Here is a 71,251-nt window from a genome sequence, read left to right as displayed (position 1 = left end):
AGAAGCTCAGCTCTACTTACTCTGAGACAGTCATTACACCCTGCATATGCAGTAACTGCTAAACTCCAGATCCCAGTTACTATGTAACTCAAGCTTTCTCACTCACTCATTAAAGTTTTAAAAAATTCCAATTGTATGAAAGTGAAAAGAAAGATTTGAACAGTACAAGCCCAAACCTCAGTCATGCTAGAGTTATGGTAAGATGGCAATGTAGCTGGGAAATATTGGTGTTTACCCAGTGAGTACATTCAATTCTTTTATATTCGGCAACAAAATGCAAGTAGTCATGGCAGCAGGTCACCTGGTGGGATGCAAACTGTCTCCAAACAGTGGCGGTCTGACTCAAACTGACTGCAATCACTCTCAGATTGGTGAAGGTATGCAAATAATTTCCTTCCAGTTTAATAAATGCAGACAATTTGGCAACATCTTGTTGTTTGTGCATGTCTTTGTAACAGGGGACTCGACTCCTCTGGTTTTATTCTGATCATATTCTTATTTAAAAGCAATGTTGCAGAGCACCTATGCCATTTTACAGTTAAATCGCCTTCCAACAATAATTTTTCCTCTTATGATCAGTTAAAGTTGTGAGATGGACCAAATAAATCCTTGTCAGCTTGATACGTGATAAGCTTCTCAATATTTTCCCCTTACTTTGCATCTCAAACAATAGCCAACTGTAGTTGAGGGTGTTCGGACATGTTTTTTTCCCTTAAATAGATAAACTGTCAAAGTAATTTTCTCTCATTACTACAGTACTTTGTTTTTGGGGGAGCTTTCTCCAGAAGAAGAAGATATGAGATTGAGATGTGACAGAGAAGAAGAAAATATTTAAACAGACATCCTTTGTTTATCATGAATGATACCGTGCACGTTACATGTACAATACGAGGCCCAGAGGCTGAAGATCAACGCAGCAACTGCCTGTTTTGCTCTAGTAAAGAAGCGCTAGCACACCAAAAGCAAAATGACTCATTATGCTTTTATTTTTTGATTTTATTTGTACGTAATCTATCAATAATTATATTTGATTATATTTAGTGCTACATTTATTTTTACATTACTTTAACCCTGTAGTTGTTAAAGCTGGACAACATTTTAACTGTCAATTTATTGCTTATATTTTATATTATAAAATATCTGCCAATTTGTTCTTACAAAAATAATGGAGAAATGAATAGGAACTGTTTAGTAGAAGTATGCAGCAGCTTAAAACGTCACAGTCACAATTTTCTTTTCCCAAAACAAGAACTAAAAAAACCTAAACTGTGAAATGGATGTTTTCCTGTAGGTGGATATATATCAACCGCTCGTGCTCCCAAAGTAACCATAAGATTGTTCAGTCTTTATATGAGGTCCACTGAAAAATGCTTTGAGGCATTTTGGGAAAATGAGGGTTGGAAAAGTACTTAAATGACCTTGCAGGCGCTGCATGGCACTCTGATTTAGTGTGTGTGCAATTGTGTGTATATCTTGTGCCAGTGTGCGTGTGTGTGTATGTATGTATGTGCACCCGGATAATCACAGTGATGATCAGCACTACTCTTTTTACCCTTTTTAGCAATAGGAAGCACACACCCTGGGTACTGTCGGTCATCACTATGATTATCTAGTCACACACACACGCATTCACAGACACACACTCACTCTAAAAAAAAAAGTCAGAGAACAAATGGCTGGCACTTGTGTTTGAGGTGGTCGAAAACAACGAGCAAATTAAAAGCGATTGTGATTTCATATGGCAGTGCCAGTCAGGAGGCCTCCAAGGAGAGCTGGAGACAGAGCTGCGATGCACGCTGGGTCGCGGGTATGTGGAGCCTCTCCTTTGGCCCCAGTCTGCCTGACAGCTCCAGTACTGTGCTCTTGCAGTTTGTCGCTGGCTGTGCACAAGGTCAGTGCTCTGCACTGCAAGTAACCATGACGGCTTTATAACAAACTGAGTCAACAATGTGAATTGTTGATTTGACACAAAACTGTCTAACTTCTCTTGTCTCAGATATGCTCTCTCATAAAATTATATCCTGAGCATCCAAGCGTTCAGAACATGTTGTGTATTTGGAGCAAGCATGCGAGGTTTGTGTGCAAAAACAAATATCTCAGCTTTCATTGTAATGGGGCACACAGTTCCGACCTCGAGACCTAAAGATGTGCTGGCATAGCGATTCTCAGTCAGACTTGATGTGCTTTCCAGACACATATTCTCATTCCTTTCCATAGCTCTCCACCTCTCCCCACTCTTATTGCCATAGCAACTAAACCCAGAAGGAGAGAGAGTGAGGGACAGCCGCACAAAAGATTAGCCATCAGCAAGAAATCAACCTACACATGTGGGCGCACGCACTCAGTCTTGTTTTACATAGCAATACACTCGTGAACATATACCTGTCTGTGACACACACGCTTGCACGTGCACACACACACAAAGCACAATGATTACTGTAGATTTGCATCAATATTCATACAGTGACAACCCAGCAAATGTTTCCCTGGCTTATGCTTATTAGTAAGACAATGCCAGAGGCACAAAGGATGCTTCTGAAAAGCTTATTCTGAATTCAAGAAAACCATCTGCAGCTGTCAGCTTTTGTCGCTTTTCGATCAGATCCTGCATTTTGAGCAAGAGCTCTCCATATGGCTGTTAAGAGGGCATCTTATGAATACACAAAATCCATTTAAGTGTTTGAGGGCGACCCGAGGCACAGTTCCACCTGTGCCAAATCCATCAGGTGGACAGTTTTCCTATAGGTTAACGAAACTGAATAATTAACATTAAGTAAAGCAATAGAAAATGTGCAAGTGTTGAGTATACTGCCAAATATATATAATACTGTGAACTATTAGCTAGTGTAATTAGATTGTTACGGCAAAAGCAAATCTTTAAAGTCACACTCAGACACTCAAATGTTTCTAAATTTGGCATTTATAAAGTAACAGCTACAGTAGTCTTAGTTTGGCTGCTACAATGTGAATTTTGCACATAAATAAAAACTTATTCTAAAGATTTGGGGGGTTATTAAATACACATTAGGATGTTTTTACATTTTTTTAAATTGTTTTTCTCTTGAGTCCACCAATGTGGCTTTAATCCTTACGTATTGGCTGCAGGCTATGAACAGAAAGCTGTGTCTATAGTAACAATCAGTGGTGCCTGACTGACAATCAGAGTGTTGCAGGCCGATAAGAAGGAAACAGGTCAATTTTTGGTTTGCTGTCTTCTCCAGTCCAGTGTACAAGGCAGAAACACGGGGGAAAGCTTATTTAACAATGCAAAAACTTTATGGAAGTATTTGCTTGTATCTTTTGCTTTTCTTAGCTGTGGATTCCCAGTAAAAACATACAAGTTTGTTTATTAGTTTGAAAAGAACTCTATTTTGCCCAGAATTCATTGGGATTTACAAATGCTTAAAGGGACAGTTCACCTCCAAATTATTTTTGCTTATATTTTCTACATTCTGTAGAATTATTCATGCATCTAGGTTGTTTTGATGTAAACTTGTTTTGACATAACTGCCTGCTGTCAGCTATATTGGAACTAAATCAAAGTGACAAATAATTATTTGGAAAAAATCAGCAGCAATTCAGCACAAAAAATGCACCAACCCTGCTGTGAGCGCTTTCATATAGAAACTGCAAAGTGTGCAGGTAGCTAGCATCACAACAGCAATAATCATATCTTGTCCCATTGTGCCTAACACAATCCTCTTTGCAGATGTGCTTCTTTGTGCAGAGTGACATGGCCCAGGTATGATTCAGTAGATGGATAATAGCTGCCATTAGAGTGCTCAAAACAATGTTCGTGCATTTTTTTTTATTGACTAAGCAGGTCAGCTTTTTAAACGTATGAAAACATAATTTCCATTATACTGAACAGATGACAGACATCGCTACAATCAACACTTCTATAACTGGTCAACTGACGCCAAAACGGGCAAAAGAAAACATTTAAATTAAATTTTGGTGTGAACTGTCCCTTTAAGATACCCCAGAGACTCTTGTGCAACTGATAAACCATGAACTCGCAGAACTATCCTCTAGTGAGGCGCAGAGACAAACATGATGGCAAATTTAGGTTAGAAGTGAACCAAACAATAATGCTCTATAAGCTGATCCCAGGCTGCGAGGAACTACAGTCCCAACAGTAAATTTGATTAAACACAAGGTAAGTAAGATGCTCAGCTCCTGTGTTGCCTTGCCTTGTGCACTGTTTTGGAAAGTTTCTCACTGAGGCCTCTGTGAAGTATTCTCTGGAGAGAACTGCAGAACAGAGCAGCCAAAATCTCTCCACTCTGACAGCCAGAGGGGACACGACAGCAATCATTGCAGTCAACCTGTCGCTAAGACTTACAGCAAGCATGTTCCAATCTCGCCAAATGAAAAGAGTCAAAAGTTGAAACTTTTTTCACACCACTCACAAGTCTTTATACTGCGGCTGCTGTTTTGAAAAAAAGAAGGAGTAAAACTCCATGAAAGCAAGAGCTGAGTATTAGAAAAGCAAGAGCAAACATTATAGCCCCCCCCCCCAAAAGGAGGCAGGTATAAAAAGAGCCATATGGACTGAAAGTGGGGGTAGAATCACGGGGGGGAAGTCGCTCCTCTCCCCCTCTGCACTGTTGGAGAATTCTTTCTAAACAAGGTATGGAATGCACTCCTGTGTTTCATAATTTGTTCCCTCATTCTTCTCCTCTGCACATTTACAAACAGAGTCCTAAGGAAGAGAAAAAAGGGAAGGAAAGACTGTGGGAGCCTTGCAAATATGTCAGGGCAAGGCAGTTTAGTAGAGCAAAAAGGAAATGACAATGAACTGTGAAAGAAAGGGACGTGGTAAAAATACATTAACCATATATAAATGTGTGTTTGTTTTAAAGGAGAAAGGGCATAGATAATAAAATAATTAATAAAGAGCGGGAGTTGAAGGAGAGGAGAGAAATGAAGAAGAGAAGCAGGAGGAGGGAGAAAATGAGAACGCCCCAGGAGTGATCTTAAAGCTCCACTTGGTCTTCATATTCCAAGCCAGCAGATCACGCAACATTCAGCCCAAATTCAGGCTGGCTGATTTCTTCATCCAGCTGGGGAGCTTCGCTTTTGCAACAGAGAAACAATATGGTGGAGATCGGCTGGGAAGGAGGCTGGGGGTTTGGTGGGAGGGCAAGAAGAGATGACGAGGTGGAGGGTGGGCTGGGGTGCAAAGTTTAAAAATATCTCAGAGTGCTGAACACAGAGCTGAGCCACGGCAGTCTAGCATACCTTCAATTTCAGCTATTTTTGTTGCTTTTTCCATAATGTCTGAAGTCTGCCTTATAAGCTGATGACAACTAAGTTTCTCTAGCTGAGACATAAAAAGACACACTGGTCCCCCCGCCCCCCCGCATTTGCCAGCAGTGCTGCTTTCTGTCAAAAGCACTCTCAACTTGTTATCAAAATGTATTCGTACATCGCGGGGTCCCAGGTTCGCTGCGGGGATCAAGTTCTTGTCTGACGGCGGCCAAACTGATGAAATGTGCAAGCGCGTGTTCTTGAGCAAGACACTGAACCCAACCACCTCGAGGTCTGCAGCACATCGTGCACTCTGACTAATCTGTGAAGGGACAAAAATAAATGTTCGGTGATTTATTCTATTTTATGAGCTGCGTGTTGATGCCGAACATTGTGGAGCAGCTAAATTTTAATCGCTGCCTGTCACGTGAGATTATTGTGAGTTTTTGCTTCTTATTTTCTCGATGGCTTGAATGCGCAGCAACTGTTTACTACGGCTGAATGCAGAACCGTGGCAGCGATACAGATGATGCAAGTTGCCCCAAAGGCCTTTGATGCTAATCATTTTTTCAATTTGAAGCTAATTTAAACTTACATATATATCAGTGTATGTTTTGGGGTGTTTTTTTGTTTTTTTAATGGTTGTCTTTGGTTTCGTTCGCCCTGTCTTTGCCGTTCAACCATGTAAATATATGTGTGTGTCTGTGTGTGTGAGCGTATGTGTCATTGCTGTGGGGGATTCTTGTCCTAACACACTGCATGCATGAGTCAACACCAGCCCCCAACACTCACAAATAGACACGCTCTCAGATGCAAAGGGAACACATATAGATGCATATGCAAGACAACGCCGACCCTTTTCCTTCTTTGGAGGATCATTAAAGAAAAGGAACACAAAGAGATAAGTGACAGCAGCAGAAAGACAAACATACTTATGGAGACACAGACAGATCCATAGATGGAAACAGTTTTATTATTGCTGTTGTTGTTGCCCTACCCTGACTGCTGCCATGTGACCTTAACCCTCTCACACACAGGTAAAGCTGCTTGTTGCCTCAGTTGTGGAACACAGCAGGTGAGGAATATGTTAATGAAAAAGAAACCATCCATCCATCCATCTTCTTCCGCTTTATCCGAGGCCGGGTCGCGGGGGCAGCAGCCTAAGCAGAGAGGCCCAGACCTCCCTCTCCCCAGCCACCTCCTCCAGCTTATCCGGGGGAACACCAAGGCGTTCCCAGGCCAGCCGAGAGATATAATCTCTCCAGCGTGCCCTGGGTCTGCCCCGGGGCCTCCTCCCGGTGGGACATGCCTGGAACACCTCACCCAGGAGGCGCCCAGGAGGCATCCTTGTCAGATGCCCGAACCACCTCAGCTGGCTCCTTTCGATGTGGAGCAGCAGCTGCTCTACTCTGAGCCCCTCCCGGATGGCCGAACTTCTCACCCTATCTCTAAGGGAGAGGCCAGCCACCCTTCAGAGGAAGCTCATATGCCGCTTGTATCCACGATCTCGTTCTTTCGGTCACTACCCACAGCTCGTGGCCATAGGTGAGGGTAGGGACGTAGATCGACCGGTAAATTGAGAGCTTCGCTTTTACACTCAGCTCCCTCTTCACCACGACGGACCGGTGCAGCGTCCACATTACTGCAGCTGCAGCCCCAATCCGTCTGTCGATCTCCGGCTCCCTTCTCCCATCACTCGCAAACAAGACTCCGAGATACTTGAACTCCTCCACTTGGAGCAGGAACTCATCCCCGACCCGGAGTGGGAACCGGGAACGAGTCCGGGAACAATGCGGAAAAAGAAACCACTGAATAACTGAGATATATAAATGTGTATAAAAAGTACTCTTTCCCATATGGTCTGCCTATTACAGTATCTGCCTTTAAGTGTGATCTTAACTCTGCTCCATCCTTATCTTTGTTTGGTTACTGTCTGACAGTCTGCACGTATGTGTGCTAGATTTACTTGAGGGTGCATCCCAAATAGCATTAGATGTGTGGGAGGCTGTGCCACAGAAAAGATAAGACGTGTTAGCTCAAATTGCATGGGTGTAATTCCTAACATTATCAGTGTGTGTGTGTGTGTGTGTGTGTGTGTGTGTGTGTGTGTGTGTGTGTGTGTGTGTGTGTGAGGAGAACATTGATGGTTCCATCATCAGTAGTCTTTACAGCATGTGAACTCCTTCCTCTGATTGCAAGATTTGAAAGTTCGCTCAAAAAGGCGTGAACAGATGTTTGCAGTCAGGGCCTTGTCAGTGCTTGTCCACTTGTCCATTCCACCTCTCCTTTACATATTACAAAATATTTCCCCAAACTCTCTGTTCAGATAAATCATTTGATAAATAATTAGGTTACCTGCTTTTATGCCGTCTGGGCTGTGAATTCAGCTCACCGTGGACAATATAAGACAAAGCATACCATCTGTTTTCAAATGGTTTGTCAACAGTCTTTGCTGGGAAGCAGGCCCCACTAATGGCCCTCTGGAAGCCAATCTGCTAATGCGCTGTGCAGACTACCGCTGGTATCAGAGCTAAAATGATACATGCCTTTCTCTTTCATTAAACCCATCTCCCCACCTGTCCATCTTCCTGCCCTCTCCATCTCGATGAGTAGTGCCCAGATCAATAATCCCAGCTCTTCTGTCAGACATTTCCTCCAACTCTTCCTACCTTCTAGTGCTCGTCGGTATTGCGATAAACACAAATCCACACACAGTGCAAATAACACCCATTCACACATTCCTAACTTAATAAGGACTCCGCTGCCCCTGCACTCGTGTCACTGGATATTGATTAAGATGTGAAAAAAGTCCGGCAGGGTAGCCAGCATGATGCCACATTGATTCAGCTGCAGTCTCTTTCTGCATATAAGCAAACGGGTCAGATTCAGAATTAAAGACTGTCCCGTGCGACTCATTTAGTCTGTGAGCAGCTGAACTTATTTTAGCTTACCCATTGAAAAGTCAAGTGTGAGTATGCTGGTCTAAGCGATAGGCATCCACTAGGAACACATATGGTGTGACATAATAGCATAGTGCATGTGATCACCCGGCCTGCAAGTAAGTGCCATTACGCCTAAGTAGGGGAATGAATCACACCGCACATGATAGTTTCCTCTTAAGTCAGTCATCAGGCTTTTTTTTTTTATTTGGAATCAATGAATGATGGAAATGCATCGTAAACAGTTGTGTCCAAGACAATAGAGCAAAGACGGCCTGTCATGATTTTAAAAAATGACAACAAAGAGGAAATTCTTTTGTTGCTATTGATATCAGAGTTAGGGATGTGGGAGCTAATAGTAAGCTGCCGCTCTGATTATCTCAGCTAAGACAGTGCAGGCACCACTTTGGGCCTTTTTTGAAAAAATGTATGCTTTAGACAAATAGATGGTAATTGATACAGTTACGTGCCTCACCTGAAACAACAATGTCTTGGGAGAAGAACGGAAAAAAGTCTGCATTATTCAGTATTTGTCTTGTAGACGCCACAGTAAAAACAATGGGAAAGTCAGATATGTGATATCTCACAAAAGTATGAGATACAATTATAAAGAAAGGAAAGAATTGAATAATATCAGGTTTTTTATAGACAGAGAGAGAAACAGTTTTTCAATAATATAAAAGTCTACAACTGACCCTGGACCCCCATGTTTTAATCAGAGAAACTGCTGTGCAGATTAATGGAGAGAGCAGTACAGTATGTGAGCACAAAAGCCAGCCGCAACATGAAAAATGTGCTTTCTTCTATGAGGAGGTTTTATAGAGCACACATGGCTTTTACAGACAGGATAGAGTGCTCATATTTCTCTTGTTCAGCTTGCAAAATAAAAATTTAAAATCTCATCTTTTCATAGTGGACCAAAGTACCCCCCCCGCCATCCCTGCCAATACACTAAAAAATATATAAAATAAAATATATATTTAAGGAAATCCTGACTGTTGGGATAATGTTCTTGCTATAGGCTTATTGAGAGTTCTTTTAATAGTCTGAAATGTTTCATTCCTCCAGTCCCCCACATGTTTATGTATTTTGATCTAAGTGTGTGTGTATTTGCTATGATAACATGGTAGAGATGCAGAAGGGAGCTGCAGGCGATGGAAAAGGAGAATATCTATTACATAAGAGATTAAACTGAAGGAATCTAAGGTATGCATTCAACAATGCTTGCCAGCAATATGAAAATCTACTTTATGAAAGCCCCCCCTGGTAAGTACTGAACTTCAAAGGGTATGTCCACTGTTTACAACTTTGATGTACGCTTGTAAAAGGGAACAAACGCACAGCGTGCCACCACAGCATAAAATCGTACACTGCTATTAGACACTGCTGTTGTTTTAACTTTGCCTTGGAGCCACAGTGGCAGAGGTCATGCATGTGTACAAGATGGCAAAACGAACAGAGAAGAAAGACCAAAAGAGGTAGGAACATTAAGACGATTTTTTTTCCTGCTCTAAGCTCAAGGTTACACCGAGTCCTGAGTTTTGTATAAACTACAAACAACCACGGCTGCCTATGGACGACTGTGCCTGCTCATCTGACTTTGTTGTTATTACATATCATGCCACCTGCTGCTTTAACTCAACACTACTCTGGTGGACCGCTGCTATTTATGTTGCACGTCATTACTGCAAACGGAGGGGAAGACAGTGACAGGGGTGCTGCTGGGGATTGTTGTCGTTTTCTTCTGCTCCCCACTGTTTTGGGTCGAGGAATGTTTCAGCGTAGCACAGCCACCCCAACCCCCGACCCCCCGCGCGATTCATTCATCCACGTGCTGCACATAACTGAGTGACATGAACTCGTCATGATGAGGACAGTCACCTTCCAAATCACATGCAGGCTCTTTCCCTCTTCTCTATCCTTACTGGAAGAATGCATGATCCATGTCCTCCTTCCGGTTCCTCACTGTGCTGTGCTCTGTAGAACTTTTTTCACTTGCTCTGAAGTTTGTGCGTGCATGTGTGCGTGCATGCGTGTGTGTGTGCGTGTGTGTGTGTGTGTGTGTGTGTGTGTGTGTGTGTGTGTGTGTGTACATCTGTTGCTTTAGCTGGAGGTGTAGGGATCAGGGCAGGGGGCCAAGGCTTACATTTAAACTGTTCACATATGCTCGCAGAAAAGAGAGAAGAGATAAGAGAGACATGGGTGGACATCTCAGATAATGTATTGGAGAAGGAGATTAGGAGCAGTGGAATGATCAAGAGAAACTGCACACACACACACTCGCACACACGCAAACGTGCACATACACAACAAACAGGATCACAAAAGCAGTTTTTAAAGCACAATTCCAACCTCAAAGCCAGGAAAATCAGATAATCAGATATTAAAGATCAAATTTCTTTAGGCGTTCTGTGTGTATGTGCATTTGTGTGTGACACTGACCTCTGACTCGTGCATAGCAGCAGCCACACTTGGCCAGGACTTTACGGAACAAGTGTTGGCAGCCACAGCCTCTGTGGTGGCGATGGTGATGGTGGCCCCCTTTCATGCTGTTGAACCATGAGCTGAGGTGGGCATGGCCCGGGCACTCTTTCTCTCTCTCTAGCTCTCTTTCTATCTCTCTATCTATCTCTCTCCCCTTTCCTTCTCTTTTCTTGGTCTCTCTTCGTCACCCTCACACAAGTAGAGGTTTACTCCTCAAAAAGTGTAAATCCCCCAAAAAGGTGTCAGTTGATCCTCCTCTTCAGCTGACTGTACGCAGAGTTAAAACCCATATCCAAGAAACCAAGTGTAAGAGTCCCCAAAAGCAATAAGCCAAGAAGAAATCCGCACTCACAGGGCTTTGCATCTGATGATAAGCAGTGAGAGAAACATTCCAGCAAGCTTATCGTTACGCTGAACGTGTTCCTTCTGTCTCTGTCTCTTTTTTCCCACTGCTTTCTTTTTGGTGCTGAGCTCTCGCCTCTGTGAACTGCCTGGTCAAATGACACACTGGGAGACTGCTTCAGAGAGAGGGGGGGAGAGAGAGCGATTGCAAGGGAAAGGGAACGAGAGAGAGTAAGGGGAGGGGTGAGAAGGGTGGAGTCTGTAGCTCTAGTTGCTGGCTATTCCAGGATAGCTTTCCCACTCCCATAGTTTTCTCTCTTCCCCCCTCTCAGCTGTTTTTTTCCTCTGCTCCCTTCTGTTTCCTCTCTCGTCTGCTGCCCCCCATCTTGTCTGTTATCCTCTTTTCTACATGGTTGAGTCTCATTTTAGCGTAAGTAATGCTTAAAGGGGCTCTCACATAGCCAACTCCGAGATCAGATGAAATGACACGCTCTCTTGTGTCTGCTCGGAGCTGGCTGTTGAAATAGTAACACCCAGGTCTGCAGTGATACACGGTGCTATTTACAGCAGAATGGCCATGTTATGCTGAAGGTGTCATGCATTGTCCAGCCAGTATCAGACTCTTTCTGACAGTTTAGGAATGTTTCTTCGTGGGCTTGTGGCTCAGAGTGGGCTTTTCTGGCTGGGACAGCTCCAATATTGACTTCTGCGCTCATTTATGATCACAGAGCTCGCAAAGTGTGTTTCCATGGAGGGAACAGGCGGTCTCATATTTCACAATGTTGGCATTCTTGATGTGTGTGCGTGCGTGTGTGTGTGTACCATCAATCATTTGGGCTGATAATTTCCTGTTCTGAAGTACACAGTGGGACAGTCTAACCAAAGAAGCTCGTGGAATAAAGCAGTTTTGTATCAGTGACAAAGTTGCCCCCCGTAAGGGAATTGGGCTTTGCACTGTAATATAGTTACACCATGTTATCACCATATAGTGTAACTTCATCTTGTGATAAACACCCACTTTGTGAGGTATACCTGTTCAACCTCAAATATCTAATCAGCCAATCAAATGGCAGCAGCTCAGTGTATTTAGGCATGTAGACGTGATCAAGATAACATCCTGAGGTTCAAACTTAGTATCAGAAATACTTAGACAGGCTGGTCTGAGTATTTCTGAAACTGCTGATCTGCTGGGATGTTTGTTTATAACCATCTCGAGTGTTTAAAGCCCAAAAAAGAAAAAATGCGCAGTGAGCAGCAGCTCTCTGGGTCATAATGCTGTTTTGAAGCCAGAGGTCAGAGGAGAACGGCCAGACTGCTTCAAGCTAATAGAAAGGCAACAGTAAATACAGAAGAGCAGCAGAGGACCACACAGAGGGCCAGCCCTGACAGCCAAGAGCACAAAGCTGAGGCTACAATTCACACTGGCTTTCCAAAATTGCACAACAGGAGATTGGAAAACTGGTATCTGGCCTGATGAGTCTCAAATTTTCCTGCAACATTCAGATGGCAGGAGACAAAATCTGGCATGCACAACATGAAAGCATTGCTCTGGATACTGCTTTGTATCAATGGTTCAGGCTACTGCGAGTGGTGGGGAATGGGGTTTTGTCATACTTTGTTCCCCTTAGTACCAACTGAGCATTATTTAGAAGCCACAGCCTACATGGATATTGCTGATGATCATGACCATGGCCATGGCTGCATCTAGCAGGATAGCGTGTCACGTCACAAAGCTCAGATCATCTCAAACTGGTTTCTGGATGGATACAGTGTTTTACATTATGAATGTGCAACTGACAAATCAGAAGAATGCTAACATGTTTTCAGCACCTTTTGAATCTATGATATGAAGAATTAAGGCAATTTTGAAGAAAAAAGTGAGTCCAACCTAGTACGAGACCTACAACTTAGACCTAATAAAGTGGCAAATGAGTATATTTAGACATAATCACCAAAGCGATCAACTAGGATAATAAAATATGCTCTTCAAAGTACACCGATCAAACTAATACATGCATTTACAAAACCTGATGAGTGACATTTTTAGAATTTTTAGTTTCACTCAGAGGTGCTTTTACCCAAAAATCTTCAGCAGCAGCTGCAATCTTTGACCAACATCTTTTTGCGAGCAAATGTGTCTTTGGGTAAATGTGTCTGTGACTAAATCGGATCGAGCATGGAGCACATTTGGGCATTTGTGTGTAGCATTAGCTGTGAGTGTGCATATTCAAAGGAGGAACACTGTAGAATTGTTTCCCTTTCTTTCTAAGTCAATCTGATCAACCTGAAAGCTACACAGGGCAATTCTTAACAAAGCGCTGTACACAAAGCATGCAATATTTAGATGTGTACTTTACATCAAAGCACATTAAAATCAATTAACATCTGGATTATGGCTCATTCTCCATGCATGTGAAAGCAGAGGCTGTTGAAATGTCAGTAAGTAAAGCAAATGCATCCAACTCGAGATATAACTAGCGCGGGAAGGAAAATAAAACTTGTTTCAAGACATGCCACATATTTTGAGGCACAATTACTATTTGATCAACAAACAGTCTTTCTCAGGCCTGAAGCTGCTAAGCTTATGACTCAGCGTGCGAGCCCATCTCAATTTTCCTGGGCACATCCTTTCACAGGCTACAGTCCAACTGTGTGGAAATCACCACCTGATTACTGCAACAAAGACAGGCAGCATCACAGCACCCACTCAGGTTCCTCTACGGGGCATCAATGGAAGCAAGAGAAGGCTGAGTATCAGCTGGCACTGAACCACCATGCAGGCACACACAAGCGCACGCATCACTGAGGTGCACCGTCAGGCACTTCAACAGCTGGCAGAACTGTGTCTCCATCATCTTTCTGTCCAGTGGCAGGGTGGTGGCACACTCCTGTCAGGATGTTTCTGTCAGGGTAAACAGAGAAGCCTGGCTGCCTCACCCATTAGCCATACAAACAGAGTACTTCAAACCAGTGCATTGACTATGCAGCATTTCAGCACTCTGTACATGAAGAGGGATCTAAAGCAGATAGAAAATACAATTCTGGACTGGAGACAGACTTATGCATTATCAATTCCCAGGCTCGGGCAGCACAGTGGTTCACCACATATCTGTAAAGATACACACAGGTCACAGCTTTCCTTTCTCTCTCCCCATCACAGCCTCCATCGCTCTCTCAGTTTCTTTGCTTATAATGGATGTTTTAAGCAACTGTGATTGAAAGGGCAATTCGCTAGAGGATTCTTGAAAGGCACTGCTGAACGTCTCCATTTGTCTGATGCTGATATGGCTGCCAAACACCGTGTGAGCGAAGGAGCACAACTCAAAATGGGCTGAGAAACAGTTGATTTGACAGCAACAGAAACAAGATAAAACAAAGACGGCAAAGAAAGACGACAGCAAACTGTGTTACAAACTGAACAAATACTGCCTGCACTACCAATTAACAAAAAAACAGCTATAGAGCAAAGAAGAAACCGCTCTGGAGACACATTCAAAATTAATGAATATGAGAGAATCTTTTAATATGCTCTTAAGCTAGAAGCTGCCAGATTATGATCCTACAAGTCCCACAGCGGGGGGGAGGGGGTGCTTTTGTACTTGTTGCGTAAGGTTGATTGCAGGCGTTCTTTTAGTGGTGCCGCTTCAAAGCACGACAAATAGGAAAAAATGTTTTCATTTACAGTATTATAACAAATCTTTGGACTATTATTAGACACTCAATGACCAGATCTGACATGTACTTGGCATACTGAGTGCTATGTTTCGTTTTGGTCTTTAACTAACATCTATTTCTGTGCATCAGCCCTGACATTTAACACTGGCAGTGTCCTTCGTGCAATAATGGAGTGTAATAAATGAGTACCAAAACTGGACCAGCAGACAATGCACAAAGCTTTGAACGTTAACAGAAATATGGAAAAAATGTTCCTCCCTCGGCTTGAAGGGAGGAGAGGGGGGATGTGAGGTGAGGCATGCATTAACACACATTCATCTCTCTCCTTTTATCTCTCCTCTCTGCTCACTCACTTCTTTCTCCTACTCCCCACATACAGACACACAAACACACACAGAAGACTCCTCTGCTTGTTCAGATTCAGAGACGTGTAAGAATGAATGAAATCTATACATTTACATTCACGCTGGACTGGACTCGTTTGCAGATAAGCACACTAGCAAATAGATGGGTATGACATTTTTATGTAGAGCCAGGCAGCCAAGCAGGGAAGAGAGTATTATGTTTCCACTGAAAGAGAGAGTGAGCCGCATTTCAGAGTGTGTGCTCAAAGTGGAATATCAAGTGTGATTTATGAATGTGTTGTAAATCAGCTCATACACAACATTTCCTGCTCATTTCATGTGCCACTCTTGGGATGCATATATTGCAAACACTGTACGCCCTGCTGAGGTAAAAACCTTCATAATGTGTGGCAATAAATTAGAGAAATAACAGCAAAATACAGAAAATTCATGTGATATAAACATGCATGCTAATAGATACAGCAAGTCTCAGTTCAGCAGATACGCAGTTGCTTATTCACAATGTGTCCCCCAACCCCCCACTGACATTAGTCTTTCTTCACCCCATCACTCTGCTAAAATCCTGCCAAAATATGCTCACTGCATTTCACTTTTATACCAATTTTTCCTTCCCCTTTTCTCCTTTACTTCCTCTCTATTTTTTCCTCCCTATTCCTAAGCTCTCGCTATTTCTGAGTGCTAATTAAGGGAAACTGGCATTTTGGACAAGCCACTATGAGGGGGAGGTTGTGAAGTTGTGAAGTAACTGTCCTGTTCGTAACTCATCTGCCCTGCAAAGAGATGCTGTTTTTGTCCAATTAGACTAAACTACGCACTGCTAGCATACACCGGGGAGGCAGACGGTGTGCCTCTCTCTGTCTGTACATGCATGTGTGTGTGTGCACTTCACTAGTACCACTAAGTACCTCCCATTGTTGTACCTCATCGAGCAGAGCTGCTCTCAGGCAGCAGTTCTGCACTAGGCTGCACAGACAGGAGGTCCATGTCTCACAATATTCACACACATACAGCAAAAGATCTGCCTTTACACAAACATATACTCCCTTTCCCATCCAGCTCTTATTTTTCCAGAAATCTATCCAGCTTTCAGGTTGGAGTTTTCCAGCTTCACCTGACCCACAGCATCGCTCTCTGCCTTTATCTCCTTGGAGCTGAAGTGTAAACCTTGCTCTAAAAGCAGCATGCTACCACTGAGACTGCTGGTGACTGAGTTTGGGGCTTAAGTATGATCTAAAACGCCCCCCAAAGGATAAAAAGTTAATTAAACAAATGCAAACCCAAGGGATTATCTGCTGGAAAAAAATATCAAAAGGTGCCCCTGCTACAGTATGAGTTCAGCCTGAATGAAATACTTCTATATCCTAATATTAAAATATAAATCTTTAAATATATCCACCTTATGCGCTTATTCAGTTCGGGGTCACTTAAAAATCACCAAAATACTGTTAAAAAAAAACTTTCTGTATGTTGCTGCTGTGTTCACATTTTTTTCCACTGCCCCCAAGTGGCCAAAACATATTTAGTTTAGCAACAGCAAGCTTAGTGAGCTGATGGATGTTGTGAATTCAAGAAATAGATGTCTCCATAATATACCTGTCAGTCACCACTATTTCACAGGAAGACAGTGCTGACAGTTCAGGTAACATCATCCCTACAAGAACTGAAACAAATACCAGAGGATTAGGTGCAAAAACAAATCACGGTAACATTTAGTCATTACATAGAACCTGGGAGAGTGTAGTATTTCTGATACACTGTATAACAAAAGCTATTCTAGATTGCACATGAAGGTTGTATACATAAGATGTATAACTAATTGTGTTGGTGAGGTGGCTTTAGTTTGCCAATTAAACTTATATTTATTCTATTAATGAGAGATACATTGAAATTATACTACAGTATTTATGCATCTCTTCTGGGCAAAACTCTGGACTTGTTATAAATAAACAGGAATAATTATGTCATTGACTTATGTGAAGTAATGCTAATCTCTCCGATCTCTGGGCTCTATACAATACGATGCAGCTTCAGGTTGATCTCTGCCCATTTAAGGTCATTCGCACACAGTTCAGTTCCAAGGTCCTTGGGGATCAGCACTCCTTGAATGGCACACTCTCCCAGCCTCTCTCAAAACCAGATATGGACAAAACCATGGATTTCCCGCACATTTCTCCTCATAATAACTTATGGAAAAATATGAATGGTTTAATTTGAGAACCAGTGAGGTGCACTGTGCTAAACTAAGATGACTAAAAAAGAATTTCTCTCCATTCTTTTGTTTTGGTCTCTGGTTTTACACATTAGGAATTCTTATGTGTTTCATGGTTTTGCTTTTTAGCACAATTCAATTGAAAATCTTGCTCTTCCTCAACACTGATGACACATATGATGACACACAAGGTGTGTTGTGTACACGTGAGCTTTTCTTGTAGACATTTATAGGTAAAATTTAGCACTTTGTATTACTGGTTCAGTGAAGATTTGATCTTACCTCAAAAAAGGACAAAACTATAAAACCCAGAGTGCATGGACACACTTACAGCTCTCCATCAGAAATCAGTGTTTTAAATAAAGGAAATATTTGTATTATCTGGCAAGAGTAAAGATGTGAATTATACGTCTGTGAAAAAAAATCTGATTATAGTTAATCAGCCAAGTTGCAATCTTCCCTTCTGTTTCAGAGTTATGGTGTTAAATAAAGGAAAAAAATTATATTTTTAACAGAATGCTATGATATCACAGTAAAGCTGACTTTATAGAAGCCCCCTTTTCATCAGACAGACAGATGTACAGGTCAAAATCCTAACATCTAGCTCTGAAGGAGAGGTCAGGGTTAAAATAACAATGCTGTGGACACAGCCTTGTTTCAAAACAAAATTTTAAAAATGTAATTCAAACTCAAATATAGCTTTGAACTGGTGAAAAAACAAACACGACGAGGTGAAATGAGGGAAAAAAGAAAGTCACTAAATTCACGGAAATGAGAAAAACAGGAATGTTTAAGAATTGTATAAAAAAAAAGGGGGAATCTGAATTTGTGGATGCTGGCACTGGCCTGTGATTCCTGGGAAGCCACTAGCAGGCATCTCGTTTCTAACACATAACAGATGGCCCTTATGAGCCAACGAACCATGTCTTTGAAGAAAGCAAGGGCCTATCGTCTTTCCTCTGTCCTACATTTAGAAGGTCAGAAATTATGGAAAATCTTGAGGATAAAAATCGAATTATGTAGCACCCTTTCAAGTGATAACGTTGATGAATTACCTGATTCATTTTTCTCAACTGATAAATAAAGATTGAACATTTCTGATGTTTTTAACGATAATACAAAAATGTTAAGTAAAATTTGTCTTCGAGGTTACCAAGTTTGCTAAATTGCATTTTAAGAAAATTATTAGTAATGAATGTGGCTTTGTGTCAAGGCCATAAAAAGGTAAACGCTTTGTGATTTCATGGGCTCTGTACTGCCAGCTCCAACAAAAAATAACTGACACAGACAAAAATAAATATTAGGTAAGTAGAAAGATACTGCGGTAAGACCTCAAAATAACAAAGCTGCCCCAACTTAATGAAATAAAATAAAGCAGCATTCAGTGTGATATCGAAAATCACAAAGTGAGAAAATTACATTTGTTCATTTACATGTTACAGCCGAGTATAATTATATTCACGTAAACGTAATGTTTCAAATAAGTGACAACGTGTATTGCCAAACCTTCTCTGGGCTAAGACGAAGTCTGTCTGGCATTTTGGTTCAGATGTTTTTTCCTTGTGTTTCATTAATTTTCCATCCAATTTTCCATCTAGAGGAAAATGGGCTGCACAAAAACAATCGAGCTTGTCTGGAGCTGAAATAAACAATCTCCTTTTCGGTCATCATCATTCTACATGGCCCTGAATAATGCATTTCTTTACTTTTTCTTTTTTTTTTCGCTCCGCTATTCTGAGCCCCGACCAAAAAGAATTTCTGGCTGCATCGACTTCAATAGCATTCCCTGTCTGAGTAAGACCGTTACAGATAAGCATCGGTGACAGCTTCCTCTGGCCTCACTCACACCCCTTCTGTAAGCCATATACTGCTCTGCACAACAGTTAGTGGTCTGGCCACATGGTACACACCACCAAACCTCCAATATATACACACACACTCCCTCTAACCCAAACCCAGATCCAGCAACAAAGCTCCTTTTGTTCCATTCCACTCAAGTAAAATGGCAACGCACGCAAGCCTTTCACAGAAAAATCAAAATAAGTTCAACCAACAGTGATGGGGCAGAAGGGGAGGGCAGGCAGTGGAGCATGTTTTCTTGCCCCATCTGGAAAGTATTGCTTGTGTATATGCATGCACACAAGAAGTCTTTTTCTGTCTCACAAACTCATATATGGTACATTACAGCAAAGCAATTTAAGGTTATCAGTGCTAATAGAGGATATAGAGGGTGGAGTTTAATAAGAGCAAACCACCAACATTCAGGTGACTCCAATCTGATACCTTTCCTGAGCTTATTACTGCCTAATGACCACCATCAGATATGGCAGATGGGACCCAGGCCTGTTTTGATGGCTAACATTCAAGAACAGGGTGAACTGAGAGCAAAAACACAGGCAGTAGCTAGTGGCTCACATGAACCTTATCATAAAAAGAAAAAAAGACTGAGGAGTGCACAAGGAAGGTTTCTTAAACGTTACTTCACAGAAATCTGAGATGTTTCATAGCTGGAAGTTTGCGTTTCGGTGAGCCTCTAAGCTCTGACTGGTTTGGTGAGACCTGCAGTGTTTGGTCTAGGGTCACTCGGTGCAGCACTTTCAGGTCTTACCTGTTCTTTCTCTCTGGTCTGAATTTTCTGTAGTAGAGGCCTGCTGCTCCCAGTCCAGGCCCTCTGGCTCCCACTGACCCTGGACAGGCCCCTTTTCCTCCTCGCATGATGGGAGGTCTACCTCACCTCCTTCTGAGAGCTATACACAGAGAGATGCATTTGTCAGCAGTGGAGCCCTGCACTCAAGGAGGAAGTGACTGCAAGATTGTATAGAGTACTTATGGTCACATAACCACAGAACATTATCCCAGTGGCTGATTTTTTTCCAGTTTCCTGCATCTTTTTCATCCTTTTCTCCATTACACACTGAACAAGAATGTGATGGAAATGAGGCCCTAGTTTTGCCACAGAGCTTGGATGAGAACCGTTTCTCAGAAATAGGTTTGAAACTGTCTTTAAGTCCAGGGATGGAGGGAGATTAGATTCACTGTTATGGCTATGTCCTATATCTGCCGGAAAGGAAATAATCTGTCAAGATAAACATTTTTTAAGAGAAACAGAACTTCAAAAAGGAATTCACTGGTCACTGTGGTACCATCCAACTTCTTTTTTCTTTTTTCTTTCTGTCAAATCAGAATTTGTCCTACAGAAGAGAGGACAGGCAGAGAAAAAAAAGAGAAAGGGGGGAGGAGAATACATTTGCAGGGCTGCAATGAGGCATTAGACCTGCATGACTTTGTTTATGGTTCGATGTTTTAATCAACACTACTGAGCTTCCTGTTCCACTGAAACATCCAAGATTCCTCCAAAGCACTGAACGGAGACTTGCAAACTTTCCATACCCCTCACTCTCTCCTCTCCCTATCCACTATATCTTGATCATTTTAGGTTGATGAAAAGGTTATAGCGATGAACAACAAAGCAACAAAAGCAACAAAAAACACAACCACAAAAACTTGGCATGTACAATGTGGATTTGTGGATATGTTGTGCTCTACGAACCCTGAAAAACACCTCCATGTGTGCGTTCAGTTTGAATTTAAGGCATTATTCTTTCATATAAACAGACAGTATATATCCAAACAGATTTCAAGTGAGCCAGCTGGGCAGCAGTCACAACTCACCCACTGTTGATTGGGCATGGCCACGGAAGTAAGCACATCAGCCATGGCTCCTAACATCTGGTCAGTGCGTCCCTGATTTTTCTGCAGAGCTTTCATTCTCCTGAACACCACACAAAAACTCTACAAGCTTGGTCTCTGATTCTGATGCAATCTTCGTGTCCCGTGTCTGTCCTGTGCTCTTGTTTTCTGCCCCTTCACTGTGCACTGTGCTGCAGTTTGGAGCTGAGCCCACCTCTTTCTACCATGACACACAGGAAACCTCATGCGCAAGAATAGATCAAGGAGGAGCAGGAGGAGGGCTCGTGTCTGTGTGGGAGCGTGCACTTGGTCAGGAGCCTCAGCACGTCCAGGACGCACAGGTGAGATGGCTGCAAGTGTCTGTGCAGCTTCCTTCTCTGATAGTCTGCACTGTTTTGTCAGGAACCTGAAAAACAGACAGATTTTTCTTCTTCTTCAGCCTCCTTCTGAGGTTTTTGTAAAGTCCACAGTCTTCTTCTTTGTGGTTCTTCTAAATCATGAGGTTTGACAGTGTGAAGTTGGCCTTCTTGTATGTTTTCTGAATGCTGAAATGGAGCGCAGTGGCTGAGCACACCACCCTCCCTGAAATCCTCCTTTCTTGTTCTTCATTGGCTATACAATATCACCTCCCCCTCCCCCAAACCTCACCCCTTTCATCATTGTTTCTCTTCTGTCTTTCCTTGTTTCCTTGGTTAGCACCTGTAGTTTTTTTTAAGCTCAAAGTATTTCAATCTGATCTTTCATTGAACTCCTGTAAAACTCCACACTCTCTTGATTTTTGCCCAAGTCTCAAGCCCAAGGCAGTGACACATAGACTGTGCGAACCCTTGAGCGGTGGGGCAGCCCCAAATAAGGTATGAAAACACAGTCCACGAAGCTCAACTATTTGAGACACTGTCGCCATTTCCACATTTATCTTACTTTATTTATTCAACTGCTTAGATGCTCATTATTTAAGCTGTTAAAATCAGAAGACTTGCAACATTATTTACATTTTGACACTGCTGACCAAGTAGAGAGACATTGTCATAAAGAAGTGTGTCTGTCTTTCAAATTCTTAACTTTTATTGGAGAACACTAGCATACTTAATCAAACTTTCAGGTTCAAATGCCATGCGATTCTATCTTTAGTGTCTATCAGTCTTAGATTTTCACTGCAGCAGTCGCTGTGTTCCTCCAAGAAAAACACACGTATTGTACTCCCTGTGCTTCTAGCGATCTATATTTAATTTAGAACCTGACTTACATTACTGCTACAAAGAATATCAAGTTTAGTGTGCTAGCATGTAAGCTAGTGTTATTTAGGTCAGAGTTCATAAACAATCATTTCTGTCAAAAGAGGAATAATATTTCCAAATGAAATACTTTATTTATGGTGGTTTGACAGGGAGAAAGGACTGATACAGAAAAGAGCAAGTGTCACTACCAATGGCCGTGATTGATGTTGATATTTCTATCAGACTGAATAAATCAAATAGAGTGCGACAAAGAGGAGCTAGGGTGGAAGTGGGTTGCAAAGCGGCTCACAGATGTGCAGCAACTGCAGGCAGCTGGGAGGATACACATGTTTTGCTTCAGTGCTGAACAGTTTGGGGAATATCTTGTCCAGTTTGTTATAGCAACAATAACTAATCACTCACAAGTCAAGCTAACACAGTTTTGTTAGTTAGCATGAGCTAAGCTAAACTTTTTTCATGTAGATGTTTTTCTTTATTTGGACGTCTCAAACTGCAAAAGCAATGCCCCTGCTCTTTAAATGTATTTTTAACAACTGATTAATAACCTATCTGATTGGCTAGTAGCAGTATTGGCACATTTTGATTGGGTGGTGTCTCAACATTTTAGTGCAAACAGAACAAGCCAAGTAAAGCATCCATAATTTAGTACATCAACAGATGATGTAACCTCATTCAAAGGGAATGAGAGGAAAGAACAGTGTCTGACGTGTCTGTGTGGATTCTCCATAAGATAGCACTGATAGCATAGAAGGGTATCTGTTCAGCTATGTGGACGGGTATTGACACCAGCCTTTTTCAGCTGGGATTGCAGCTGCATGACTTTGTTTGATTGACTCATTTAGCAGGTCAAGGGGCAAACAGTAATGTAATGCTGACTTGTACACCTCTGTTTAAAGAACAGCTTGGTCAATGAAACAACTATTTGAAACTGGATCTTGATTTTGTGCAACTAAATGCAGACAGACCGAAAATTATCTAAAAAATAAAAAGTCCTAAAGACAGCTTGCCTGGATAAAAAGCATTATATTCTTAATGTTCTTGTCTTTTTTCCACTTTTTTTCTGCTCAAGCACAAACTCTCAAAGGTTGTATAACCAAACCTGAAAATAGCAGCTACTCATCTAAAGAATAATTCTTGGTTTAGGTGTCAGTTTAATCTGATGAAACAGATAGGTACCTTTTAATCACCTGGAAACCCACCCAGGCCCAAACTCTTTTTTTATACACCAGTCTCAGCTTTTATATCAAGTAACATCCATGTCTCAGAGTTTTTACCTTTCCTAAGCCAGAGCGCTGCTTGTGTTCCTGTTTTTGTCATATATAGTCAAGGCCAAAGGTGACCATGGTTCCACCATGACAGACAGCTTTAAAGGTCTTCGCAGCATAAATGTTTCATGAGGGGAAGACATCTCTATTGTCTTCCCCTCATTTTAGTGTGCCTTTTTAATGTTTAATGAATTCCTCTATTCTGAATGTATAATTCAGATTAAAGTTAGAGAAACCAATTAATCCCTGCAGTATGTTCTTATTGCATTCTGTAATACACAAAATTACACAATAAAAATACGCTAAGAATATGTCCCAGCAGAATGAGCTAGCAAACACCGATGCTTGTTTACCTCCTTTCGTCTCAGATCCCTGGTGTATTACATGTTGGCTGACTCTCACAGCCATAGCTTACCCTGCTGTCTGGTTAGAGTTGAAACATTGGTAATGTTACACCAACAACAGGTTGGACAATTGTTTGCTGATACATGGCTCATACCTAACCTGGTTGTGAACTTTATTAAAATAGAAAAAAAAACATTGTGTCTGTCTCAAACTGAAAGTTACCAGAAAAGCATCTGTTCATCTGTAAACTTGCCTATAATTCACAAGAATCACTACTCCTCCTAAAGTACTGGTCAAACTTACACAACGCAAAATGATCACCTAATGGCTCAAACTGTGCTCAAGGTCAAGGTCATATTTGTTGTTTCACAGGGGATTAGCCATGAATCGTGATGGCTCGTGAGCTGGATGAGCTATTATGTCATTGACATTCTGGTTTGGTTTATGTGCCATGCTGGTATTTTTTATTGCACGAGTACATCATCACCATTGGGGCTTAGTTGAGTAAATCTCAGGAATGTGTGTGAGAAACTCAAGGAAACTGACAGGCTGTGTAAAGAACACATAAAAAAACATCTCTCAAAATTTTCCCTTCCCTCACCAACTATGAACACATCAGCAACTGCTTAGGGCTAAGCCACAGTTGCCTGGCAATGACTTTTTATTTAATAACAGACTCTAATAACCATTTTTTAGCATTTTCATAAACTGGTATTCTATAGTGAATATGAGTGTAAATGGTGGTCTGTCTCTCTGAGTTAGTCTCGCAACTGACTTCTCAACTGTCCAGAGTGTACCCCACGTATCGCCCTATCACATGGATGCAATGCTTTTCTATATCACGTAAGTAAGAAATTATACCATCACATCCAAAGGCATCTAAATAACAAGCATATTACACTACACACCCAGATGTGTCCATCAAACATATATTTGTTCTTTTTATTTCATTAAAAGATCTTTTTAAATATATATATATATATATATATATATATATATATATATAAAAAACACCCAGCACGCCCCTGCGGGCGGTTTATCCTTCAAGCTCGGGTCCTCTACCAGAGGCCTGGGAGCTTGAGGGTCCTGCGCAGTATCTTAGCTGTTCCCAGGACTGCGCTCTTCTGGACAGAGATCTCCGATGTTGTTCCCGGGATCTGCTGGAGCCACTCGCCTAGCTTGGGAGTCACCGCACCTAGTGCTCCGATTACCACGGGGACCACCGTTACCTTCACCCTCCACATCCTCTCGAGCTCTTCTCTGAGCCCTTGGTATTTCTCCAGCTTCTCGTGTTCCTTCTTCCTGATATTGCTGTCATTCGGAACCGCTACATCGATCACTACGGCCGTCTTCTTCTGTTTGTCTACCACCACTATGTCCGGTTGGTTAGCCACCACCATTTTGTCCGTCTGTATCTGGAAGTCCCACAGGATCTTAGCTCGGTCATTCTCCACCACCCTTGGGGGCATCTCCCATTTTGACCTCGGGACTTCCAGGTTATACTCCGCACAGATGTTCCTGTACACTATGCCGGCCACTTGGTTATGGCGTTCCATGTATGCCTTGCCTGCTAGCATCTTGCACCCTGCTGTTATGTGCTGGATTGTCTCTGGGGCATCTTTACACAGCCTGCACCTGGGGTCTTGCCTGGTGTGATAGACCCCAGCCTCTATGGATCTTGTGCTCAGAGCTTGTTCTTGTGCTGCCATGATTAGTGCCTCTGTGCTGTCTTTCAGTCCAGCTTTGTCCAGCCACTGGTAGGATTTCTGGATATCAGCCACCTCCTCTATCTGCCGGTGGTACATACCGTGCAGGGGCCTGTCCTTCCATGATGGTTCCTCGTCTCCCTCCTCTTTCTTGGGTTTCTGCTGCCTGAGGTATTCACTGAGCACTCGGTCAGTTGGGGCCATCTTCCCAATGTATTCTTGGATGTTCGTTGTCTCATCCTGGACTGTGGTGCTGACACTCACCAGTCCCCGGCCCCCTTCCTTCCGCTTAGCGTACAGCCTCAGGGTGCTGGACTTGGGGTGAAACCCTCCATGCATGGTAAGGAGCTTTCTTGTCTTTATGTCAGTGGCTTCTATCTCCTCCTTTGGCCAGCCTATTACCCCAGCAGGGTACCTGATCACGGGCAGGGCGTACGTGTTGATGGCCCGGATCTTGTTCTTACCATTCAGCTGACTCCTCAGGACTTGCCTGACCCTCTGCAGGTACTTGGTGGTTGCAGCTTTTCTAGCAGCCTCTTCATGGTTCCCATTCGCCTGCGGGATCCCCAAGTACTTGTAACTGTCCTCTATGTCTGCAATGTTGCCTTCTGGTAGTTCAATCCCCTCAGTTCTGACTACCTTCCCTCTCTTTGTTACCATCCGACTACACTTCTCCAGTCCGAACGACATTCCAATGTCATTGCTGTATAGCCTGGTAGTGTGGATCAGTGAATCGATGTCTCGTTCACTCTTGGCATACAGCTTGATGTCATCCATGTACAGGAGGTGGCTGACAACTGCTCCGTTCCGTAGTCGGTATCCGTAGCCAGTCTTGTTAATGATCTCACTGAGGGGGTTCAGGCCTATGCAGAACAGCAGTGGGGACAGAGCATCTCCTTGGTAGATCCCGCACTTGATGGTGACTTGTGCTATGGGCTTGGAGTTGGCCTCTAGTGTTGTACGCCACATCCCCATTGAGTTCCTGATGAAGGCTCTTAGGGTCCCATTGATCTTGTACAATTCTAGGCATTCCAGTATCCAGCTGTGGGGCATTGAGTCATAGGCCTTCTTGTAATCAATCCAGGCAGTGCACAGGTTGGTCAGTCTGGTCTTGCAGTCTCGGCTGATTGTTCTGTCTACCAGTAGCTGGTGTTTTGCGCCTCTGGTATTCTTGCCAATTCCTTTCTGTGTCCCGCTCATGTATTGACCCATGTGCCTGTTCATCTTAGCCGATATGATGCCTGACAGGAGCTTCCATGTAGTACTGAGGCAGGTTATTGGTCGGTAGTTGGAGGGGACCGGTCCCTTCTTGGGGTCCTTGGGGATCAGGACCGTCCGGCCTTCAGTTAGCCATTCCGGGTGTCTCTCGTTAACTAGCAGCTGGTTCATTTGTGCTGCCAGACGCTCGTGGAGTGCAGTTAGCTTCTTCAGCCAGTAGGCGTGAACCATGTCGGGCCCTGGTGCTGTCCAACTCTTCATACTGGAGACCCTTTCTTGGATATCTGCCACTGTGATGGTTACTGGACCCTGTTCAGGGAGGTCGCTGTGGTCTGCCCTCAGATCCTCTAGCCACTGAGCATTGCCGTTATGGGTTGCATCCTTCTCCCATATGCTCTTCCAGTATTGCTCCGTCTCCAGCCTTGGTGGTGCTGTTCTCTTATTGTTCCCTTGCCACTGAGAGTACACCTTTGCTGGTTCTGTGGAGAACAGCTGGTTTATTCTCCTGCCTTCTATCTCTCTGGTGTACCTCCTCAAGCGGCTGGCCAAGGCTGTGAGTCTTTGCTTGGCAGTTTCCAAGGCCTCAGGTATGGACAGCTTGCTGTATTTCTTAGGCACCTTATTCGTCGCACCTTTCTGCAACTCCGTTAGTTGGCTAACCTCTCTCCGTGCTACTTTGATCTTGCCCTCTAGCCTCCTTCTCCATGGAGGGTACTGCCCCTTGTGGCTGTTCAACTTGTAGCCAAGCATCTCACTGATCACTGCTGCCGTATTGTAGATCAGCTTGTTAGTGTCGGTAATCGTGGTTGTAGGTATTGCCCGTAGTGCTGCATTAACATCATCTAGCAGACCTTCTGAGGGTACTTCACGTAATCTTGGTAACCGGCTACGGGGGATCCAGGTTTCAAGCTTGGCCATGATCCTATTTTTCAGGTCAGTTCCTCTCGCACTCAACGATCCTTCTCCTATCACACTTGGGGCTATGTACCCAATCTCGGGTGGGGGTGATGATATCTCCCCCCTGACCTGGCGTCCTGACTCCTCCTTGCCGTAGCATTTGTGTTGTACCTCGTCAATCTCTAGCTGTGAGAGCAGTCCCTTCTTTCGAATGTTGGAACACTGAGCTACTAGTTGTTTCGCCGTCATTGTGGATGTTGGGTATCGAAGAATCCATAGGTCCCTCATCCTATTCATGTAGCCCCTTCCGCCGGGGTTACTTGCGTAGTAGCATTCCAACAACGCCCTGTTTTCGTCCCTTGCCCACCGATGCCTTCTTGTTCCAGTAGCCCACTTTTCGTCAGGGTGCCCTGGTTCCTCAACACCTGACGCGGACCTTGTTGATCCGGGCGACGTCCGAGCCGGCATGCCTTCATATTTATCTGTCTCGCTCATGTCTGCGGTAGGCTTGCTTAGCATAGGGGGTCTAGCCTTAGGACCCTTACTGGATACAGACGCCCCAGGCAGGAATCGAACTTGCGACCCTCTGCTCCAAAGGCGTGTAGTCTAACCACTACGCTATCCAGCTGCTATACACATATATATATATATATATATATATATATATATATATATATATATATATATATATATATATATATATATATATATATATATATATATATATATATATATATATATATATATATATATATATATATATATATATATATATATATATATATATATATATATATATATGTATAGCAGCTGGATAGCGTAGTGGTTAGACTACACGCCTTTGGAGCAGAGGGTCGCAAGTATATATATATATATATATATATATATATATATATATATATATATATATATATATATATATATATATATAATTCCAACGACAGGGAGGGGGAATATTTTCATAATTTTATTTTGCCCTATTTCCTTAATTTTTCCCAACCATGATGCTGTCCATATGAAGCTTCATTTCTTGTCTGAATCCCACATCCCTGAACAAATCCTCTCTGTCAATGCAAAATGTATTTACTTACTCATCAATTAAAGCAACTCCACCACACCTTATCTTCCCATTTGTAATAACATGATCTAAATATATGTTTAAAATATGTTTAACTATTTCCTGGATGCTGGAGGATTGTACGTGCTTTAAGGCAAATAGCATTAGAGGTGGTTCTGTCTTTAGCAGATAAATGGAATTAATATAGCAGATGCACGGTCCTGCACTGACTGCCAACAGTCTAATATTAGCTAAGCACATTGCTGTTGTTAGAATCAGTCACTAAGCTGGCTAAACTTAGTCCACTTTGTCCCAAGCCTCTTTCTTTTGCTCCACCGCTGATTTGTGCTGGGTAATGTGGTGTCTGGGGAGAGGTTGGGCTGCCTTTCACAGTGATGAGTAAATGACTCTGTCAGGAATTTGCAGAATAGAAAGAAAATAACCCCGACCCTAAAAGGAAAGTCTGAGTACTATCAAGAGGTGGGAATCAGAACAAAATGTACTTAAACTTCTAAATCTCATTCACAACTGATTTTCTTTGAGAAAATGACTTAGAGGTTGCTAAATGTGCTATGCTGCCCTCATCTGGTAAACTTGATTGGCCTTTTTTTGTAGATCTTAAAGAAAAACGGAAAACATCCAAAGTACACCCTCAATCACTACCCCACCCTGTCATGCCAAACAGACTTCCTTTTCCTCTGTATTATTTCCTGTCAATTTTATTTCTGCTTTGCTCCCAGAAGCTATAATCTTCCCCCCACAGGCATGCCCTTTTCTACTCTTCCTGTGTTTCATATCAGACCTACCTCAGGGTCTTGTGTCTAAACATAGAACCTTTTCAGTGACGGTTAAGGTTACTGTGACACTATAGGTCCAATCTGATGCTTTAAAGCCAAAGAGGTGTCTTCGGATAAGGGCTTGTCAGTGGGACATTTGATGGGATTTCTTGGGATTATGATGTTGGAGGTGTGTCAGCTTCAGCTGGCTGTTATCAACATGCTTGTTTGTTAACTCTTGAAAGCAGATAACCATCTATAATTCTCAGGATCAAGCAGCTTTTGAATGAATGTCCAACCTTTATTATAACAGCTTTACTCAGTTATGACTGGGCTCTGCAATGATATCTGCTACTTGAAATAATGTTGATCTTTAATAATGCAGGAGCATTTAGTGATTATAATTTGTTTAAATTAAGCCTAAATTGTCTGCATGCCTTGTTAAAAGTTTGTAGATTTCATTTGGAAGTGTAGTAGCTAAGGCCTACAGTGAGGAATCATGTTATTTTTTATCTTGCTGAATGCCACCACACAAACTGTACTCATGTCCAGGCTGTCCATTTCCAAGTTTCATCAGAAGAGGGCAGTCAGCAACCCCTCTGAACAAGAGGTGCTGTCACATAACACAGGCCAACAATCATATGCTTGAAGTGAAGGCTTGGCCCTACTCTAATTTAATATAAGGGTTAATCTGTTTACATGCACATTTGGACCCACGTAACTGTAACACTGATGCTGTGAATACACCTGTTAACAGGATATTCCCGTCCACATATGAGATTCGACACTGTGAGCAGAAAGGCTGTGGTCACGGTTCAAACGGGACATTACTAAACCAACAATGCTAAAAAGTTAACCTAATTTATTTCCGTTATAATATTGGATTCAATATCAGACTTGCTTAAATAATCATGTTAATATGATAATTAAATACCTACAGATGAAGTTTGTGGATAATGAAATATAACTTATGCAAGCACTTCCTCCTGAACAAAATGTATTAACTGTTCATGCCTCATAATGTAAGGACTGGGCATTTTCAAACCAGGTGCTTACACTCACTTCCACAGTGTCTGTGCCAATGCACAATAACTTCATCTTGTGTGCCATTGTTTTTCCCCCATAAATGTTAGTTTGTTGTCCCAGCAGATGGATTTCCATTCCAAAACAGACCCGAGACTCTGCCTTGCATTAGGCAGACTCACTGGAATTATTCAGGCAGGGGGTCCTCAGCAGCAGAGAGCAGATTTGGGAGCAACAGCTTCTATGATTCAGTCACAGGACTTTTTTGGACAGTTTGAGGGGTTTGCCCTGACACAACAGACGGGCAGCAGAAAGCTGCAGATGGGCAGCTGAGAGATCTGAGAGATCAGAGAGAAGTAAAAGAGAGAAGAAAGAGAAGCAGACCAACTCAAAAGACTGTAAGGGGAGCAAGTTTGGCCGCTGTCTGTTTCCTTCTCTTAATCCTTAAATCTTCTGTAATCAGGATGAGAGGAAGAGAGCACGTTGGCTGACTTAGGACAGCAGAGTCTATGTTGGGACCTGGCTGATGAGGCAACCTTACTGGGCACTAGTAGAAATGGAGGGAGGGGAAAATCTGGAGCTGCAGTCAGTTTTGGGAAACTTAGCCTTAACCAGGTTCTACTAAGCGCCAGCGAGAAGCGTGGAAGTCCAGGATGGTTTAACTGTCAAGAGGAAGTAAGAAACCAGAGGAGAAAAAAAAGAAGAGGACTAACTCATGGCTGAACTGCTTTCAGGTGAGAGCTGTGTTATTATTTTTAGTAATATTTGTTCTGACATGTGTTGTTTTTGCTTTAGTTTTTATGAACATTCCCTTTTTAATCATCTTTATTCCACCGTTAAAAGGCAAAAAAGACAGCTGACATTTAGAATTCAGAGTAAGATGTCTGGCCAGATTGCAAGGTGTTGCTCAACAGGAAGTGGAGGCCACAGTGGCCTACACATCAACACTAAAGTCAGGGCATTTTATGTTTGTGCAGAATGAGGAAGAGAGAGAAAAGACTTGTGTGGGAACTGTGCATGACAGAGTGCTGAAATACAAGCATTTGCTCGTGGGATTAAGGGATTTATGGACGTTAACAAGAGCTTATTAAAAAGATAACCAATTGGAATAACTTCTAATTACTGTGACTGACAATAGGTGCAAAACTAATTTGCTGAAAAAATGGGTGAGTTTTGTGGTGCATGCAGGACCACAGCCAGCTCTTCTGTTATTTCCAGTCTTTAAAATATAGAGAATTAGAACTAGCTGACACTATCATATTTCTGAGTCTTGAGAAATAGTGTCTTCAGTGGCTTGAAAGTATATTTACACATTAGATACAAACTTTACACTACAGGATATGCCAGTGTGCTGATGTATGGAAGCACAGGATAACAGTGTTAAGACACCATGACACATGCTGTCACTAGACTGGCCTCCCATTGCTTCCAGTACCATATGGCCTTTTTCATCCCAGTTGAGTGTCCCTATGCCTTCTTTCACTTCACTGTGCAGACTGAGCGACCTCGGCTCTGCAGGATTTCTTGTTTTATAGTTGCTGTTATTTATGTGTAGATTTGTGCCTTCACATTATTTACGTTTCAGTTGTCTTAAATATATTTAAATTATGAGACTGCTTTCAAGGTGATAAGTATTTACTGTCTTTCTCTGTTGTGTGGTGCCAGTGAAAAATCAACTGGCAGCAAAGCATGTTACACAGGGAGGTTACCTATGTTGTAAATCAGAGACTTACTTTGACAGGAGGGCTGAGGTAAAGCTCTTCATCCTCTTTAGGCCTCATGCCTTTTAAACAAGGCCTTTTCAGGTCACCAGATCTATTTAAAATGCTAACTTTAAAAGCTGCCAGTCTGTGTTGCTCGTCTCACAATCACACGTGAACTGGTCTAAGGAGGGGAAGAGGTCTTACACCTGCCAAAACGAGACTGGAATGAGACAGCAGCACTTGTTAGGATTTGGCTTTTGCAAAGGAAAAACGAATTATAGACATCGGCACATTTCAAACTATGTGCACGCAGTTTTGTGTGCATACATAATGTGTGTACACCCGGAAAAGCGCTTTCAGTGTTTCGCACATCTGTCGAAGGTAACGTTACTGCAAATGAACTCTAAGCTGCTCGTGGTTTATGCATTGTTTTTTTTGAAAAACGTTATCCCCCTTTAACTACAACAACAAACACCTGTCTGCTCAATCTGAACCTATATATGTGGCTACGGAAAATAATTGTGTGAACTGTGTTCATTTCGTGTGTATGATAACAACATTTACATTTTTCTGTTTAAGATAAGGGATCTCTGCTGCAGGCCTGACACCCAGGTGTGACCAGAGTCAGCGGGGGTTCCAATGGCTGCTGCAAATGACGACCCACACCTGGGCAGTGGCCCATCTGACGACTCAGAGATCCTCCTGGATGACTCTGACTCGGGCAGTGTGCTTTCAGACGACTCCGTGCTTCCCATCTATGAAAGGGACGGAAAATCAACAGAGCCGGCTAAAACATTGTACGAGGCCTGTGCCAAGAATGACACTGCATCCCTGCGCAGCATCATGGAGAGAGGAGTCACAAAAGATGAGGTCATGGAGCTAGACATCAATGGCAGGGTGAGATAAATGTCACTTCTCATTTTTTCCACACAGGTACTATGACAATGACTTTTTTTCTTTTTTTTTTAAATCAATTAATGAAGAAAGGTAACCTCAGCATCTATAATAGGCCTATTTATTTATATCTTCTTCCCCTCAGAATGGGCTGATGCTGGCTGTGTCCAAGGGTTTTGTGGACATCGTCGCCTTGCTTCACACATGCCCATTAATAGACATCAACCATCAAGACAATGATGGCAACACTGCTGTCATGATTGCAGCCCAAGCAGGTACATCTGAAGACATCAGATGACTTCAACATCAATTCCTAAGCTGATCATAGAATATTAACATAACATAATCTTTTCAATCCAGGCTTCATCACCATTCTGAACTATATCCTTAACTACTACCCTTGTGTGGACACTGAGATCAGGGACCCCCGTGGGTTCACAGCTCTCATCAAGGCAGGCCTACAAGGCAGAGAAGAGTGTGTCTCCGCATTGCTAATGCATGGTACGTCTAGATGTCTTTCTACATCAAATCTTCTAACAATGTCCCTCACCTGTGACCGAATGTCAAGCCCACATGGAGAGTCAGGATGTACACCTCAGATGTAGAGGATTTGGTTTGGTGTGATTGCAATTAAACTCTTATAGGTATAACAAATCTATTAATGTCCTATATATGTAATATAGAGGGCAAAGCCGGACATCCGATCTGTCAACTAATCTGTTTTTTTTCTGGACTACAGAGATTAGTCCTGTATGAACTGTGCAGGGACACATTTAAGAAAGCTCTGTAATAATTCAGTCCACGTTCTATTTAAAGTTTAATGATGTCAGACATTAATCTATAATCCATCTGTGTTCATAGTGTGCAACAAAAATATCTGTGTGTATATTTGGTCAGTTAAAGCCTTGATTATTTGCCAAGTAGACTTCCAAAGTCTCCTGAGTAGACATGACTAAGCGTCTTCAGCCAGAAATTGGTTAAACCTGGGATGTCAAACTCATCTTACACTGTGGGCCACATACAGCCAGTTTGATCTCAGGTGGGCCAGATCACCTCAGTTACTTCAGTTTTATTTATTGTTTACTTTTATAGTATACCCTCTGTCAGTGTAAAGACGTTTAGCAACATAAGCAACATAAAGAAATGTTGCTGTAGTAAATAAAGAAATCTCTCAGCATGACTCTTTGGGTTTATATTGTAAAAAACAAATGTGTAAATAGCAGAAAAACACCAGAGGTTTTTGTTATTTCGTTGTTTTTCTATTACTTAATTACTGTAATATAATATGAAAAGGTGTAAAACTTAAAAATAAAAAAATAATGCAGTTAAAAAAAAAGTATTCCCAGCTATTTTTGTCCCATCTCACCATACTGGTGCTTGCCATCTACCTAATAACCTGTGCTCCAAAAATCACCACATGGTGGTGTTGTTACGCTGAGTTGACGGCAGTTGATTTCCTCCCACTCAACATTTCTACTGTTTTCTCTCCTCGGTGTGCAGGTGCAGATATCAATGCAGTCGACCTCGTCCAGGGGAAAGGTCTAAAGGACTGGGTTCTTAGGACAGGAAGGTTTGAGACTCTGAACAGACTGCGTCGCCTGCAAACTCGTCCTATTGCAGAACAGTTCTGTGAAAGCTACATTCCTGAGTGGCCTGAGCTAAAGCTACTGGTGGCAAAGGCCACTGCAGCCAAAACAGCAGGTCAGAAGCTGAGGCAGCGCTTAAAAGACAGTCTTAGTTTCAGCTTCCCACATGACCCCCAAGACAATGGGGTCATGGACCACATGGTGCGGATGACTACAAGCATCCACAGCCCCTTGATAGCTACTGGTTGCCGTCCACTCTGTCCCACCAGCCCCCCAGAGATTGGCAAGCGACGATTTGCTGTACCGGAACTGCTTGACAAGCACAGCAGCAAGGAACTGGAGGAGAGCATGGTGTCTCACAGTAATGGCTCCATCACTTCAGCTTCACCTGTGTCGGCCACCTCTGTATCACTGACCTCTTGCTGCCAAGACTCAGAGCGCAGGCAAAGCTCACCAACAGGTGGCATGAAAAGCTTCATCCCCCGCAGCATGGCACACAGAAACAGCATCTTCCCCTCAGGCTGCATTCCCAAAATTGAAGTTACAAAATCTGGGGAGCGCACTCCAAAAAAGGAGAAAAAGAACAAAAGGCAAAAGGGTTACCTGGAACCTCCTGTCTGGAAGTACAAGGAAGCCAAGGAGGAAAAAAAGAGAGAGAAGAAAAAGCAAGAAAAGGAAAAAGAGGAACAGAAAAAATCCAAGGGGTCCAAACGTTCATGAAGTGAAAACGCCCATTTTTTTCTTTCTAGCAAAACAGTTCTGAAGTGAGCAGCTGACAAGGGAAACACATGGGTGAACCTTGATCTGGAAAATGCACTGGATGGCTTTTTTCAGCATCTTTGTACAAGCTGAAAAATTATGCTAACCAAATAGAATCTGGTTTTCCAGAGACTGTGGTTTACTGGTTTCCTGTCTGAAAGGGTGAATTGTTTTTTTGAGGATGCAATTACACTGACTGCACACACCTGCGATGGTGTTATTTTTCTCTATAAAAGGATTTTACCCATCTTCATTTCATGAACAACTTCTCAGTAGCGTGCCATTGTGGTATTTCACTGCAATATAACCAAATAGCCCATAGCCAACTGTATGTGATCAGATGCCTTCAGGGAATGTATCAAAGTCACATTTAATCAAAGACCGTGAAAGGCCAAAAAAAACCACAAAAAAAACAAACAATTTAAGCTACAAATTAAAGGAAAAAATCAGTGAGAAATGCTCCATCATGGAATAATTATGATGACTCGGAACACTGATTTCTATCCCCTCTTAGACCTGAAATATACTCCCTTACAGACTTGTGCATGGCAGCTGCAGAAACCATGAACAAGTAGCTGCTCTTATTATTTTACTTTCTCTTCTGCTTGAAGGAAGAATGCACAGTTTGTGCAGTAGCAGTATTACAACAAACCAACTACTACAGATGTTTTTTAGTTTGTGCCGTATGGAAAGCACAAGTGTGTTATCTATGGTTCAGTTCCATTAAGCGTCTCAGTGAGCCATGACAAGGACCCAGCATCCCCTGAGTGGAGGTTTAATACACTATTAATGTCTCTTAAAAAGGTATACTGGAGGCATATGTGAACATCTGCAAGGACTCTCCCTGATAATCAAAGCAGTCACTGCAACCTTGCAGATTCCAAAAGTATCAAATGTGTACAGAGACAAGTAACCCCAAGCCATGCCTGCAAAATGTAACTGCAAGGACTAAGGGTTCAGGTTTTCCTTTAATTTGTCATCTTTTCTGTGATTCTTTTGCTCTTTTTTGTGTTTTGCTGTGTCACGCAAATGATGTGAGTGTGATACTATAAAAGGAACAGAGCCATCTCTGAAGCATCTTCTTTCATACTGGAAAACAATGCTCAGTGGGATGCAAATAGAAATCTTCAGCCTGCTGCTTCATATTGTTTGTTTCATCGATTATTATTTGAAAACGAGTACTGTTACTATTCAGGGAAATATACAATAAGCATATTATTATCATCAGAATAACAAACTGCATATTCAAGAACAGAAACCTGTTGTGGACTATAGCTTAATTTTGGGATTTTTTTAATTATTCTCTTTATAGATAAACGAACTAAAATAATAAATAATAAATCGTGCATTTAACTGCAATAAATATCCCAAATACAGCTAAATATGTTTAATTGTGTTCTCTGAAAACTATATATAATTAGATACATTGTGGTGAAAATTTAGACAATCATTTCTGGGGTCATTTAAAGTCAAAACAAGAGATGCAAAAAGCTCAGGTCTTCAACATCTTTATAAAGTCTGTAAAACTGAAACTGTGTCTGCGTGTTCGTGTGTGTGTGTGTGTGTGTGTGTGTGTGTGTGTGTGTGTGTGTGTGTGTGTGTGTGTGTGTGTGTGTGTGTGTGTGTAAGTTTGGAATAAACTGACTGACCTTTGCAAAGGTTTGTGTGTTGGTCTTTATTACTGACAAAATATTAGTGTTTGGTGTCATCACATAGTGACCAATGGCAATTTAATTTATGCAGTGATTTGATTACACTTTAACTACATGTGTTTTACGTAAAAGATAAACACATATGTAGGCCTATTGTGCCTGCTATTCAACAGTATTAATGAGCAAGTCAAAAATGTCCTCTTTATCATCAATTTGCTTTCAGAAACTGTGAAAAAGGTCTGTGTTAAAATCATATCACGCTTGATGTAATGTTGATTATTAAAAACATAGAGACTCAATATGTTTAACGTAAAAATATTTTTAAACTACCCTGATCTACTATGCCTTAATAAAATAGAAATTAAATACAATCCTGTGAGAATAAAAAGGATTTAAGTTTGTTTTTGACTGTAGACAGAGTTAGAACTGACCTGAGGTCAGCAGCCAGCTTGTTCCAAACCAGAACCATAAGCAAACTGGGATTTAATTCTGGGAATAGTGGTGATTTGGCGATGCATAGTACTTTAACAGGAAAAGAATTCAAGGTTACCTTCGTAACAGTTCTTTTATACGGGTACGTTCCCCTTCTTGCAGTTTTGTTTCATGAAAAATATAGAAGGGACTCACCGCCAGGGCAACATTTCCTGCCTGATCTGCATGTGACTGACGAGCCCCGTGTCGTAACCTTGATCACACTTTCACAATGAAGTTAAATAGATTTTCTTAAGCAAGCCCGTGATGCACTCGCTGCAGTGGCACTGCATGACTTTTGAACTCTGACCTGTAATCTTTTAATCCGCTGTGCAATATCGTTACACAACAATTAGCTTTCATGGGTGATAACATAAAATCAATCTTATCTTATGCCTAACAAACTGATTGTGTTTTATATGACTCATTTTGAAGATTATTGAGCAAGCAATGAACTAGCAGCTAAACAGAAAAACAAAATCGGAACATTGTCACGTTTGTGGCTAACTTCCCCACCTCAGAGGGGAACTTGAGGTCAGGCTTAAAATAAGTACCTCTCTAGAGTTCACTGAAAGAACAACACTCTTGCCATGTCTATGCAGACTCAAGCAGTAAACACACATCTTTATACACATAAACTGGGTCAGGGTGTTTGGATTGTTCAGCAGCAAAACTCTCAGAACGCAGTACCACCCTGTAAAGGCAACTATGACCAAAGTTAACACAACATTTTAGCTTATGTGTTGTGTGCACCATGCTGTCTGTGGCTAAGTTATTGGCTGTTCAAAGATATAAATGAGCAAGTCAAAAAGGTCATTTCTTTATCAACAATTTGCTTCTTTTTTTTAAATCAACTAACACTTCCTGTACTCTAGATTATTCAAAAAACAGACTCTTTAAGAAAATCCCAGAGGAAACAAGCTCTTCAAACCTCTGGGATTAGTGGGAAAGAAAATATAACTGCTGAATTCAAAAAGAACAATTTGCTCTCTTCTACATGACAGCTGATGTGAGAGCTTCCAGCTGTGTCTGCTGCCGTAAGCCAAAAAGGAGAGATTATGACGCCTGGGAACCAGGAGGGGAATTCATATTACAGACATGAAGACATCTCTCTCAGGCGCTGTTGAAGGAAGTAATGTCACACAGTGCAGCCTCTCTGGCAGCAATGTATTTGCCACTTAAGACACACATTGACTGCTGACCACAAATATGCTGTACCCAGCTTGAGTGGACATGTAACCCACACAGTAATTCCCACCACATACATTAGACATCCAGAGAAGCAGGATATATTTCTTAAAGGAAACATATGTCTTAAGGTCACCTTCCATTAACAATTTGTTTTGCTCATTGCTACTTAAAGTTTGACTTGCATGACGCATAAAGATGCATATGCAGAGTTCAACATGTCTGTTAACTCTCAACACTCAAGCGATCAAGGTGCCCCATTGTCCAAACAACCCTGAAAGCACTGAGTTCGTCCACAATCTGCTCTAGTTGTTCATTGTCAAATCATGTTTTTCACCATATCTCTGAATCTCGAGCTAGGTTTGCTAGCCATTGTTCTCTGAAAAACATTACAATGTGGTAATTAGAAGTGAAAATGATGATAAAATCAAGCATGTTCATATTTTCCCTTTGCATTCTTTTTTTGCCAAAACAACCAGTTTCATAAAGCCTTGCTTTTTTAAACTGTTTATCCATGTTGGGGTCAGGGCCTATCACAAATACAAGCGTTGGTGATACACTCTGGACAAGCCAACAGTGTAACACAGAGCTAACACAGAGAAACCATGCAAGAAAACATTTACTCATCACTGATGAGTTTAAAATTAACCTGTCTTTCGACTGTAGTAGGAATCAAGGGTAATCCATGCAGGCACAAGGAGAACATGCAAAGGTGACACAGAGAGGCCTCAGCCAGCTGATTGTTCCATGCTGTGAGGTGACAGTACATAACAAACCATGTTTTAGCAGCTAAAGAGTCACATATTTCTGTCAGAAATTAGCAGAGACCAAAACAGAGTAATGCATTTTATCATATGGATCGCCATGACCCTGAAACCTCCCTTAGTTATACTGCAATAGGCCCAGGCTGCTGGGTTTCTTGTGTCTCTTTTGTCCCATCTCCCTCTATTTCTTCTCACCGCCCCTTCCTGATCCTGGTTCTATCTTCCTGTTAAAAAGCAGCTTTGCCTTTCGCCAGGTGCTTGCTCATAGGGCGCTATTGCTAACTGTTGTATGGCCTTTACCTTACAATATAAAGCTTAGGGTGACAGTAGCTTTGATGCTATATAAATGAAACTGAAATTTAATAAAAATTACATATTTCAAAGATAGATGTATACACTAGTTGCAGGACAGTAGCATAGCTTGAAAACTTTCTAATGTGTGGCTGTTGTAGTGACAGCCTGTTTGTGCTGCCACCAGGTGGACAGGAAATCATGCATTAAATATTGAGTATTCACAGACTGCTCAACAGAAGAAGTGCTGGACCTGATATTTACATTTTTGACAAGGTTTTTTGAATTGGTTGTTGCAAGAAAACAGACACACCAGACATCTGTTACATGAAATGTATTGAGAACAGTCTGATCTCAAGTTTAGGATAAACCCTGCAGTGGCTTCTGAACTCTTGCAAAAGCAGAATTTTGATTTTTAACAGCTGATAAAATAGATAAATAAGCGCTAGCTTCTTCTTGGCTTCACTTGCAATAATATTATTGTATCATAGAGGGGCCTTTGAAGCGCATTCCTTTCGGTGCGGCGCAGACACAGGGGAAAAGGAAAATGAGAGGTTTAGCAAGCAACAGGAAAACCGCTATGAGAACACATTCCAGGCCGAGCAGACCCTGTGCGGTGGGACAATAAGGGGTGGGACAGAACTGTATACTATTTAAAAATCTGCAATCTTGGCTTTAAATCAGGAACGCAGACAAGACCCAAAGTGTTCTTACTTAGTGAGTAAGTAGAGGACTCGGTGGGGAACAGCCAGAAAGCGGAAGGAGTGTGGTTCCAAAAAGACGGCGGTTTGTGTTCTCGGTTTATCAGCGCAGATTTGGACCGAGATGAGATAGTTACAGCTTGTCCCCCTGTCAGGACTCAACCAGCTGCCTTTTCATTTTCACTTCTGCCACGCTGCCACCCTTCTTCCTTTTTTTCTTTTAAGAAGTGTGTGTATTTACGATTTTTAACTTTAATTCGAGGGGGCCGTGAAGGGGTGAAGGAAAAAAAGGACGTACTTTTCTCAAAAACGTCGTTTAGTCGTCATCGAAGCGGCGAAGGATGAGAGTTGTGAGGGGAAACATCTGCATTAGGGCCGTGTAGACGGAGGGAAAATGAAGCTGTTGGCATTGTAAAGCTTTCTTCTACCTATCGTTGACAAAACTTGGACCAATGAGAAGCGCTTGGAGCCGTCTTTGATATGGGAGACGTGAGGCGTTTACATCTGTCAAGTTAAAAAACACAAAAACAACACGAGCAGAAACAGGTAATGGTCGTGGGTTTGTTTTCTTTTTATTCTGTTCACTGAACTATTATTATGAATCTTGTAGCACTGTAACACTGTAACACCGGATTAAAAGTTACCTTTTGACAGCGGCTTACATCAATCCACGTGTTTCCAGATGTGAACAGGTGTCAAATGGCCTGATCTTCAAGTCAGAATTAACAGCATTTACAGATTTTAACTGCGGTATTTGTTTCTTATTACTCGCCGTGTTTTTGTTATCATAGCTAATCTGTTATATTGTGGCACAGGACACGGTGAGCTACCTTTATTTATTTCTATGTAACTGAGCACTACGCACAATTTAAATAGCCCACAGCAAAAATTGTGGTCTAGTAGACTTGATTTTAGAGGTGCTTACTTTTCCCTGCCCTGCGTGTGTTACGTGTCAAATGTGGCTTGTTGTGGTATTTTATTATCTGTGTCAGTCCTAAAACTCAAGTAGTGGTCACTCTGTAGTTGTTTCATACTTTAAACATAAGGATTTAACATATCCTATGTTTTATATCTTATAAATATGAGAAACATTCATCTCATTCGTAGGCCCATTTGAAGTAGTTAAACAGCATTCACTGACCACCTACGTCATTTAATTGTATCACTGTATTGCAATTTTATTTCAATGTAACATTGATAGAAAACATCGGTCCACTTCCTAAACTTAAGTGCTTTACTGATAGTATCTTTGCACACTTACTAAAAACACAGATTTTCTTTCATACACAGGGTTTATTCTTCACGCATGGCTATTTTTACCCAAATAAGGATGTGGGTACTTCCTGAACTACTGGCATATGCCTTGTGACCTTTTTTTTCTAACAAATCTTTTAAGGTGAAAAGTCCATTCATTTTGAAGTGTGCAGAATGTGACATTTGCTTACAAAGATTTACACACATCCACACACAGGAAGTGTCTTTTGGCTGCAGCTCATTGTAAAAGTGACACAGGTTCTTTCCAAGTGGGTGCTGTTGCTGATCTCTTCAGGGTGCATCACTCATACCAAGATCTTCATGCATTTTTTTCCCTTCTTCTTCTTCTTGAGAAGCAAAGGCCACTCTCTGTGCACCGTATGTGTGAGGTACAATAATATTTCATTTGTCTTTTCCATTCTCTGACCAACGTCTATTGTAGGTATGCATGTTAGGAGCACTGAGTAAGCCATAAATCCTTCCAAGCTTGTCTTGAAAAGAAGGCACAGTGCTGCCAAGGTTACTGGCAGTTGATGACAATCACTGGATTACACGCAAAGGTTAAACGTTAAAATGACTGAATGTGATGTTTAAGCTGAGAATAAAAGCTTTTACAGTAACTCTGCTTAAAGTTACTTTCCTCCATTTTTTTTGGGGGGGGGGGGGGGGGGTGAAACGAGGCCCAGCAGAAAGGAAGTTTGAGACTCCTTTGCTGTTCCTCCCAATCCAGCTCTTAACTACACCGTCATCGCGATGGAATGAGAGATCTGTCTCTCTGTAGATGACAGGAAGCGATGTCAGTGGATCTTTTCCCCTGTGTAGTTTTAGGACAGAATGGAGACAAACAGGAGAGAGCTTAGAGAGGAAGTTTGCTGGAGTATAAAGTTAGGCTGCCCACGATTGAGGTTGTGATTACTGCACTCTCATATTAGGACCCAGTGCATGGTAAAATTATATCCAGTTGTCAGTTGTCCACCGAGAATAAGAACATTGTGTAGGAGTAGTTGTGTTTATCCTATTCTTCTCCTGGACCCACAGATTTAACACAGTTTACATTCAGTCTGAGTGATTCAGGAAGTGCGCTTTGCTGTTTGGTAGAATATAGCTTGTGGTTTTAGTGTGCCAGAGCTGTGTGCAGCGGGTTGTTGTGCACTGAGCTTGAACCCTAGATGCAAAGAATGTATAAAGATCATTTTAGTGTGATATTTTTAACCAATAGGAAACAGAAATATCTTAACTTAGCATAAGTTTCATGTTTGATTTGACACTTTGATAAGTATAGGAAACTTTAAAGAAGATCTTCCGTAGAATTGAAGGAAAGATGCACTTAAATGCGAGCCAAGCATATATAAATATTCATCTTTATTTTTTACCCATCTGGTTTCTCATCAGTGACATTTGACACGATTTGATGGAATCACCAAAGTGACTACATCCTGTAAAATATGTGGCTTGATGTGCCAAATTTAAAAGCGGATATCCGTGGTTTTTAGCAGACATGTGAAAGTTCTGCTGCCACACATCCAAAGTTCAACGGTTAACTGCTATGAGACATGTGCAGTTGGATAGTTTTTTTTTTCTGTAACCCCCTTTTTTAAAGCATAACTTCTGTGTAATTTACACAGTGTGCCAGCATGTGCAAGTGTGTGCAACTTAGATTTTTCTGCAGCTACAATTTTGAGATGCTGTGAAGGCTTAAAGTTGAAAAAAGGAGAGCTGTGCGCCTGTTATTAAACACCAAAGACTTGAAGTGAGCCTTGAACTAATGCTGAGTGATGTGGCTCCTGCAAAATCACCCTTGCTTTGTCTTTGAGACTTCAATCTGAGAGCTTTTCTTTTACAATTCTCACAGCAGAGTGTGCCACAGTTTGAACATTGACTTTTGGTGATTCCTAGTGTAGCTACAGTTTATCGTGTTACATAAACATCTCACGTGAAAGCAGTCAGTAGTAAATGCTTAATTAATTAAAGAGAAGGGAAACAGAAAACAGTCTGATTATTAGAATTATTCGTGCAAACAACACTGAATGAGTGACTGCCGTTATCTGCTGAGTTGGGTTAGAAACCTTTTAAATCTCATGTTTATTTAAAACAAATACACTCACCACCCATACTAACAAGTTACTGATTGTTAGTATCAAATTGGACTGCCTTTTGCCTTCTGAACTGCTTTAAGCATTTTGTAGCAACGATTCAACAAGGTTCTGGAAGCACTGCTCACAGATTCTGGCCCATATTGACACGATAGCATCACACAGTTGCTGGGGAATTGTTTGCTGCATGTCCAAGATGCAAATCACAACATCCAAGAGGGAATCCCCTTGACTGAGATCTGGTAACTGTGAGATGATCAGAGCTTTGTGACATGGCACGTTATCCTGTGGGATCTGGATTCGCTGTGGTCATGAACGGTATTGACATGATCAACAAATACGCTTTCTGTAACTGACCCTACCACCTGAATGCTACGGCAGAAATCAAGACTCATTAGACCAAACAGCATTTTTCTCATTTTCTGTTGTCCAATTTTTACCTGGTGTGGTCTTCTGCTGCGGTTGTCCATCTGCTTCAAACCAATGTGTTGTCCATTCAGAGATGCTCTTTTGCATAACTGATTGTAGCGAGTGGTTATTTGAGTTACAGTTGCGTCTTGTCGGCTTCAAACAGTCTGTCTATTTCTGTCTGACCTCTGGCATCAAGAAGACATTTTTGCCCAGATACCGGGTCCATATTTTCTCTTTTCTTGGACCAGTCTCTGTAAACACTAGAAATGGATGTGTGGGAAAATCTTAGTAGATCAGCAGTTTCTGAAATGCTTAGACCAGCCAGTCAGGCACCAACAACCGTGTCACGCTCAAACCACTTAAATCACCTTTCTTCCCCATCCATTCTGATGCTTGACTAGAATTCTAGCGGGTCATCTTGACCATCTTGACTATGTGCCTAAATGCACTGATTTGCTGCCATGTGACTGGCTGATTTGAAAGTTCAAACCTTAGCATCCATGATGGTATGCTGTCTATTAATATACATACCTGAACATCTGTGAACATCTGTAACCTTAATATACAACATACCAATTTTGGATAAACATATACTATGACAAGCTGAAGCATGGCACTCTAGTAAAAGAGTCCAGGTAATGAACTGCACTTCAATTCTGTCACCCACTGAAAACGTTTAGCACATTATGAAATGAGACCTCAAACTGCTGATTTGCTGAAAATTGGTTTCCTCGGTAACAAAACACTTACATCATGTTGTTAAAAGAGGAGGTGATATGACAGAGCTAAACATGCCACTGCTCCAACATTTCCCAATGTGTTTCTAGAGTTCTAAATTAAAATTCACATTTCATCGTTTATTTCATATTTTGCAACTTTTAATAGTTTAATCTAACAGGTTTAAGTTCATCCTTGCTATCAACGTTAGAGGTCCGAGGAGCAAGAGAGGCTGACTTTTATGTGATGCCTTCTTATTGCGTGACTCTCAGCAGTGCAGCTCTAAACAATGAGCAGACCTGAGTCTCGCCGGCCAGCCGGGTGGGGCCACTCAATAGCAGGAAGCATAGCCATCAACATTTACTCTGCGACAGGGGCAGTCCTGGAGTCGGCGGGCTTGGAGCCTGGTTAGCACAGCGCAACACATAATCTGAGCACGCATACACAAACACTCTGAACAGCCTGCTTCCCCTAAGACCCCTTTTCCCACCCAATGCAATTACAACACAGGCAGACAGGCTGGGCCCTTTGACTGTTTGTTTTACCTCATTGCTTCCTCCTCAGAGTCTGAGCTTTAGCCCCTGTTCAGCCGCTGTTCAGTAACTGTATGCAAATTTAAGCAGAATTCATAATATTAATTACCCAACTGACTTTTTTTTTTACCTAAACCTTTGGATTTTGAGACAGCTCCTAATAATTAAACATCACCAATTGTTTTTTTCATTATGTAATTACATTACCTGGTAATATTTTTGGTAATATTTTGGTTTCCCTGCTTTTTCAGAGATGGGAAGCTCTGCTGTGCTCACAGGGTTGATAGCTGGAGTTATTTTGTGGACGTCTGCCATCCATGGAGGTGAGTTGGCGGTCGGATGTAGAAAATAATTTTCACTACTGTGAGGACATTCCCTTTGTTTCATTCAATTAAAGGTGCATTACAGAGTATTTTTGGTTCTGACGCTAAATCAGATTAGACTAATGTGAAGGGTCTGATTGCACTGCAGAACCCACTGAGAATGCGCCTCATAGGTATTGTTTTGCATCTGCAGCCTGCACATAGACTGGATGGCTCAGTCTGCTGGTTGTCATAAACATAAGTAGTTGTTTCCAGAAAGCAAGTTGAGACAAGAAGGCTGTGCAATACCTGTCAGATGTGAAATGGCAGAATAAACGGGTGCCTGGTGAAGGTAGTCAAATGCCAACTGCAGGGCTGGTTGAGCTATATCACAGCCTGTCTTCCTCTTAGCTTCCAAAAATGTTTGCAGCACCGTAAACTATTTATGGTTTCTGCAGAGTTCTGCTTGTTTTGGGTTTTTTATAACACATTTATAGCAAAAGGTGTTTTGTGGCTTTTCATGCACACATGCTACACTTTAACATTTAAAGTTATATGTTACCCTATCCATCCACTGAGTCCTTTTTAGTATCATAGTTCAAAAATATGACGATTTAAAATATAAAAAGTATCTGTTTATTTAGACCTTTCTATAACAACTATTTACTTAATTATATTTGAGGAGGTAGAGTTTAGAATTTTTACATTTTCTTTCAAAACAAAGATGGAATACTTGAATTTCATGTGTTTTTGGCTTTGTTTTACTGGACGTAATTTGTGTTATTACATGACCCCCATCTTCCAACTTGTTTCAGTGCTGATTTCATGTATTTTCCAGACACCACAGATGATGGGGATCTGCTGTGTGCCTGCAAAAATGACAAAGGCACATGTAAAAATGAAACGTGCAGGGGAAAACATTGTTTTTATAACTGGATGAAAGACGGATATGAGGAGTTGGGCTGTTTCAGTGAGGTCACCAAAGTGCAGTGCTACTCCTCCTTGCCCAACTACTTTACGAAGTGCTGCAGAGAGGACTACTGCAACTCCAACTTCACAGTGCCTCCAAACATAAGTCAGTACCTAAAGCCTTTCCTTTTCAATACTGGAACATCACATTATCCAAGAAACAAAGAGCTAGTGTGTCCCTGTAAATAATGCTTTTGTCTTATTTCAGTTGGGCCTCTGGCTCATCTCCACAGTTCAGTTAACATCTAGCACTGTTTTGCACTTATATTACTGTAGCTTCCCTTTAGATAGCAGCTGGTTCCCCCTTGTGGTCAGTAAGAACATATCAATGTCATGCCACTTGAATTTTATCTCATGAGTTTAATCTTTTCAGTTTCTTTGTGTCTATATGTGTGTATGTTCCTGACTTCTTCTGTGTTTCCAGATGGGGACCCGACACCGACACCCCCAGAAGCTGGTTACCTAGCGCTGTGGATCTCCCTGTTCCTGCTGTTCTTATTTGTTATTGCCTGTGTCTTTGGCCTGATACTACTCCTGCGCTTCCGACGTGCAGCCCGCAGACTACAAGATGCTGAAGGCCATGATGTCAAAATACTCAAAGTCCCCAGTGGAGATGACCCCACATATGGCGTAAGAGACGTTTCATGGCTGACGTCAGACAGAATACAGGAAAACTTTCCTGTCTTTTAGTTGTTACGTGTGGATTTTAAATGCCTGCCTGTCTTCTTTTCTCTCACCAGAATATCTATGATGAGTTTTGTACATCAGGGAGTGGGACAGGGCTTCCATATCTTGTCCAGAGAACTATGGCCAGGCAAATCTCACTTGTTGAGTGTGTCGGTCAGTCTCATTTCTCTTCCTTTTTTTGAACACACAAGTAAAATTATATTCTGGAAATGTGGTCGAGCATGAAAATTGTATGGGATATAGAGATATTCATGACAGCTTGATGTCTTTACTTTTGTGTGTGTGTGTGTGTGTGTGTGTGTGTGTGTGTGTGTGTGTGTGTGTGTGCGTGTGTGTGTGCGTGTGTGTGTGCGTGTGTGTGTGTGTGTGCGTGTGCGTGTTGAGAAGTTTTTCTTTCTTTTAATTTTTGTTATATTTGCACGTTCAAATAAACTCTGTTCTATTTTATTCTATTCTATTTATTTGCAATTAATGATGTCACTTTGTTCGTAGGCAAAGGCAGGTATGGAGAGGTTTGGAGGGGAACGTGGATGGGGGAAAGTGTCGCCGTCAAGATTTTCTCCTCTAGAGATGAGCACTCCTGGTTTAGAGAGACAGAGATCTACAATACTGTACAGCTGCGACACGACAACATACTCGGTATGATACCAGTCCTTCGCCTCCAAAGAAAAGAAATTGCACCTTTAAGAAAAAACATTCAAACAGCAACATTTTCTCTGTTTGCTTTTGCTTTTTAGGTTTCATAGCCTCCGACATGACATCCAAGAATTCCAGTACCCAGCTGTGGCTCGTCACCCACTATCATGAGCTCGGGTCTCTTTACGATTTCTTGCAGTACAGCAGCTTGGACCCAGAGAGCTGCTTGAGGATGTGTCTGTCTGTGACCTGTGGCCTGGTCCACCTCCACACTGAGATTGTTAGCTCCCAGGAAAAACCAGCTATTGCCCACCGAGACCTGAAAAGCCGAAATATTCTGGTAAAGCGCAACGGACAGTGCTGCATCGCTGATCTCGGTAAGGTTTGCAAGGATATTCACAAAATCTGCTAACAGTTTATAGCAATGTATTTAGAGAAAGAGCTCTTTAAAGATGCATTTTGTAGTGTGTATTGTACTGTAAATTAAAAGCTTTTTCTGTGTTCATTCGTTCCTCAGGTTTAGCAGTGATACACTCTCAGTCCCATGACTACCTCGATATGGGCAATAACCCTCGCGTGGGGACCAAGCGCTACATGGCCCCTGAGGTGCTGGATGAAACTATCCGTGTGGATGTTTTTGAGTCCTATAAGCAAACTGACATCTGGGCTCTCGGGCTGGTCTTTTGGGAAATTACCCGCAGGACTCTTGTCAATGGTAGGTTAACAGTGATCTGTTTTTAATGTTATGCCTTTCCATCCATTAGCAGAAAAATCTGGCCTTAGATTAAACCTCAGGAAGCAAATGTAGATATATATCCACAAATTTGTTATGAAGCTAATGCATCACACGAGCGAGCGTGTTAAAAACAAGTTCTTTGTCACACGTCTGTCTGCTTTTGTAGAGTATATAGAACAAGCAGCCAGTCCCATGTCTCTCAGCAGGCCAGTGTTTTTCTAGTCTGTGTCTGCCTCTGCTATCCTCTCTCATGATTAGCACTGCAGTAATTATAAACAGTCTTATCTGGTGTCAGCACTCACTTGTACATAGTCCAGATGCCCGTGCATGCAATTTTTATATGCAAGCACACAGCCATGCACCAATGACTGTGTGTGTGTGTATGCGTGTGTGTGCATGACTTCCAGATTTCCATCCCAATGTAGTCACCAGGGAGTTCATATCTCTCCCCGTTCTCTTGTTTAGCGAGACATGCTTTACAAAACTCCCACCGCAGCCTGTCTGAGTCTCTGAGTGTGCTCTTTCAGGCTTCATATGAAAACACATTTGTGTTCCGCAGATGTATGAAGAGATAACCCTCACAACAAGACACCTCACTGGGCTTTTAATTTGATAATTCTGACATCTTACTTTGCTTGATCACCCCACTGAATGACAAGAGGGGAACAAGTGATCCACTGTTTAACTTTGGGGGTTTTTTTAGGCATTGTGGAAGATTACCGTCCACCCTTCTTTGACCTGGTGCCCTCGGATCCCAGCTTTGAGGAGATGAAAAAGGTGGTGTGTGTGGACCAGCAGAGGCCCAGTCTGCACAACAGACTCCATTCTCACCCAGTAGGCTATTTGGCATAAACAGACACACACAAGTAGACATAAAAATGAACGCAAAAGTACAATTACATTTTGGAAATGTGGTGTTTTATATTTTTTCTGCCTTTTTAAGATATTGTCAGCCATCGTGAAGGTCATGAAGGAGTGCTGGTACCAGAACCCAACAGCCCGCCTTACAGCCTTGCGAATAAGGAAGACTCTCTCCAAACTGGACCACGACGACTTCAGCATTGAAAAACTGAAGCAGGATTTCTAGACTGAAACGAGGAAACTGGATTGAAAACACCAGAAGGGATTTTGCACCACATTCCAACAAATGAAGTGCATATCATTACCATATTTTGATCTAATCACTCACTCGGTGTCTGTATCATATTAAAACCATATGACTTTGTGTAGAAGCATCTAGAGCCTCTTGTACCAAATGTTATATTTTTTGCAAACGCAAACATTCATCCACCATGATACTTAATACCTCTATAAATGAGGGAGCTACATTTCAGTTAGTTCAGGTTTAGGCCAGTTATTTTTAATTATCACAAAACAGTTAACATAGTTTTGTACTCCTTGTCTAACTCTCTCATTGTTGTGACAGAATGGAAAATCATTCTCTTAGGTATAATGTGGATTTTCCCAAAATGACCAATGATCCTTAAAACCACAGATAAGACAGGAAATATGTAAGTATTTATACACTCAAATGAAAGTACATTACCTGTCCTGTAAGTATGTTTAACTTAACTAAACTAAGCATATATTATCTGCACATAAAAGCAGTGAGATATTTAGATGTAAATACATTTTTATGTAACAGAATTAAATTTGATGTCTTCTTTTGCAACCATATTGTAAATATGTTTCAGGAGAGATATTGTTTTCTACTATTCAGAAATGAGACTGTGTTAATGTTGCTTTAAAAAAAAAATTTTTAAAAACAACTTTTTTCATACATTTTTGTAAGGCTAAAATGTACCATCACAACCACTATGATCAGTAAAGGAATTCACATACATGTAATAATGGATACCTTAAATAAAGAATTATATTTTGGAAATATTTCTGCTTTACGTTTTTTTAAGCACCTATTACTGCAGTTCTCACATTGACCAGCAGAGGTCATCAGACAAACAAGAATCCATACTCCTTACATGGGAGATTTGTGTAGTGTTTTGTTTGTTTATTTTATTTTATTTTATCTGCAGTGTATCTTAAAATTAAGATGAAAAAAATTCTTCATCAGATAATTAGAGAGTCTCTCTACAATTTGTAGGAGCTACATTTAAAAAGCTCTCATGTGACCTTCAGTGTATTGTTTGAATACATTTTCTCTGGGTCAAATGATTTAGTTGAGTAATAATTGCCTCAATATTCTCTCTGCTTTGGATTTCCTTTATGGAAATATTGAATGTGAGGACTTCTATTTCAAACTAATTTTTAGATCCTGTTACAAAAGGAGGAACATACATATATGAATACACACATACATAAAAAACTACACATAGAAAATATGTTGAAAGTTAAGCACTGGAGCAGAATGTCAAAAAGAATAAGAAATGTCCAATGGGAATTAAAACTGTGCAACAGTTTTAAAATGTTGCCTGGTCACTGGTGAAAATAAGACTTTCGGCTTCATCCCCTTTGCGTAATATTAGCATTCCAATGTTTTCTTTCTGCATCTGTCATGCTTGCTCTTTATCTGTTTATGTCTGTGTGTGTGTGTGTGTGTGTGTGTGTGTGTGTGTGTGTGTGTGTGTTGTCTGTCTTCCTAGTTGTTGAACAAATGCCAGTGAGATAATACTCCCTTGAAGTCCCAGTCTGTCTGGTCAGTCAGATGAGGAGCTGGTTATTTTTAACACTGCAGGGGGTTGTTGAAGTATCAGAGAGGCCAAGCTGTGTGTCAGTGAGTGCAGAAGCCCATCTCACATCTCCCTGTGTTTTCCTCCTCTGTGTATTCCTTTTCACTGTGGGATCATTCCCAGTGGCTCTGTAGAGACAGGAGCGATTTGTTCAGCAGACAATGCCCGCTGAAGAAATGTGCAGATAAATTGGACAGGGCCGATAATGGACAGATATAAAGCCACAGAGGAGGCTGTGCAGACACAGTTAGGCTCAAGGATAGATCAGTGAGAGTGCTAGTAAGAGGACAGGTGATAAAAGCAGGCACAGAGAAAGTCCCTAATGCACCTGGTTGCAGCCTGGCTCACCTCTTCCTGAGCTACATTCTCAGCTGGAGGCAGATGAATGTATTAGTATAGACAGGTTTGGTCCCTGAGGAGAGACAACAATCCTGAATAGAGCTGGACCAAAACACCTTGTGCTATCTTTGGATGCACGATTATTTTACACTTTCGGACTGGAAATTGCAAACGGATGTAACTCTCTCTCAAAATCTGATACAGTGGCTTAGATGTGATTTGAGATCAAGTAAAAAATATATATAAATAAAGCAATAAAATGGTCTCTTATGCAGATTTGAACCAGATTTACCTCATGCGCTTTGATCAGGGAACAGCAAACGAGTATACATTTGTCAGATGTTGTTCCCCATGGCTGTAATATCAGTGGGGGATTTGTCTGATAATGAATCAATCACTGAATATGGGTGGATAAACATCTGAGTGCAGCAGAGTATTACTAATCTAATTCCAGTCAAATGCAGGGAGGCCTAGAATCATCTCCTCTCATGGGGCCTGCGATTTCAAGTTCTGCATCCAAATCACAATCCATGATAAGATAAAGGTTTTGTCACTCACACTGGTTTCCTGGTCCGTTTCCATTAGATCACCGTTCCTATGAAGAAGCTTGGTGACTTCACAGCATGAAATTTTGACAGAACATTGTGTTAACAGCTGTGACTTTACATCAAAATTTTAAGTGTTTTTAAGCAATCAACATGAAAAAGGTGTTATTTTGTTTCATGTTTGTTTTACCTGATGAATTTAAGTGTTGAGCAATAATTCTAATGAAAAGCAGTTTGACCCAGTTAGATCCTTAAATAGATTTTTGTTCACCAAAAGTACAGCTATGAGTAATAAACGCAATCTGCACAGCATATTTGCTGAAGATTAATTCATCCTGCAGCTGAAACACATGCATAAAAATAAATAAATAAATTATAGAGCCCTAGATGCACTTTGTTTACACACATTAAAGCCAGTTGTGGCAACACATTTAGTCACATTTCACAGACATACACACCAACATTATTTTTCATTTTCAGAAATGATAAACATTGCCAGTTACACTCAGTTTGTTCACTTGTTGTTTTCTTTCATGTTACATAATACACAGAGCTCAATAAAAAAAGAAACTTGCTTGAAAATATATATTTGGAAAAAGTGAACTGAGACATAAAAATTCACAGAAAGAAAACAGATTGATTTCAGTGAAAGCAGCACCTGAGCGTGGTCGTACATTTTTAGTAGCTAAACCATCAAATGCACAATGTTAGCTATGAACTGAGCTCACAAGGCTCTTTTTGGTATTATATATAATCATGAAAAACACACTGCAATTACTGGATAGTGAGGATTTGACTTAATATATCCCAGATCATTTTAACATCAATCATTAGAATATTATCCAGGCACCTAATTTCCAAAAGCACTTTTAATTTATCATAAATAACACACACAGTGATCACTCCTGCTCTTTAGATGATGTGAAACTGGAAGAAGGCAATTCGCCCACCGCTTTATTTACCACACAGCCCTGACCTCAGGGGCAGAAGGGGACGTGCAGCCCTCAGCCCTCCCCTTTAAACTCGCACGTACACACCCCTTTAAACACGTCACTCGGCTGGCTGGCAGGCTGGCTAGTATCTGGCGGTGGTGGTGTGCGGTTGGATTGTGGTTGTGTTTCAGGTCTGGTCGTGTTGATAACGACACACTTACGACGCATTTCATCGCGGGAGAGATGGGAGTTATGAAGAAATGGCTCTAAAACAAATTGCCCCAACGCTGCTGGCCCTGCTCGGGCTGGTGGCCGTCGGTAATGGTAAGTTTCATCCGAGCACCTCTCCGGCTTTTGTCTCGATGTGTTTTCCTGGACTGGGCATCGCCTGTTGTCGCTAATCGTCATGGCGCTCTCTATCGCGGATTTGGCTAGCCGTGTCTTGCTAGCGTCGACCTCAAAACCACGGCTGCTGTTTGGTCGAACCGGCTGCCGTGCCGTGTTTGATGATTTATCGATATTTTTGGCTTTTATCCGCTGACAAATTCAATTGAGCTGTTGTTGAACACGAGTAGCGAAACCAACAACAACCACCACCACAACAACAACATGGTGGGGCTGTCTGTTCCGAAGCGCCAGCTAACGTCTGCTAGCTAAAGTTCAATAATGTTGATAAATCTGTGTTATTAAATGGATACAAAACTGATATAAATATGATTTTATTATTCTGTACGAACACCCCAAGCAAGGAATAGTAGTCTACATGGTGCTGTTGATGCTGAGGTTAATCTCTTGTGTGGCTGTTATGCTAACTTATTTACAAAATAGTGTCTTTTTGGCTTGTGACTGCTTATCGCTGTTTTGCTTGGGGACATCGTATAATGATAGCTGGCTGGTTGAATTTGCGTAATGTGGTCAGTTACAGTTTCGTCACATGTTGTGAGGACTGGTTTCCACGCTGGAAGGAGCAGAAAGGAGCCTCTGAATGAAGGCCTAACCTACTTTGTGCATGAAATGTGTTTTCTGAGGGTAAACACTGGCAGCTCTGCCATCGCTTTCCATTTGTAAAGAGTGAAAAGGGTGCTTAGTGGACCCCCACCCCCCCTTTCCTTCCTGCACAGCAGAAAGTGAATGCTGGCATAGGGCGACAGCAGCCGTACATTCAGCCATCCCAGACAGAAGTCAGAGTTGAAGTCTGGGTTCATTGTGATGGAAATGTGGCAAGTGGGGTCTTTTGAGGCGCCAGTTATGGTCCTTCTTCAGTCCGATTCCTCCCCATCTGGTGGAGCAGCTGATGCCCAGCTTCACACAACAGCACCACATCACAATATATCACTATATGTAACAGCACACACAGTATATCACCAAATATTCAGCCAAAGCACAGAGCGTTTGGCCCCTCAGCGCATCTACTGACCTTTAAGTTTGCTCCAAACGTCCCTTCACTTTCATTATGCTTCAGTAGGTTAGACACAAGCATGTCTTGTTTTATGAAAAACTCTGTTCTCTTCCTTTGAGTTTTGCACCTTTGTTTCAACTTGCCACTCACTGGATACACTTATTATTAAAATGATCCGTGTGCCAGGGGGAAAAAATGATCTTTGCTTCATTTGTTATCCATTAAAGTGTACTGTGCTAAACAATTGAGTCATCCTTCCAAGAATCATAAAAACTGTTCCTCCCCCACAAGTTTAGATAAGGGCGCAGTACACTAAGGTTGATCAGTTCAAGGCATGCTGGGAAAATTGTCACACCTGAGTGGCCAGTTTGTTTGCCTGGGTTACACCAACATTAACAGAGATGTGTGAAGGGGGAGAGTTGGGGGTGGGTCTGTGACCGGTGCAGACACACACAGTGATAATGGGTCTGTCCATCTGGCAGGGTTTGTCATGCAAGGGGGGCCACGAGTCTATCATGAGCTGCTTTCTCCCTATGTAATGGATTACACCATGCACAGGCTGAAACCAGACAAACCTGAAAGCTGCTTCGCTGGAGCAGATTCCAGGCCTGCGCGAGTATGTTTTTGTGAGAATATGCTTTACTCACAGATTTGAATCTGTCACGTGTTGTTGACTTCACGAGGATTAGGAGTCACTGGTGTTATGGGCATTACATGTCTACGTGACGCAGTCAGACTGGGTGAATTGAACAAAGTAGCAATGTGATATGGGCACTGTCAACCACAGTGCCGCTAGGTAGGGCGCGTCCCTCCCCTTCTCTCTACATTCTCCATCTCACTTATATAAAAGCCTGCTGCTTTGTCAGAATTTAATCTGTACTTTGTTGTCTGTGGTCCCGTTTCTGCTTTCATTCACTTACTTCTAACAGGGTGGTGAAGAAAGCTTTAGTTTGGGTTGGGTTTTTTTTTTAAATTTTTTATCTCTAGGTTAGAGGAAGGCCATTGGATAGATGAGCTCCTGCTATCTCTTGACCTTTGAACTCACCTTTGGAAGCTCTTCAACATACAATCACCAGGCCTGCCAGACTATTGTCGTTTCCTGATGTGCCTCTTTTCCACTCTTGGATGCATAACCCTGCTGTCTTTCTGGTAAAATGACCGCCTTCTGTCATTCAGACATGGCTTATTAATGTTTCTTCATTTATTTTACACATACAACGTTGATGGATAGAACCACATACATGTGAGATTTGGATATCATGCATCTAGTGAGGTATGATATCCAATAGGAGGCAAATAGAGCGTATAATGTTCTTCCCATCATTTATTTAACACATTGAATGTGTTAAATAAATAAATGAACATTAGTGGCCTATGTGTGAATAACAGAATGCATTAGATCAGAGTTTTCTGACTGCAACATAGTGACCGAACATGAGTGTATTCAGAAGGATTCTTTCCCCCCCTTCTCATTATGAGCAACTGAGATGCACAGCAGGCAACGGCATGATTCACAGTGGCTTACATCAACACATTGTAATTGCACGCATGCCTATACATTTATGCAAGTATATAGGTTTCAGAATTAGATAGTAGAGTGTTGTCGGTCTGCTGCTTTTATGGAAAAAGGCCGTAGTGCTCATTAAGATGTAAGGTAGACCTGCTCAGGTGCACTCAGATTAATGGATAATGTTGCGTGTCTGTGGCGTGTGGTTGTGGCTTGAAACTAAAACATGCCTTCCTTTCAGTTTGAACAGGGAACTCGCTCTACAGGGGTAAACGGTGCAGGTGCTTGTGTAATGTCAAATTTGATGTGAAAGAGTTCAGGTGGTGGCTGTGTGAGCTAGTCAGTTTGGAACATGCGTATACCTGCCCATTAGATCAGAGCAGGGAGAATGTACAGAGAGGTTGAAACTTTATAGGTTCCAAGGTGTAAGCCCGTAAAGAGAAGACGGTGTGGACAGGGGAGGGGAGATGGACATTTGGATTTCAAGCAAGATTGAGTTTGAAAAGTAGAACGTGTTTTAAAGGGGCGGGGGTTCCTTCTCCCTCAGTGTGTAGAAGTTGTTTAAACCTGTTCTAGATAAGTTGTATTGTCTGCCAGATCCCTGCAGCTATGTCGTGATCAAATGACATCCTCTGTATAAAATTTCTGGTTGCTTCCTGGCTCAGACACCACCTCCTTTGCAATTTGTGTTTACTAACAATTTCCATAATGTGGCACTGAGCCAGTCGGGGTCAGGTTAGGTCCGGGGTGGTCTAGTTTTCCTTCCATAATGACCAGTGTTGTTAATGACCTCCTTTGGCCCGGAGGCAGAGAGCCCTAATTGCTACAGCAGACAGCATAGCCCCGGACTGACCCGGCTCCTCCATTACTGATGCTAGACCGCAAGAAATTACTATCGCTTTAGAGCCAGCCAACTTCTTGCCTGTCCTCTTCTCTTCAATTTACTCTAAAGTACTTGTCTTTGTTTAAAGAGTTTTTGCATATTGTTCATGAACCTGCATTTGTTTCTGTGGCGTATCTTAAGCATACACAGACATAAGATCTGTGATTTCTCACCGTGCTTCCACAGACTTGATAGTTACATTAATTTATGTCTATAGAGCTAAACTCGACAGCTTCCTCCATTGCATGTCTCTTTGATTTGTTTTTCTTTTTTGTTTTTTCTGACTGCTGTTGGAATTTAGATCAGACCCACACTGCCTTGTAATTTTCTGCTAGAAGGTATGCAGTCTACTTGTCAAGTTTTCTCTAATACTTCCGTGACAATGATTTACTTTGATTAGTGTGATCCAGGGTAAAACTTTTGCTTTTGGAATCCAGTGAGAGTGCCTTATCTAACTAGCTCTTCAAATACCATTTAACCCTATTTTCTCTCCTGGGCTCAGATAGTGTTGGTAGCTTAAACAGAGCAAAAATTTCTTATGAGTAAGTGTGTGAATATGCAAAGTAGTTGCTTTTTTTGAGCTTTAAAGGTAACTGCTGGATTTATGCCAAATCCTTGTGGTGTTCTCGGATCAACGTTGCATTTTGTCTGGGCTGTTTTTATTTTGGTTTCACAATATTATTAGCTTAAGGATTATCTGCAAAATAACTTAATCTGTCTTTTTTCACAATGAAAAGAGTGACATAACTAAAATTTATATTTTTGCCATATGTGAAATTTCTATATATATGTTGTGCTATGTATATATTGTCATTCTGATCATTCTTCTCAGTTATTTATGCAATGAAAATACAAATGACAGCAGAATCAAGGAGTTTTGGAAATTAGCTTTAGTTTTCAGTGCGTCACTTCAGTTTTATTTATGTAACACCAGATCACAACAAGAGTTTACCTCAAGGTGCTTAATATTTTAAGGTGAAACCCTACAAAAATCACCAAGGGGGGGAAAAAAAAAAAAAGTTTGGACTATGAAACTGCCCTTTATGATCAGACACGTGGCAATGGTGGGACAGGACAAAACCCCCCTTTTAACAGGAAGAACTTGACATCAAGGCTAAACACAAGCAAACTAAAAATAAGTGTGTATGTGTCTGCAGTGTATTTGGCGCCAGTTGTTGGTCTGTAAGAAAACAGTGTTTGTGTTTAACAAATAATTGTAACCGAAGAGGGGAAAAAAACGACACTTCTGCAAACATCCAGGATGGGTTTCAAGCAGCTTCAAATGTATTGACTCATATTACCACCATTTTAGAAATCAGTTTTGGGAATCAGAGCACAAGTGTCTGCAACAAATCCAAAGTGAACCTGTGCTCACACTCGTGTGCTTTTGAACCCAAGCAGAACAACAGACAAGACAGGAAGGGATGTAGCCTCAGGCTGGTGGTTGGTAGACATGGTAGAAGCAGCCTCGGCCCCAGAGACTTCACTTTAGAATCAGATCAGTAATCTGACCCTGAGATGCAGACAAAGGTAATGACTTTCCTCCTTCCCCTAGCATTGATTAGGACACAGTTGTGGTGTGTGCATGTGTATGTTAGCCTGTGTATGTGTGTTGCACTCACACTGTCTGGTGGCGTCTGCTTGTCTTGATCAGCTCTCAGTCTGGTATCTGTATGGATCTAATTTCAGCCAGTGCATTTTGGTAATGGTTCTCCCCTCCCCATGCACGCACACGTGCTGATTGTCTGTCTGAGCCCCCAGAAACCCACAGTGTTTGTGTAACCTGCCGCCCTGCGCCAAGCACATTTACAGTATTTTCTTTATGTTATCGTACACAGAACTTCAGTCGTGTTTTGAGAGCGTTGTTTCCACCAAGTCGGTCTGAACGGCGCATGCATCTGCTGAACGCTGTCATCGTGGTTTATGGCTAAAGTTCTGTGGAATGGGGCTGTTCTGTGTTTTATTTCGTTAGGTTCATAGGACCGCCAAATTAAGGCAACGCTGTTTATGGCAACAAAGTTTTAATAATGTTTTCCTGACTGTGTTCTCCATTTCCTGTCTCAACACGAACGGAATGATTGGAACTCCGTGCTAACGGCTCAAAGGGATTGCGTTTAGGCTCTGCTCTCCCTGTTTTTGTCATGTGTTTCCTTTTCTGCTCCCTCCCATAAGTTAAAGTCTAGACTGGGTTTTAATGACAGTCGCAGCTGGTCACTTGGGCAGACCTCAATCGCAGCTGGGGGGCCCTGTTTGCCGCCTCCCCCTCTGTATTGTCCTTCCCAAATGGGGACCAACCCCCATCCTGTCTGGCCCAGAGCAGCTCCCCCAAACATCGGGGTTGTTACTGGTAACCCCACTCTGCTGTCCCCTGTATGCCACCCATCCCCCCACGCAAAAGTGCACACCCCCCACTCCAGTCTTTGTTCATGTAGGGCCAGTCCAATCCCCTCCTCATGTCGCCTTAATCTCCACACAAAGGACCAGTGTAAAGACCACCAATTATGTGGATACAAGAGCAGAGTTCACTCAAACTTCACACACACGGCCTTTTCCTCAGATCCAAGTGTATTTAGGCTCGGTAATATTCCTGCAAGTCTGGCTTTGTAACACTTTGGCTCTGAATCTATTGAGATATGCAGAGCGCTGTGTAAACAACACAGCATTTGGATAAATGTTTTTTGTTTGAATTAGTTAAGTAGCAGAACTCCACATTGCCTGATGTTCATCTCGGTTTTTTGGATGGTTTTTTGTTGTTGTTGTTGTTGTTGTTGTTTGTTTTTTTTGTTTTTTAAACCGCTACCTCGTGCCATCTTTTGCAAAGTTTTGTTTGGGGCTGTGATTTAGCAGTTAGATGAATATATTGGCGGGTGAGCGTTGGCTGAATTCTTGAGCAGTTTGTTCTTTTGGAGTGAATTTGAAGGCCAATTTTTTACTATTCTATTTTGGTGGTCTGCCTCCATGAGGATCTAACTTGGCAGATAAAGAACCTGTAAAGCAGGTTTCAAAGCTTGTGCTAATGAGTTGAGTCGGCCCATATTTTGCACATTCGTGTCCCTCTTTCAGTTTTTCAGAAAGCAGAGGTGACATTTGAGTGTGTTTTAATGTTTGCTGTCCAATTGGTATAAATTATATTTGAAAACTAAATCAATAACTGTACGTGTGCCCGTATGGTTTAGTGACGTGTGTTTTTCCCAGCAGCTTGTTCATTATTAACAGGATGTGAGAGAAATGTCCTCTGCCTAATTGCTTCATCTCGGGCTTTCTGCTCATGACTTTTATTTGGGTGTTTTTTCATCATGCACATATCGATAAATATTACACAGTCACCAGTAGAACCGTTTACGGCTGGTGGACAGATTTTTATATCGCCTAAGCCTGTTTGCTGATTGCATAAATGTTATACATTGTAGTCACAGGGCGTTCAACTTACAGGATGTTTTCATTTAGATAAAAGCATTAGTCAGTAATGAAACATCAGATCATTTTATCTAAACTTGTGAATCAATCACCATCAAGTTAATAATAAATATCCTCTCATGTTTTTGCTGTGCTGAACACACATAATGTTTTTGCTTCTCAGCGTGGAAGCGGGCTACACATGGTATAGTCATGAGGTAGCCCTAAATGAAAGGGAGGACTTCCCACAAACCAAACTCTTGGTAGGCCGCAAACCATCCATGGTAGAGTTGAGAAGCAAATGTGTGTGTTTTCAGCCATGTTTGGTTTCCTTCCTGAGCTTCTGTCTGTGTCTGTGTGCCATCTGTCTTACCACACACAGACTCTCCAGTGATGAATGTGCCTTTTCATTTCAGATCACCGTGTTCTTGTCAGATCACTCCTGTTAGCTCATTATCGTGTATTGGTGCAATATGTTTGTCATGAAAAAAACTTTTATAGCCTTCAATTTGAGTTTTGTGAGGCGATTCGGTTTACAATCCTAAGTGTGGTGAGGAGGCGCTTTGTCTTAAAATGTGCTGCGTGTGTATTTCCTTTTAAATGCTGCTCTTGCTTTTGAGAACATATTGATGAAAATGGCTCTTGTCTGGATTCACTTGGTAAAAATTTGATATGCTTTACTGAAAAGCCATAAACGGCAGACGTGAAGGAGAGATGGTCCTGGTGGAAAGAGGTGTTTCAGGTTGTCTGAATGTTGATGGAAGTAATGTGTCATCCTGCATTTAAACCTACAGCCATGACTCCTGTCATCGGTTTTATTTTGTTAAACTATTTGCCACGCACTAGCCTGATGTGGCACAGGGCTTGTTTTTCTCTTTTTATCAGGCCCAGCCTGCTTTACCTCTGTGTAATCTGCAGGAAATTCCATCTGCATGCGAACTTGAGTGAAATTTGGACACACTCAGCATTGAGTTCCTGTCACTTTCCCACTCACCTCCTCAAGAACAAGAGACACACACACACACACACACACACACACACACACACACACTAACCAGATGTGAAATATTACTGAAACTCTGCTTCAAGTGTTCCACATTTCCAGTTACTACTCGGTGAACAAGCATAGACACATCAGCGTACACGCTACATGCAAAAAATGCTCCCACGCAGAAATAAACCTTCAAGAGTTCAGGGGAAACCACTGCTATGACACCACGGTTTGTGGTTTAGGCCACTTGGATGTTACATGCAGATGTTGCAATAAGTATATCACTCATTGAATTTTTTCTTTTTTTTATTACTTTATTACTTATTTTTTATTACTACTCTGGTAGTTGCTTAATTTGCTGGAATCTGCTGACACCTTTTGGCCGACCTCTTCGTTGGTTCAAAAAGAGAAGATCACTGAGCTCATCTGGTCAAAGAAGCCCTTTAGTATAAGACACAGAGGATTAGTGGAATTTTGCCACTCTCAACGTCTTTCCTTCCTCTAGGCTAGGCATTGTCAGCTGTCCGACCAATGTTGAGCCTCTTTTTGAAGAAGAATAGGGATTGAAATTCCTCTTCTCTTTGTGTCTCCTCCTGTGTTGTTTTAGGGTATAGTGGTCTTGTCTTTGTTAATTCCACAGTGATTAGTCTCAAGTGGTCCAGCCTTTGTCTGGCCTCACCCACGGTAGTGTTGACAGTACGTTTTTCATTTTGGGTTTTCCTGTGTAAAAGGAACAACCAAAAATAAAAACGGCTCCACATTCCTACAACCAACTATGCCATGCCCTGCTGTGCGCTGTGGTAGGAGTAAACCTTAGAAGAAACCCAATGTGCTGGCCTTGCTCTAAATGAGAAGCATGTGTGGTATGACTCGAAATCACATTTCACTCCAAATCTAATCAGTTTTCAGTTTCTTGCTCTCTGGATTGCTCAACCAGTACTGGTTCTGTTTTAGATGTGGCAGGCACTGACCTCATTTGTTTGCGCATATATGGACCACCATAGTTTTATTGTGAAAGCGGCAGGAGTTCCAGTGTGTCACCTTTTAATAGGTTCCTGCGCAGAAGTGTGCTGTGTTTAATAAAACTCTGGTCTCATTAGCTGAAACGGTGGCGGCTCTCGGTGTCGATGAGAAAAAGCCGGGAGAGGAATGGAGCAGAATGCTGCATTGGGGATTTGGCAGGAGCCCTCTCCCCTTGTTGAGTTTCACTTTGTCTGTCCCGACGGGCAGGACTGTCTCCACCCTGCGTGTCTGGGTTCATCTGCAGTGAAGGATCTGATTTCAGGGCTGTCTGGCTGCTTCTGCTGAACACTAAGGATCTGTGTCTGCACGTCATAATATGCCCACAATTTAAAGGGACCCTCATTACATTTTGTATTGAAACAGTGGTGTATGCTTGCCCCCTGCTGGGCACAATGAAGAAGTGAACTAGAGGACTCTGTAACCTCGTGGTGATAAACTTCTTTTCTTTTTCTCACTCTCTCAGCTTTACATTGCAACTGCACAAACTGTGAGAAGACAGGCTATGAGTGCGAGACAGACGGTGCCTGCATGGCTTCAACTTATTATGTCAATGGGAAGGAGGAACACGTACGTGTCTGCATCAACCAGGACAGCCTGGTCCCTCCTGGGCAACCGTTCTACTGTTTGAGTGCTGAAGGTTTCTTCAATACTCACTGCTGCTATGTAGATTACTGCAACAGTATTGACCTGAAAGTCCCAGGTGAGACCTCATTAAATACTTTAGAGCAATTGTGACTGTTTATTTATTTTTTTATTTTTTTAACCCATTTCTTTTGTTTTGTTTTGTCGTCTTAGTCCCAACCAAAGGGGGGGAATGGTCAACCCAAGTGAGCAACTGGGGGCCAGTGGAGCTGGTGGCAGTGATTGCAGGGCCCGTGTTCCTGCTCTGTGTGTTGCTGATGGTCGGGGTGTTCCTGTTCCAGTATCACCAGAGGGCCTACAGCCACAGACAACGGCTGGAGGTAGAAGATCCCTCCTGTGACCATCTATACTTGGCCAAGGACAAGACGCTCCAGGACCTAATCTATGACATGTCCACCTCTGGATCAGGCTCTGGTCAGTATGCAAAAGCAGGAGCTTCCATACATCCTTAGATATATCAGTATGCCCAAATGAGTAACATTCACCATAGCGGTGTGAGGATACTTATCAGGGAACTCTTGTTGATTTGTTGCCTGTCTGTTGCCCCCTCTGCAGGTTTGCCCCTGTTTGTGCAGCGGACTGTGGCCAGGACTATTGTGCTGCAGGAAATAATAGGAAAAGGTCGCTTTGGGGAGGTGTGGCGCGGGAAGTGGAGGGGAGGCGACGTAGCAGTGAAAATCTTCTCATCCAGAGAGGAGCGCTCCTGGTTCAGAGAGGCTGAAATCTACCAGACAATCATGTTACGGCATGAAAATATCCTAGGATTTATTGCAGCAGACAACAAAGGTGAGGAAAACTGTTGGCTATATGAAGATACAATACAAGAAGGCTGCTTTAAACAACCCTCAACAGTAAAAGTTTAGGCCTTTTCAAAATAAAATGTTTTACAAGCTCGCTGCTGTTTAAGTAGAGTAGATTATTTGATCGACGTTATTCATTTGTTCCCTTTCAGACAACGGCACTTGGACTCAACTCTGGCTGGTGTCAGACTATCATGAGCATGGCTCACTTTTTGACTACCTGAATCGCTACTCTGTCACCATTGAGGGGATGATCAAATTGGCGCTATCAGCTGCCAGCGGCTTGGCACACCTACACATGGAGATCCTAGGCACTCAGGGTGGGACTTTCATGTCTGCAGAGTGGATATGTTATATGTAAAGGGCGAGCATGTTCTTGATGCAAGTGTAATGCTGTTGTGTTGGTTCTCGTGCAGGTAAACCTGGCATTGCTCACCGTGACCTCAAGTCCAAAAATATTCTGGTTAAGAAGAACGGCACATGTGCTATAGCTGACCTAGGTCTGGCTGTCCGCCATGAGTCTATCACAGACACGATCGATATTGCACCGAATCAGCGCGTGGGCACTAAGAGGTAAATGTTTCCATACTTATCAGCACTCAAGTAGATAAAGCGCACAGGGGATTTTACAGGTCTTCCCTGAGGCCTTAAAGAATACATCTGACAACTTTCTTTCTTTTTTTTTCTTCTAATACTTTGAATATCAGAAAGTGAAAACTTTGCAAAGCTGGATTTTAGTTTTCTGACTTTTTCATAATTCTAGTCACTCTTGGATGTAATACCCTGTTATTCTCTGCACCACAGAAATGGGAGACCTTGGTAGAACTTTGAGTGAGATAGATGTACTGTGATGTAGAGTGTAAAAGATGGCAGTAGCTACAATGACCACACAGTGGTTTGTCAAATCCTGTTTTAAAGCCTTAAGATGTGATTTTTCTCAATGGCTGTCTTGGTGATCTTAAACTGCATGCTCAATTATTGAGGAGGAGGAGAGCTGACTGTGAAACTGCATGCTCATTGGCCAACAACTTGGCATAATGCAAAAATTCAACATGACCAGAAACGAGTCACCGAGGGCAGACGGTGATCAAGAAAGTGTTTACTGGGGTGAAGCGTGAGGGCTGTTTTTTCTCATATTCTGAGGACCAGAAATCTTTTTTGCAGCCATAGGTATCGCCCCCTAGTGGGCATTACAAGGAATGAAAGTTTGAGACTTGTTGGGAGGCTGTTATCTTACTTCAGTTTCTATTAGTGGTGCTAAAGTTGTTGTTCATGCTGTGTGTGTCCACCCTCAGGTATATGGCTCCAGAAGTCCTGGACGAATCCATAAACATGAAACACTTTGACTCCTTCAAGTGTGCTGACATTTACGCACTGGGCCTGGTGTATTGGGAGATTGCGCGTCGCTGCAACACAGGAGGTAAGAGCACAATATAAATAAATATGATACAGTTGGTCAAATAAACAGAAACATGAAATCTGAGACTGAAAATGCTTCTCTGTCATGTACTACAGGTATCCATGAGGAGTACCAGCTACCCTACTATGACCTTGTGCCCTCTGACCCGTCCATAGAAGAGATGAGGAAGGTGGTGTGTGACCAGAAACTGAGGCCCAATGTGCCCAATTGGTGGCAGAGCTATGAGGTATTTCACACCATGTATATGAACAGCTGCACTAGTGGTTTCTAAAAATATGTCCAATGGCAGTATATGGAACCAGTTGGGCTGTATTAGTTTGGCAGTACAAGATGTTCTGGTCTACAAGTATGAAGGTAGACTGCCAACTTCTGAGTCAGTGTTGTGGGGGAGGATTAAAATAGTTTTATCTACTCAGTCGTCCATTGTTAAAATTTGGGGTTCATGATGTCCCTGAGCTGGCTACCAGCAAATAAAGTAAAACTTGGATAAATCAGTTCATTTCTGGATTTAATTTCACTTAAAAAACAAAACAGAAAAACAGCTTTTTACATAAAGTGTACTATTCTTAGCAGTGGTGCCCTCAATATACAAAATAAATGAGCCAGTCCAACAGTCTGTTATTGCCTTAGTGCAAGACGCAGTAATCAACATTTAATGTCCCTGATGTAGGTGCACAGGTCTGTCTTACCTTAAACTCTGACATTTTTCTCACACACAGAGGCTGGTTTGAAAAGCACAGATCGCGACTCATTCAAATGTCTGTGGCTATAAGTCATGTTGTAACACTTTTGTCCTCTTGCTGCGCAGTCACTGCGCGTGATGGGGAAGATCATGAGGGAGTGCTGGTATGCCAACGGAGCAGCCAGACTGACAGCTCTGCGCATCAAGAAGACTTTGTCTCAGCTCAGCGTGGAGGAGGATGTGAAGATGTGAGCGTACAGGCGGCAGAAAGACACTCTGGAGACGCACAACCAGACAACACTCCCATAGGAAAGAAACACTAAAGACAGACTGCAAATGAAAACCCTGCCAGTTTTAAAGCCACACTCCAAGTTGTGACAAGGCCTACCTCACCTTTTTAGCCAAAACTACTGAGAATCAACCCTTCTCCTCCTCCTCCTGACTTTTCTCTCCCTTCCCCTGCCTCCCTTTAGCTCCTCACGGCTCTTCCTCCTTCCCTCTGACTCCCTTCTCCATGGGCCACAACACTACAGCACTACCACTGTTAATATCATCACACTCAACCTTTCTTTTTTCATCTCCCATGGCAGGAAGTAGAACTCTTGTACAGTAAAAAGAATCTTCTGTTTTTGATCATCTGTTTTCTTGTTTTTCCTTTTAACCTCTCTGAAATTGTCCAACATGGACTAAAGTCGTCCAGAAGAGTCGGGCATGTCGTGGGCTTCAAGTTTAGGAACGATTACACATAACTTTCCATTGTGTTGGCCATACAACATCATATTCTGTCGCTGTAAGGAGGGGAAAGAGGCTGAAGCACTGTTTTTTATAGGTGTGTGTGTGTGTGTGTGTGTGTGTGTGTGTGTGTGTGTGTGTGTGTGTGTGTGTAAGTAAAAGGTGTCTGGACTACTAGCATGTTCCCAAGACACTACAATGTCTACTGGTGTAGGCTGTAGTTCATTAGAGAAAATCAGTTATTGGACATGTGGTAATTAAGCATGAACAGCTGGATTGTGCTTTTTTTTCCCCCTCATTTTATTCCCTCACTTGAATCTTCAAACACAAATTAGTTGCACTCAACTGTAGCTTCCTCATCACATGTGAGACCGGGCAGGTGTCACATAGCAGATGCGGTCCAGTCCTGGCGTTTAGTTTGAAATGTGGCAGGGATAATGTTGAATTTATTCTAATTTTTTTTTCTTCTTGGGATGGTTTTATTTATTTGTTCATAGTTTTTACTACATAATGATGAACACTGTGAGATGAGATGTGACAAACCACAAAATTAAATGTCGTAGTTCAGTCAAAGTCTTCAGAGTCGTGGGTTATTGCATTCATTTATTTTTTAAATTTAATTTCTTCTTTTTCTTTTCTTTTTTTTAAAGTAAAGATGCTGTTTGAAAAATGAATGCAGCCATAACCCTCTGGCGGTGACAGGTGAAGACGTAGTACACACGGGCCAAATAAGAGGCGTATGAAAAGGCAATGAAAACAATCTTTTCTTTTTAAAATATATATATTTTTTGTGTAAAAGATCATGATGGGTGTTTTTTCTTCTGGCTTTAACATTAGACACTACTGATGATGGGTACCTATGATTTGTATATACAACATGCATTTTGTTTTATTTTTTTCCTTCTATGCCACAAGCTCCAGTGTGACATTGATCAGTGATTTTAATCTGATGGTACTTTCACGCATCTGTTTGATCCGTCTATGGTTTCTGACTGTCCGAGGAAAGGATTGCGATATCTGCTGGAATTTGTATTTCACTTGCTCCTCTCATGGTAATTTGGTGGTACTACTGATCCCAGGCCATTTTGCTGCAACTTCCTTTTTTTAATTTAATTAAATTTTTTAAATCTATATAAACACAACTATTGCAGGTGCTTGTTGAGTTCTTTCAAGAGCTGAGTAATGCAGATCTGTTTCTACATACGTCTTCTGGGGTGACATCTTTCTCAATGACACTGGAATACTTAGCAGCTTCTTGTAAACCTTACTATTCTGATACTGCCACTGGCTGTTTATTCAGAAATCCAGACGATTGCTGACAGTTCGTGCACAGGGAACATGTGGTTAGATGTAAAATGTAGTTGGGAGTTTTACTGTCAAAGACTGACATGCTGTAAAGAGAAACTGCATGTTTTCATTCTACATCTGACTTTGAGTCCGTCTCCAGACGAGACTATGAAAGTATTACACTGACATTTGTCACCATCGGGCTCTGCACTGTTATGTCCACAAGGGCGATTAGTTAACGTTAGTTACGCCATCACTTGATCCAGAATCCATGTGTCATGTTGGTATCCATTTTTTGCATGCTGTCTCAAACACTGGGTCCTCTGCATTGAGGTAGATAAACTTAAGAGATGATGTTTTTTGTTTTGTTTTTGTTTGTTTTTTCCCCCCCACCATTTCCTGTGTGCTTTTTGTTGTTGTTTTTTTTGTTTTTGTTTTTGTTTTCTGTTTGTGTTGTTGGTTGTGTACCCCAGAAATGTTGCTGCTACTGTTAACATGGGTAGAAGTTCAGCGGGCAGAGGGAAGTGAATAAAAGAAGGGAGGGGAAGTGGGCGACTGCTGTCAGTTGAACCAAAATTGTCAAAACACTCCTGTCCATGTTTGGTTTGTTGCCATGGGTATATGACCATCAGACATCCTGTTCATAGGTAATAAAAAATAATATTGTGCAGATCTTTTCAGAATTAGTTCAAAGGTGTACATAGATGATATACAATAAAATCCTCTTTTTCTTATCCGTGACTCTGGCCAGTGCTCATTTCAGATGTTTGGTTTTCTCTTGTTTTTGTTTTTTTTCTTCATAAAGAAGATAATATTTTAAATTATGGCTTGTGACTAAAGACAAAATACACTGATGGGGGATTATAAATTACAATATAACTATATTTACATACAAATACTTAGGTGCACTACAATGACTGGTAACATCTCAGGTTCTTATAGGAAACAATTACAGTGGAAGTACATTTAAGTAGTGCTTAAGTAATAAGTACTGCATGGAGTAAATAATTGTAAGTAGTATTTTAATTACCTGGTAGTTTTACAGAAAAGCAATATTTGCCCATCTTACATTATAAATTTGTTATATTGTTGGGGGGCATATTATGGAGTGACTTGCATTTTCCCCCCACAGCCATAAAAAGCTGATTGTCGTCACCCTGCCAGACGGGCAGGTGACGTGGACACCCGTGAAAGCTAAAACTCCAGAACGAAGCGACATAGCAGTTTCACGTCTATGGCTGTATCCCAATTCAGGGTCTGCAGCCTTAAAGTACGCAGCCTCAACGATCCTCAAGGGCCGCGTACTCAAAGACCGCTAAGGCCGGAAGTGCGAGGCTTGTGAAATGGGACGGTCTAGCCTCCGTTGCGCTGCCCAGGTTGCCTAGCAACCATGATACTAACAGCTGGAAACGTGTCATACAGCTGTGTTTGACAGAAATGAAGGAGAAAATCTTTTGTTCATTTGTTTGTTTCTACATGAGCTTTGATCATTCTCTGATTAAGCTCAGCTATTGATCGGTGTATATTTTAAAGTAAAGGCTTTAAAACCAAGTTAGTACAAACGTCACTAATGTCACATAACTTTGCCGACATGTGGCCAACAGTAATGTTTAATGTTCTTCGTTATTAAACATTTGCACATAAGTGACATAATATTCAGTACTTAAAGTTTACTCTTCGGCCGCCCCTCATCCGCCGTTTTTTTTTTGTTTTGTTTTTTTCGGCAAATTTATCCACACGCACCGCCGCGCTATGCATTCTGGGATATGTTGGGCCACGAAGTCTACACTGCCACATCCTTAAAATTCAGGGAAATGAAGGACGCATTTCAGGGCCGCATTTCGAGCAGCCTTTGAATTGGGACAGCCTTCGGCGCGCCGCTGTGACGTAATCGGCCTTGAAATGCGTACTTTAAGGCTGCAGACCCTGAGCTGGGATACAGCCAGTATCATCAGTTTCTCTACTGAAAATCTGGTTTGAACATCGGTGACTTTGACCTCAAGGTCAGAGGTCAAGTTCTCTGAAAATCTTGTGAATGCGATAGCTTGAGTAGGAAGTCACCTACGATTTTGAAATTGACACCACAGGTGGACCTATTAAAAATCTCAACAGTTCAAGTTCAAATCTCATTGACCTCGATCTCAAGATCAAGGGTCAGAAGTCAACTTTTTTTGAAAAGCTTGTGACTGTGATAACTTGTGAACAATGCGACGTAGGATTTATTTTTTTTAAATGGTACCATAGATCTATCTAGCAGGAGGCTGAGGGGTGCCGCTGGCCCCTCCCAGTGTTTTTATCTCAGTCATTATGTTGATGTGCATGTTGGATTTTCTATTATTTATTTTTTACTCTTAGGTTTTTACAAAGAAATAATTATACTTGACTTGCTACCCCCTTTATTGTAGTGTACCTAGCTGTTAAGTATGTGCATGTAAATATAATTTAATACCACTACGCCCTCAGTCATACAGCATTACCAAAAACTACATTTGCTAGTTCATTAAGACTTTGTGACATACATCCATACATGGCAGGTGTTTTACCAAATTCTGACCCTTCAATCCCTAATGTTGCTGAAATGATGGCTTATCAGACTCGGCAATGATTTTCCAGTTTTGCTGATTCTAGCTTCGGTTTCCTTTCCTTAGCTGACGGGAGCGACACCAGTGTGGTCTGCTGTTGCTGTAGCCCATCTGCTGTGCTTTCAGAGATGCTCTTCTGCATATACTGGTTCCAGGAACCCGGTTATTTAATTCACTCTTTCAATCCTACCAGCTAAAAGCACACAGCTCACAGACCTTATCCGCTGACAAGGACAATGGCACAACTTGTTTACTTTCTGTTGGCCTGTATGCGAATATAATTGAGATTTTTAAGCAATAAAACATGTTTATTTTAGAGGTTTTTGTTTGGAACTTCAAATCTAAAATCTACAAATGACCAATTTAAGAATTATAACCATGATGGGAGTGCTCTTACTCTGCTTTTTGGCATCATCCTATGGTTTGCACAAGTGCCATGTGAAAGCTTTGTTTTCCCAGAATAATTTAGTGGATTTTCTTGGTAGGACCACCACGAGTAAAAACGGTTCATATAACCATCGGTTGACCCAAGTATCAAGCTTCGTGGTCACGTGCTGACAATAGAAAATGAGCAC

General features: G+C 41.8%; 4 protein-coding genes across 8 annotated transcripts in view; 3 read left to right on the top strand and 1 right to left on the bottom strand.

The window, feature by feature from the left end:
- arhgef25a (Rho guanine nucleotide exchange factor (GEF) 25a) overlaps positions 1 to 21,144 on the bottom strand; it is a 41,242-nt gene extending 20,098 nt beyond the window's left edge. For 2 of the 5 annotated variants that reach the window (XM_085259938.1, XM_085259939.1), the window contains exons 1-2: positions 20,940 to 21,144; positions 19,876 to 20,014 (exon numbers count right to left, since the gene is read on the bottom strand). In XM_085259938.1, coding sequence (XP_085116064.1) covers positions 19,876 to 20,014; positions 20,940 to 21,035 — 235 coding nt within the window. In that variant the 5' untranslated portion in view covers positions 21,036 to 21,144. Of the gene's footprint in view, positions 1 to 10,634; positions 11,211 to 19,875; positions 20,015 to 20,939 lie in introns of those variants that run through there. The other 3 variants (XM_085259935.1, XM_085259936.1, XM_085259937.1) reach the window with 3 other exon arrangements.
- A 9,862-nt stretch (positions 21,145 to 31,006) lies between these two features.
- ankrd33aa (ankyrin repeat domain 33Aa) lies at positions 31,007 to 37,047 on the top strand. The gene is made up of 5 exons (XM_085259490.1): positions 31,007 to 31,216; positions 32,765 to 33,082; positions 33,225 to 33,354; positions 33,440 to 33,580; positions 34,580 to 37,047. Exons 2-5 carry the CDS (start codon positions 32,825 to 32,827, stop codon positions 35,383 to 35,385), a joined length of 1,335 nt encoding a protein of 444 aa, XP_085115616.1. The 5' UTR covers positions 31,007 to 31,216; positions 32,765 to 32,824; the 3' UTR covers positions 35,386 to 37,047.
- A 3,379-nt stretch (positions 37,048 to 40,426) lies between these two features.
- Positions 40,427 to 50,716, top strand: acvrl1 (activin A receptor like type 1). Its single transcript, XM_085259636.1, has 10 exons — positions 40,427 to 41,037; positions 45,751 to 45,822; positions 46,640 to 46,876; positions 47,195 to 47,400; positions 47,511 to 47,610; positions 47,950 to 48,096; positions 48,195 to 48,470; positions 48,611 to 48,808; positions 49,533 to 49,663; positions 49,773 to 50,716. Exons 2-10 carry the CDS (start codon positions 45,753 to 45,755, stop codon positions 49,914 to 49,916), a joined length of 1,509 nt encoding a protein of 502 aa, XP_085115762.1. The 5' UTR covers positions 40,427 to 41,037; positions 45,751 to 45,752; the 3' UTR covers positions 49,917 to 50,716.
- Positions 50,717 to 53,447: 2,731 nt separating this feature from the next.
- On the top strand, positions 53,448 to 68,833 carry acvr1ba (activin A receptor type 1Ba). Its single transcript, XM_085258875.1, has 9 exons — positions 53,448 to 53,656; positions 62,995 to 63,231; positions 63,327 to 63,587; positions 63,729 to 63,959; positions 64,126 to 64,293; positions 64,390 to 64,546; positions 65,269 to 65,393; positions 65,489 to 65,619; positions 66,202 to 68,833. Exons 1-9 carry the CDS (start codon positions 53,593 to 53,595, stop codon positions 66,325 to 66,327), a joined length of 1,500 nt encoding a protein of 499 aa, XP_085115001.1. The 5' UTR covers positions 53,448 to 53,592; the 3' UTR covers positions 66,328 to 68,833.
- Positions 68,834 to 71,251: the final 2,418 nt, after the last annotated feature.

This window comes from Mchenga conophoros, linkage group LG20 (genome assembly GCF_057382185.1).
Source record: "Mchenga conophoros isolate Kocher_MC1m ecotype Shallow Benthic linkage group LG20, M_conophoros_male_GT1.1, whole genome shotgun sequence".
Classification (NCBI taxonomy): domain Eukaryota; kingdom Metazoa; phylum Chordata; class Actinopteri; order Cichliformes; family Cichlidae; genus Mchenga; species Mchenga conophoros.
Note: the sequence above shows the minus strand (reverse complement) of the source record. Positions and strands in the feature narration are given on the sequence as shown.

What these genes read in the sequence shown, in the direction of transcription:
- acvr1ba (XM_085258875.1), top strand. Translation starts at nt 53,593, where the DNA reads ATGGCTCTAAAACAAATTGCCCCAACGCTGCTGGCCCTGCTCGGGCTG. An exon ending in TATTGACCTGAAAGTCCCAG is followed by an intron (nt 63,232 to 63,326) that starts GTGAGACCTCAT and finishes TTGTCGTCTTAG; the next exon opens with TCCCAACCAAAGGGGGGGAA. An exon ending in CACCTCTGGATCAGGCTCTG is followed by an intron (nt 63,588 to 63,728) that starts GTCAGTATGCAA and finishes CCCCCTCTGCAG; the next exon opens with GTTTGCCCCTGTTTGTGCAG.
- ankrd33aa (XM_085259490.1), top strand. Translation starts at nt 32,825, where the DNA reads ATGGCTGCTGCAAATGACGACCCACACCTGGGCAGTGGCCCATCTGAC. An exon ending in AGCTAGACATCAATGGCAGG is followed by an intron (nt 33,083 to 33,224) that starts GTGAGATAAATG and finishes TCTTCCCCTCAG; the next exon opens with AATGGGCTGATGCTGGCTGT. An exon ending in CTCCGCATTGCTAATGCATG is followed by an intron (nt 33,581 to 34,579) that starts GTACGTCTAGAT and finishes CTCGGTGTGCAG; the next exon opens with GTGCAGATATCAATGCAGTC.
- acvrl1 (XM_085259636.1), top strand. Translation starts at nt 45,753, where the DNA reads ATGGGAAGCTCTGCTGTGCTCACAGGGTTGATAGCTGGAGTTATTTTG. An exon ending in GTGCTGCATCGCTGATCTCG is followed by an intron (nt 48,471 to 48,610) that starts GTAAGGTTTGCA and finishes TTCGTTCCTCAG; the next exon opens with GTTTAGCAGTGATACACTCT. An exon ending in ACAGACTCCATTCTCACCCA is followed by an intron (nt 49,664 to 49,772) that starts GTAGGCTATTTG and finishes TGCCTTTTTAAG; the next exon opens with ATATTGTCAGCCATCGTGAA.